The following is a 60647-nucleotide window of genomic DNA, read 5'->3' on the forward strand; positions in this document are numbered from 1 at the left end:
CCTTTCCTTTCAAACCACCACACTTCTTTTTTTATTGGCGCCCAACGTGGGGCCGGGTAATTAAGTAATTAAGTTGATTTATTGCTTGTCTCAGCCGGAGAAACAAAATGAAGGTGCTCTGGGTTTTAGAACGTTTATTCTTCTCGGTCTGTGGCATGTTGGTCTACCGGTACTGCATCGGGTTGATGTTAGACCAGATAGGTAAATATTTAATGCGTAAAATCTATTTGTGGTTTATGCATAGGATCCAGCTGTTGTATAAACACTGTTTGGGTTTTTTTCGGCTCACTAATTACGGCAATAGAACGTCTTCCACTTTGCCGATCGAGATAAGGGAGTTTAACACTTCAGGAGGTCAAAGAGTAACTTTAAGTGCTGGCTGGGATCTTAAGGTGATTTATTTGACGGGTGTAATCCTGCTGTTGCTGATAATTATTGTGTATCTGCTGTGGGCTCTATATATAGAGAAAAAGGTTTCTCGACCATGTTTTGTGATTAAACAAAAATCTAGGAAGCGCAGGCGTTCCTCTAAATCTGCCCCAGAGTCCTCAAGTGACGAGGAAGGGGCTGCGTCAGTTAGAAAAATAGCAAAACCTATTGGAAAAGCAGCCTTAAATGCTCCACTCTATGACTTTGGCAAGCAGCCAGGGGCGGCTCCCATTCCCAAGATGGCGACCGGTAGTGAGGCAAGGTCATTTCCGTCCGCCATGACAGGACCGGAAGGGGCCCCCACGGCGGCTGATTTAGATCAGGACCTGTCAGCTTCTATCAGGATGGCTGTAAATTCAAATACAGCTCCAGTTAAACAAGTAGCAGTCTTAAAGACCAGAGGTGGAAAGGCCAAAGCTGATCCAGGAGCTAGTGGAGCTAATGGAGGAGAAGAGCAGGAGACTGATCCCGGTGAGGGAACCTCTACTAGACAGACTGATCCTGGTGAGGGAACCTCTGCTAGGAAAGTGCCTGCTGAAGATGAGGAGAAGATTTGTCTTAGAGATATAGCTGAGTTATTGAGATCATCACAGGATGGAGATGCAACTAAGACAGCAGCTGGCAGTGGCGCTTTTCAGCTTAAAGAGGTCCTTAGGAGAGTGACAGCAGGATTATGGGGACAAAACGTTCAGGAAGATGTGATAGATGAAGAAGAGGATGACCTGCAGAGCTGCTCGTCACCAAGGGAGGAGATTCGCAATGTCCGCAAAGATTACCTCAGAGCAGATAAGGAACCCATCCTCTCTTGGCTTGCTAGGTGTTATGATACAGGTGCTCCAGCTCTAATAGTTGGAGACAAGTCAGCAGCCCAGCTAGGAACTCTCTCAAAGGATAATGGAATAGATAGACATCTAGCCAGGATTCTCGGTAAGGTTAATCTGTGGATACGCCTTTTAATGGCGGTTTCCCTGAGATACCCTTCCCGAGATGATCTTCCATGGAATCCTAAGCCCTGGACTACCATAGATGAGGGAATTAAGCGTCTGAGAGAGTTTGCCATTAGAGAGATACTCTATGGTGACCATGATACTCTGAATCCTGATGATATTCCTGTGGCAGCTGGTCTTGCTAAAAAGCTCATCAAACTTGCTCCTTCCAATTATGCAAACATTTTGGCAAGCAGAATTGTGGCAAGAAATTATGGTGGAGATCCTCCTACGGTTGGCCAATTCACCGATCAACTAAGACAATTGGATGATAGCATGACACGTGTTTCTTTGGTTTCAGCCATTAAAGCTCTGTCTAGTGAGATAAAGGATTGCATGAGAGAACTGAAGGATGAAATCAAAGATTCCATATGCCAATTGGCACAAAGAGATGATTCCAATTCTTCCTCCAGGTGGGTGCAGGTTTCAGCTGTGAGGAATAGACATCCTCCAAGGAGGTCGTTCCAAAACAGGCCAAACCAAAACAGACCACCAAGGCAATCACGTAGGACCATTTGGATAACTCTGCGTGATCAGTTTGGTGAGAACATGAACAGGTGGGATGGCCAACCAACTTCTAATCTTTTCAGGAGACTGAGGGAACTGCAAAGTGGCAGAACCCAGGGTAGCAATACCAGAAGGGTAGCTGTTACTTCCACAGTTCCCCAGGACAACAATGACAGCTCCAACAGTGACTCCAGTTCTAACACTGCACAGTGTGCTCGTTGCACCTGTGGAAATGTTCCCCATAATTAGGGGTGCCCTGCCTCCCGCCAGGGGGAGGAGAGGGATAATGGAGATAACAGAATCTATTGGGATGTGTACATCCAGTGGCCTGGCACTTCACACTTTCAGAAGTACAGGGCCTTGGTTGACACAGGAGCTCAGTGCACCATATTGCCATCAAATTATCAGGGATCAGAGTCCATAACTATTCTGGGAGTCACTGGTGGATCTCAAGAGTTAAGTAAAGTGGAGGTTAATATAAGCTTAACTGGTAAACAATGGAAGAAGCATACAGTTGTGACCGGACCTGATGCACCTTGTATTTTGGGAATTGATTTTCTGAGAGAAGGGCGTTTCAAGGACCCTAAAGGTTACAAATGGGCTTTTGGAGTAGCTTCTGTAGAAATTGATGGACAAAAGCTGAAGCTGTCTGCTAGACCTGAACTTTCTGATGAATCTGCAGTTGTGGGACAACACAAGATTCAGGACATTAAATTGCCGGTTGCTTCTCAGACTGTGCATCACAGACAATACAGAACCAACCGTGACTCTTTGTTGCCCATTCAGAATCTGATTCGTCAGCTGGAGAGTCAGAAAGTCATCAGCAAAACTCATTCACCTTTCAACAGTCCAGTGTGGCCTGTGCGAAAGCCGAATGGAGACTGGCGTCTGACAGTGGACTACCGAGCCCTGAATGAAGTAACTCCGCCTATGAGTGCAGCAGTACCAGACATGATGGAACTCCAGTATGAGCTGGAATCCAAAGAGGCCAAATGGTATGCTACCATAGACATTGCTAATGCCTTCTTCTCTATTCCCATAGCAGAGGAATGCAGGCCTCAGTTTGCTTTCACCTGGAGAGGAATCCAGTACACTTTCAACCGACTGCCGATGGGCTGGATCCACAGCTCCAGCATCTGTCATGCAGTAATCCATGATGCTCTGGAGGAAGGTGGTGCTCCAGAACACATCCAGTTCATCGATGATATCATCGTCTGGGGTAAAACTGCTGAGGAAGTCTTTGAGAAAGGCAACAAAATCATGGACATTCTTCTGAATGCTGGTTTTGCCATCAAGAGAGACAAGGTGAAAGGTCCTACCACAGAGATCCAGTTTCTGGGAGTGCAGTGGCAGGATGGACGCCGACACATTCCAGTGGATGTGGTAAACAGAGTCTCTACCATGGCAAATCCCACGAACAAGCAAGAAACTCTACGTTTCCTGGGGATAGTGGGATTTTGGAGACTACACATTCCTGGATACAGCCAGATTGTGAAACCTCTGTATGATGTGACTCGAAAGAGGAACAGTTTCCACTGGGGACCTGAACAACAAGCAGCCTTTGACCAGATAAAGCAAGAAGTAGTTCAAGTAGTGGGTCTGGGACCTGTCCGAGATGGTCCAGACATCAAGAACATTTTGTGCACGGCTGCAGGTGACAATGGTCCAACCTGGTGCTTGTGGCAAAAAGCTCCAGGCGAGACACGTGGACGACCTCTTGGTTTCTGGAGTCGAGGTTACAGAGGTTCAGAGGCTAATTACACTCCAACAGAGAAAGAGATTCTAGCTGCCTATGAAGGAGTGAAAGCAGCTTCTGAAGTGATTGGAACTGAATCACAACTTCTCTTAGCTCCCAGATTGCCAGTTTTGAATTGGATGTTCAAAGGCAAGGATTCCACACCACATCATGCTACAGATTCCACCTGGTCTAAGTGGATGGCCCTGATAACACAGAGAGCTCGAATGGGAAATCTTGAAAGACCTGGTCTGGTGGAGGTGATCTCGAGTTGGCCTGAAGGTACCAACTGTGCTAAACCTCCAGAGGAGAGAGTAACTCGTGCTGAGGAAGCTCCTCCTTACAATGACCTTTCTGATGATGAAAAGAAATATGCTTTGTTCACAGACGGTTCCTGTCGTCTCGTCGGGAACAAGCGGAGGTGGAAGTCTGCTGTGTGGAGTCCAACACGCCGAGTTGCAGAGGCGAAGGATGGAGAAGGAGAATCCAGTCAGTTTGCAGAGGTAAAAGCTGTCCAGCTAGCTCTCGACGTAGCTGAACGTGAGAGATGGCCAAAGCTTTATCTCTACACCGACTCATGGATGGTAGCCAATGCTCTATGGGGTTGGCTAAAGAACTGGAAGAAGAATGGCTGGCAGAGGAAAGGAAAACCCATCTGGGCAGCTGACCTGTGGCAAGACATTGCTGATCGAATCGAGAGAATTCCAGTGAAAGTGAGACACATTGATGCTCACATTCCTAAGAGCAAAGCTACTGAGGAACAGCAGCACAACCATCAGGCAGATTTAGCTGCAAGAGTTTCTCAAGTAGACAAGGACTCTGAACTTGATCTCGACTGGAAACACCGAGGTGAGATATTCTTAGCTCGGTGGGCTCATGATTCATCAGGACATCAAGGCAGAGATGCAACATACCAATGGGCTCGTGACAGATCCATAGACATTTCCATGGATGCTATCACACAAGTCATCCATGACTGTGACATTTGTGCTGCTATTAAGCAGGCAAAGCGAATTAAGCCCTTGTGGTATGGTGACAGATGGTCCAAGTACAGGTATGGTGAAGCCTGGCAGATTGACTACATCACTTTACCACGTTCTCGTTCTGGTAAGCAGTACGTGCTTACTATGGTAGAGGCAAACACTGGATGGCTGGAAACTTACGCAGTCCCACATGCAACTGCACGCAACACCATTCTCGGTCTGGAGAGACAGATCCTGTGGAGACACGGAACTCCAGAGAGGATTGAGTCAGACAACGGAACTCATTTCAAGAACAACCTTGTAAAGAGCTGGGCAAAAGAGCACGGTATTGAGTGGATTTTCCATATTCCTTACTATGCACCAGCTGCAGGGAAGATTGAACGCTACAACGGTTTGTTGAAGACCACTCTCAAAGCCATGGGAGGTGGATCTTTGAAAAACTGGGAGAAACATTTAGCACAAGCAACCTGGCTGGTGAATAGTAGAGGTTCAGTGAACCGAGCTGGACCGGCACATTCAGATCTGCTACGGAGAGTAGAAGGTGATAGAGTTCCTGTTGTTAGAGAAAAGAATCTGTTAGGTAAAACTGTTTGGGTATTTTCACCCTCAGGAGAGGCTAAACCTGTCCGAGGGGTGGTTTCAGCAGAAGGTCCAGGTCACACTTATTGGGTAATGCAGGAGAATGGTCAAATTCAGTGTATTCCACAAAGAAATTTAACTTTAGCTGAAAGAGTTTAATTTCAGACTGTTGTACAGCTACAACGCGCCCAAAGGAAAGAGTCCCTGAGGAATCTACAGTGCACGAACCCTGAGAGCCCTGAGAGCCCTGAGTCAACTGAGAGTCCCTGTGTTCCTGTTTGCCTTTTCTTCACTTCGTCTGCGGAGAGACAAGCTGGTTTCCATTTTCTTATTTCCTGACTTTTTGGACTTCTGAATCATCTACATCTGAGTATAGCTGGAACGGACTATGAACTTTACTCACGAACTGTAAATATTGTTTCCAATTGGATGGACAGTGCGAACGACCAATGAAATTGTTTAGAAGGGGTGGATTGTGGCCGTTTGACGCTGTGCCTTTAAGGAAGGGGCACACTGGCTAAATGTTTGTAAAATATTTCGGTTTTCTAAACGAATTTCATTGGTAGGATTGTGGGAGGTCAGATTGGACCTGGGGGAGCTGGGAACTTTCTCTCAGTCTTCCTTCCTTCGCTGTCCCTTTCGGCTGGATCTGCTTCTGGGATTCTGGCCAACTAAGATAAGATACTAACTCCTGTGCAAGGCCTTTATTCCTTTCCTGCCCTGTTAACTGTCCTCGTCTCTTCTTCTACCTCTTTTGGGGGAGAAGGGAGGTAGGGGGTTGAAGGGGGCACAGGGGGAAGCCCCCTCTGTGGGGGGTCTGGTTTCTGGTTGAGTTCATTTGCTGTATATTCCTGTATATATTGTAAAATACCTGTATTTGTTGTGTTACATAGAATCTGTTTCCTTGTACAATATACTCTCATTTCTCCGACTGGGTTTAGCCGTGGTCTCTTTCTCAGTGGGGGAGGGAAAGCAGAGCCTTTCCTTTCAAACCACCACAGTGGTGAATGGTGCCACATCCAGCTGGCGGCCAGTCACTAGTGGTGTGCCCCAAGGATCATTGCTGGGCCCTGTGCTCTTTAACATCTTTATTGATAACCTGGATGAGGGGATTGAGTCCATCATCAGTAAATTTGCAGATGACACCAAGCTGGGGGAAGGTGTTGATCTGCTGGAGGGTAGAGAGGCTCTGCAGAGGGACCTCAACAGGCTGGACAGATGGACAGAGTCCAATGGCATGAGATTTAACACATCCAAGTGCCGGGTTTTGCACATTGGCCACAGGAACCCCATGCAGAGCTACAGGCTGGGGTCAGAGTGGCTGGAGAACAGCCAGGCAGAGAGGGACCTGGGGGTGTTGGTCGACGGTAGACTGAACATGAGCCCAGGCAGCTAAGAGGGCCAATGGCATCCTGGCCTGCATCAGGAACAGTGTGGCCAGCAGGAGCAGGGAGGTCATTCTGCCCCTGTACACTGAACTGGTTAGGCCCCACCTCGAGTACTGTGTCCAGTTCTGGGCCCCTCAGTTTAGGAAGGAGGTTGACTTGCTGGAGCGTGTCCAGAGAAGGGCAACAAAGTTGGTGAGGGGTTTGGAACACAAGCCCTGTGAGGAGAGACTGAGGGAGCTGGGGTTGCTTAGCCTGGAGAAGAGACTCAGGGGTGACCTTATTGCTGTCTACTGCTACCTGAAGGGGGGGTTGTAATCAGGCAGGGGTTAGTCTCTTCTCCCAGGCAGCCAGTACCAGAACAAGAGGACAGAGTCTGAGGCTGCACCAGGGGATGTTTAGGCTGGAGGTTAGGAGGAAGTTTTACACAGAGAGAGTGATTGCCCATTGGAATGGGCTGCCCGAGGAGGTGGTGGGGTTGCCGTCACTGGGGGTGTTCAGGATGAGGCTTGACAGTATGCTTGGTTGCATGGTTTAGTTGATTGGGTGGTGTTGGATGATGGGTTGGACACGATGATCTTGAAGGTCTCTTCCAACATGGTCTATTCTATTCTATTCTATTCTATTCTATTCTATTCTATTCTATTCTATTCTATTCTATTCTATTTCACTGTCCTGCTGTGCAACAAGATATTCAGGCAGAGGGTTTGGAGAGAGAGCACTGGAAAGAAAGTAATAATTGGACATCCATCAGGAGAAAGGTCAAGGCATGACTCAGCAAGCTCAGCCGGTGCTGCAGGGCACAGGGCAGTGTGAGGCTGCTGTCAGTCTCTGTGACTTGGAAAGCAAACTGTAGAGGAATGTCAGAGCTTCCACTGTGCTCCTGAGCAAAGCTTCTGTTGCCTTTAGCACCATAACCTCACCTTCTCCCCTCCCTTTTTGGCACTAAGCACAGACAGTTCAGTCTTTGTAGCATGTTATGACCATAACGTAGTCATGTCAGGTTCAGGGGGGTCCAAAATGTTGCATGTGACAGCCAGCAGCCTGAAGGAAGCAAGAATGACCTTGCACACTTGGGAAAAAGGCAAGACTTTATCTGATTCAGATCCACGTTTTTCAAGGTGAAAGGCATTTCTTAAAACCAAATCTCAAGCCAGAACAGAATGAGCATCCTGCCTAAGCTGCTGCTCAGAGAGGTGAAGAGAGACTCTGCTCCCCTGAAAGAAAGCCAGCAGCACCAACTAATTCCTTACACAGCAGCTGGTTTAACAGGGGGAGTAAAGGGGACCTCTCCCAATACAAGAAGGCTAAACATTTACCAATGTTGTTATCAGCTTGGCATATCTGGGTCTTAGAATAATTAAACCAGAGCCCCTGGACAGTGTTGGAGGAGGACACAATTCGCTAAAAGCCACAAAGTTAGAGTTTAACTTCTGTGCTATAATCCCAAATTCTTATAGTCTAAGCGTAAAAACCATACCTCCCACCTGACAGACTTGACAAGGGCTCTGGGAGCAGGCAGAAGCAATGGCTGGTTTCCTCTCAGACCTGGTGAGTAGCCAACCTCTTGTCTTCTCAGCCTAGCCATTAACAGTTAGCATGATGATTACAGATTACAGCAAAGGGAAGCAAAGAGAGCACATGGTTGGGATAATGCTGCTGCAGCAGCAATAAAACTGACCACAAGGCATCTCCTGAGAGAAATATAAATGACTGAGTGGTTTAAAAGAGGACCTGGGAAACCAGGAAAGAATTGGCATTTTGAGGGAGAGAGAAAATACTAGCAATGAAAAAGACAGAACAGAACCTCCCCTGCCATCTACTGCCCTGCACTCTCCAGGGTGCTCAATTGTTTGGAGGGTGACTTGATCAAGTGCCTGGAAATAGGACTGCTGGTGAACAGCTCTGAAATCCCCCCCACACCATGGAAATACAGCATTTAAATAGAAGTCAGTCAAGCAGGGTCTCTAAGTAGGCAGATGTGGTTAATCTCTGGAAACTGAACAACAACGTCTCCAGGGAGGCAAAGTTGAAGGAAAAAAAGATTCAAACAAGCTGTGGCTACTCACTGATACAAAAGCAAACACAAAGTGCCTGAAGAAGGCTTTTATGAGTATTTTGTTGTTATTATTTCTGTGGCTAGCAGAAACAAGAGAATGTGCAGATTGATGTCTTAGTAATTTCCCAGCAATTTTGCTTGATTATTGAAGAACTCAACATGGTTTTTGTTTTTTTGCATTTTAAAGGCTTCTTAATGACAGAAATGTGAAGATACAAGATCTCCTAGATCCTCTCACAGCCTGACAGCCACGCTGCTGTCAGCCACTGAGGGTGTGTTTCGTCATCTTTGGCAGGTTCAGTACCGGAAGCTGCTGATGATGATCGTGGTGCTAGGCATCAGTGGAACTCATCTCATTGGTTTTCAGATGTCTGTGATAAATTATGCTTCCCCGGTAAGCAGAGCCTTCAGAAAATCACTTCTGTAGCTCCTCTTCCTGGGACTAGGCTTCACACTTTGAAGATTCTCTAAAAAAACCCTCCTAGGTGTTGCTATCTAAGTTCATTCCCTGCTCTTTCTAGTGCCACGCTGTTCACTGCCAAAGGGACAAAAAGGGTTTGGATGATTGTTAGGAGCTGTGCTCCAAAGATGAGTTCCCACCAAACAATATATAGGAACCACAGAATGTTAGGGGTTGGAAAGGACCTCCAGAGACCAAGTCAAACCCCTCTGCCAATGCAGCATCATCTAGAGCAGTTCACACAGGCGGGTTTTGAAAGTCTTCTCAGAAGGAGACTCCACAACGCCTCTGGGTAGCCTGTCCCAGGGCTCTGTCACCCTCACAGTAAAGAAGTGTCTCCTTGTGTTGAGGTGAACCTCCTGTGTTCTAGCTTGTGGCCATTGTTCCTTGTCCTTTAACTGGGCACCACCAGAAAGAGAGTGGTACCTTAATCCTGTAACCCACCCCTCAGAAAAGGTCTAATAACTAACCAAGTCTCACCCTTCAGCTCAGCCCTTTTCTGTTTTTACCCACTACCTGCAGCAGGAACAGAACTGCAGACTGGCTTGGGTTGGAAGGGACCTCCAATGGTCATCCAGTCCAAGCCTCCCTGCAGTGAACAACCTCCACTAGATCAGGTTGCTCAGAGCCTTGTCTAGCCTGACCTTAAATATTTCCAAAAATGGGGCCTCAACTACCTCCCTGGGCAACCTGTTCCTGTATTCCCCCACATGAGGCCCCATCTCTGAAGATATTAAAGTCCAGGAACATTTGTACTTCACCAGAACCACAGAGCCACAGAATCACAGAATGTTAGGGGTTGGAAGGGACCTCCAATGGTCACCTAGTCCAACACCGCTGCCAGAGCAGGATCACCTATAGGTCACACAGGAATGCATCCAGATCCTAATATTTTGGTGTAGAAGAGACAGGCTTCAATAGCCTCAAGAGCATGATGCACCTTTGAAAGCTTCTCTTACACTTTGAGGCTGTATGAGAGGAAGTATTGACCCTAGTGTGCAAACAAGTGTCCCCTAGCCATGCTTTCACTAACTAATATTAAGCTGATTCTTACATTTTTTTCTTTCTCTTTTATTTTATTTATTTATTTATTTTTAATTGGAAACATTCTTAAGCACTCTTGTGATTAATGCTTGAGTGGGACAAAAATCTCTCTTCCTGTCGCAGCATATTCAGAAGTTCATTAATGAAACGTGGCTGGAGCGCTACGGCTTGGTGCTGTCCCAGGAGACGCTGACCTTACTGTGGTCCCTCGTCGTGTCTGTGTTTTGTGTAGGAGGCATGGTGGGCTGTCTGTGTAGTGGGTACCTGACTGCAAAATATGGCAAGTAAGTGTCTTTCCCAACAGCTTCCTACTCAGGGCTGCTATGAAGTACTGCTCACCCAACACAATGGATATCAGAATTCTCCTGCTCCCCTTTCTGGGACAGAATTTCCCCAGCATGTGTAAGTCTCCCAGGTAGACTGGAGGGAGGAGAATATGCAGCTCTTTCTGATGCCCCTTGCCACAGGTTTTGGTGCTATACAGTTCTTTCAGGTGCTATACAATTCCTTTATTTTTGTTGAAAATTGACTAAGAAACAAACGTCTGAAAATTCATTGTCAGTACTGCCCTAGGGAGCCCAACAACCCAGCAGTGGTGAAGAAGGGGCTGGGGTCCGGTAGGCAAAATATTTTTCATTATTAATTGATTTCAGCCTTAAAAAAAATATAATTGTGCAGGTCCACCCTCTATGTAAGGATACTCAGAGTCTCAGCAAAACCAAGCAGATCCCTTAGGCCACATTCAGAACCTTCTCTTTGAAGGTAGCCATAAAGACCACCAGAAGTGTCTAGCTTGAGGTATGCAGTGAAGCAAGCCCTCTGAAGCTGGATCTGCCATGTTCCGGGGACACCTGCAGGGAGCCTCACCCACAGGATAAAAGCAGAAAAGACCATTCCTTGTCAGTATTTATCCTGCAGGAGTTTCCTTCAGCCTCCTGGGGGCTCATATAGTGTTAGCAAGGAAAAGAGGAATCTAGTTTCTCCCTTCCCACTTCTATCATGCCTTTTTAGAATCAGACACATTTGTCCTATAACCTGTGGATATAAATTTAATCACAGCCATGGCTTGGTCTGCAAAATCCAGAGGAGAACAGGCAGGGTTAGTTGAAGATGAAAAAGCAAAGTGTGGATCATAGCCCTGTGCTGCTGGCTATTACAGGAAGAAATGTCTGCTGTTCGATGATGTGGTCCTGATCACAGCCACGCTGCACATTGGCTTCAGCAGGAGAGCCAGGTCTTTTGAGATGATCCTGATCGGGCGCTTCCTCGAGGGCTTCAGTGCTGGTAGGACTCCCCCCAGTCCTCCATGTTAGTGTGACTTCTCTGGGGTGGATACAGAAATCCTCCTGCTGGGAGTACCCAGCCATGCACAGCAACCCCAGGGGAACAAGAACCAGGTTGAGACAAGGTAAGAGAGCTGTGCTTTGCCTTCTAGAGCTTTTGTGGCGAGAGGCATCTCATGGGTTAGCTAAACATCTTGCTCAGAGGAAAAGGCATTGTTTAAAAGGAGAATGCATCTTTTTAAAGCTAAAAGGTACTTTTTATAAGGAAAAGGTACTTTTTTTTAAAAGTAAAAGGCACTTTTTAAAAGGAAAAAGTACCTTTTTAAGAGAAAACAGTTTTTTAAAGGAAAAGGTCCCCTTTTTAAAGGAAAAAGGTCCTTTTAAAAGGAAAAAGGTCATTTTTTAAAGGAAAAGAAACTTTTTAAAAGGAAAAAGTACTTTTTCAGCCTATTACTGTGGAAGATACATAGAGAGCCAAGAACTACCTTTAAGCTGAAGGTGAAGTGCAAAGAGCCTCTGTCTCTTGGTTTCTATAGCTTTAGCTCTCTTCTTCACCTTAGGAATGAATATGAATGCCCACATGCAGTATGCTGGAGAGATCTCACCTAAGAAGCTGCGTGGATTTGTAAATGTGACCTCCTCTGTGTTTCTTGCACTAGGAAAAGCTGTAGCAAGAGTTCTTGGGCTACGGTATTTGTGCTACTCTTTCTCATGCTATTTGCTATGTATTTGTCTTCTGCAGAGCAGGAAAGTTGTTCTCCTAGTCCTAGAAACAGGCATACACTAAAAGGATGCATGTACCCCATAGCAGTCACTAAGGTTTCCATGCCATGGGGAGACAAAGGCCCTTCTCTTGAGAAAGGATGAATCCATCTCTGGAAGTGTGCTGAAGCTAAAGATTAAACATAAATGCTCTTAGTAAACTTCTGAGCTCTGAAATCTCTGCTGATTTCCTGATAGCCTGCTGTGGGAATACTTGGGCTCTGGTGATCTTTAGAAAACACTCAAATCACATCAGCCTTGCAGCAGAAACAAATCATTGGTCTATTTGCTTTCCCTATCCTAAACCCTGTACATTGTACACTGCACTGGTTAGGCCACACATTGGGTATTGTGTCCAGTTCTGGGCTCCTCAGTATAGAAAAGATGTTGAGTTGCTGGAATGTGTCCAGAGAAGGGCAACAAAGCTGGGGAGGGGTCTGGAGCACAGCCCTATGAGGAGAGGCTGAGGGAGCTGGGGTTGCTTAGCCTGGAGACGAGGAGGCTCAGGGGAGACCTTATTGCTCTCTACAACTCTCTGAAGGGAGGTTGTAGCCAGGTGGGGGTTGGTCTCAGGCAACCAGCACCAGAACAAGAGGACACAGTCTCAAGCTGTGCCAGGGGAGGTTTAGACTGGATGTTGGGAAGAAGTTCTTCACAGAAAGAGATTGGCCATTGAAATGTGCTGCCCAGGGAGGTGGTGGAGTCACCATCATTGGAGGTGCTTAGGAGGAGACTGGATGGGGTGCTTGGTGCCATGGTTTAGTTGATTAGATGGTGTTGGGTGATGGGTTGGACTTGATGATCTTGACGGTCTCTTCCAACCTGGTCTATTCTATTCTATTCTATTCTATTCTATTCTATTCTATTCTATTCTATTCTATTCTATTCTATTCTATTCTATTCTATTCCATTCCATTCTATTCCATTCCATTCCATTCCATTCCATTCCATTCCATTCCATTCCATTCCATTCTATTCTATTCCATTCTATTCTATTCCATTCTGTGCTAAACATCTTCTGTTTGAATTGATCTGTTCTTGAATGGATCTTTTCAAGGCCTGTATGTGTATTGTGTCTCTTCAGCTAATCTAGGATCTAGAAACCACCAAAGCAGTTGTAAATTGTACTTGTGCTGGATTATGAACACTCTCTAATGTGCCTCCATAGGGATCTTTTAGGAAGTGAAGACACGTGGAACCTCCTGTTGTCCTTCCCTGGGGTGATGGCATTGATCCAACTGCTCTTTTTGCCATTCTTCCCTGAGTCCCCTCCTTATCTCTTGCTGCAAAAAGGAGACAAGGATGGTTGCTTGAGAGGTAAAACAAACCTTTAAATCCTTAATTTGGTAAGCTCTTGGGAAAGTGAAGCTAATGGAGGGAATCTACTAGCCAGCTACACATTTCCTGATAATTCCATGATTAGAACAGACTAAGCAGAGCCATCAGAAGTATTTGAGACTGAAACACTGAAAGACATTTTCTAGGCAAGTCTCAGCATGTTTCCAGTTCTTTGCTCAGTGACTGGTGAATAAAAGCATGGACTGACCTACAACTGTTTAATGCCATGAGAAGTTGAAAGACACAGAGGTCTGCATGGATCAGATGATGGAGGAGTACACTTTGTTCTGTCTCTTCTGTAGCCATGAAGCAGCTCTGGGGAGAAGCGAATTATCATGCAGAGTTTGATGACTTGATGAAGGAAAAGGCTACAAAAAAAGGCACTAAAATCATGAATGTCCTCGAGGTGCTGAGGGAACCATCAGTGTATCCACAGCTGATCACTGTGCTTCTCCTTTTGCTGAGCCTGCAGCTCTGTGGCCTGAGTGCAGTTGAGTACCCCCTATTTCCATGCTTACATCTACTGTTAAGTAACCAAAGCATCACAATTCCAATTTGTTGCTTTCCTCTGGATCTGCATTACTCCTCCTCACACAGAGCCCCCTGCCTGTGAAGACCTGTGGTATCATTACCAGTATTCTCCACACCTTTAATGGAGTTTGCCATGTGGGAGCTCAAGAGAGTAACTCAGCCTGAGTCCCTGCAGGAGCACTGTTATGTTTATTTCCTTGGTGGTATTCACAAAGGCTCTGTAGGAGGAAGGATCATGAAGACCCTAAGGCTTGCTACAACTTGGAGATCCACCTATCTAGACTGTCAGCTCCACTTTTGACTTCTGCAGCAGCAGATGCTAGCTATAACCATCCAGTTTTCATTCCTTTTGATAAAGGAGACTTATCCATTAAGTGATTACTTTTCAGTTGTTTACACATAAAGGTGTCTGAGCCCTGTACAGCCCAAGCTAATCACCATTTCCCTGGATATCATTTTGATCACCTGCCAGTAGGTGTCTCTCCATTCTTAAGCCAGTGCACCCTTCTGCAGCTTGTTCATTACAGTTGTCAGCAAGGTGGGCAGAGGAGGCATTTCTGTGCTCTGCTGACAGGGAACTGGTGCCCAGTCCATCAGGGACTTTGCAGAGAGGCAGATTCTCTCAGCGACTGCAAAAGAGTGACAGAATCAACTGGTTGTATAACAACATGTGGTTTGCTAAGACTGAAGCCTGCTTTTCATTTTCTTCACTCCCTAACTGGTTCCCTTCCCTCTTTGCCAAAACATCTATTCCCATGCCTTACAGGCAGTATGATCCTTTCAGCTGCTGCTTTTTTTTTTTTTTTTTTTCCCTTTTCCCCCCACCCTGGACTTTCAAATCCTTTCTTTATCTCCATTAACCTTTTGATTTCTCACCTCTCAAGCAGATTTGTCACCTCCGTTAAGCCCCAGTGATGCCTGCTGCTTTTGCAGCAATGACCAAGCTAAGTATGAAGTCCGTGCCGCATCCACTGGCTATGCTTCATTCTGAAAATGTTTCTTGTTTCCCAGATCACCTTTTACACCTCAGAAATCTTTCAGACAGCCAACCTGCAGGAAAGCATAATCCCATATGTATCTCTAGGAGTTGCAGTCTCTGAGCTCATCTCTGTCATCTTCTGTGTAAGTCAGACCTTTATGGGGCTTGAGAAGTTAATGTACTTGTGAGTTGAGTCTGACCTTCTCCTTATGCACTGAAGATGTTTTTGTGGTACTGTATAAATCTGTACAGTGGGTTGTTACCAGCTAACATTCCTTCAAGAAAATGAATCTTCTCCTTATGAACTGAAGAATTTGTTTGTGGCACTGCACAAATCTGTAAAGTGGGTTGCTAACCATCCACTCCAAATTTTGTCCCAGCTTTGATGTGCATTTATTACCATGTGCATGTGTTATATTTGACAGGAGTTGGAGCATACTTGCATTGATTAAAGTGTTTAAGAAGCAATAGCTGCAATGCTGGACATTAGAGAGGCTGGAAGGAAATCAATACATAATAAAGTTGCTACCAATCAGATTTGAGTTTTCCAAAGGGAAAAAGAGCTCAAGAAGGATGCTTGATTTGCTGGAAGGCTGACAGCTGGATTTTCCATGCTTCTTTTTCACCCTTAGAGCTCCATTATTGACCATTTTGGACGCCGGATTCTCCTGTGGGGTGGTTATTCACTGATGGCCCTGACCCTGGTGCTGCTTGAAACAAGCCTTCTACTGAGCGTAAGCACTTACAGGATGGCCAAGGGATCAGGCCCAGCCAGCATGGATTTAGGAAGGGCAGATCCTGCCTGACCAACCTGATCTCCTTCTAGGGTCAGGTGACTGCCTGGTGGATGAGGGGTAGGCTGTGGATGTAGTCTGCCTGGACTTCAGCAAGATCTTTGGCACTGTCCCCCATAGCAAACTCCTGGCCAAGCTGTCAGCCCATGGCTTAGACAGCAGCACTCTGAGCTGGGTTAGGAACTGGCTGGAGGGCTGAGCCCAGAGCGTGGTGGTGAATGGTGCCACTGCCAGCTGGCAGCCAGGCACCAGTGGTGTGCCCCAGGGATCAGTGCTGGGCCCCATCCTGTTCAATATCTTTACTGATGATCTGGATGAGGGGATTGAGTCCATCATCAGTAAATTTTCAGATGACACCAAGCTAGAGGGTAGGAGATCTCTGCAGAGGGACTTTGACAGGCTAGACAGAGGGACAAAATCCACACAACAACCCAATGCAGTGCTACAGGCTGGGGTCAGAGTGGCCAGAGAGTAGCCAGGCAGAAAGGGACCTGGGAGTACAGTTTGATAGCAGCGGAACATGAGCCAGCAGCGTGCCCAGGTGACCAAGAAGGCCAATGGCATCCTGGCCTGCATCAGGAATAGTGTGGCCAGCAGGAGCAGGGAAGTCATTGTGCCCCTGTACTCAGCACTGGTTAGGCCACAACTTGAGTACTGTGTCCAGTTCCTCAGTTTAGGAAAGACGTTGAGATACCGGAAGGTGTCCAGAGAAGAGCAACGAGGCTGCGGAGGGGTCTGGAACACAGCCCTGTGAGGAGAGGCTGAGGGAGCTGGGGCTGCTTAGCCTGGAGAAGAGGAGGCTCAGGGGAGACCTTATTGCTGTCTACAGCTACCCGAAGGGAGGTTGTAGCCAGGAGGGGGTTGGTCTCTTTTCCCAGGCAACCAGCACCAGAACAAGAGGACACAGTCTCAAGCTGTGGCAGGGGAGGTTTAGACTGGATGTTGGGAAGAAGTTCTTCACAGAAAGAGATTGGCCATTGAAATGTGCTGCCCAGGGAGGTGGTGGAGTCACCATCACTGGAGATGCTTAGGAAGAGACTGGATGGGGTGCCTGGTGCCATGGTTTAGTTGATTAGATGGTGTTGGGTGATGGGTTGGACTTGATGATCTTGAAGGTCTCTTCCAACCTGGTCTACTCCTATTCTATTCTATTCTATTCTATTCTATTCTATTCTATTCTATTCTATTCTATTCTATTCTATTCTATTCTATTCTATTCTAATGGCACTCTGGGGGTAGATCTGCAGCAGAACTCCTTGTGCAGGACAGCAGATAGCCAAGCCTTAACTTTCATGCCCAAAATAGCAGGTCAGAATATTTTCTGAATATAAACTCAGCCCCTCTACAAGGCTTTCTTTGTCCTGACTTGTAGTTCATCTTTTTTTTTTTAATTAAGCTTTCAGTCAGTCACGGAAAAACTGTAAACCGTTAGCCTGTGTGGTGGGTTGAAGTTTCCCATGACATTAACTTAGCATGACTAACTCAGTTGGAAGCAAATGGAAGCTGTATTTACAAGCAAAAACTACACTCTACAATGGAATGCAATGAATATGTACAAAATATACAGGAGATACAATATTATACAGATATTTACAATGAGAAAAAAAAGACAGAGACTCCCCTGGCACCCCTCTGGTTGTCCCAGAGACCAGGGAAGCTGCTTTGCTCCACTCCCTCCCCCCACCCCCCTTTGCACCAAAGAGAAAAAAAACCAGGAATAGAGCAGTGTTAGTGTTCTTATCTTTTCTCAAGGCCAGCCAGAAGTGGTTATTATCTCCCCAGGTAAAGCAGAACAACTAAGACCACAGGAGAAAAGAACAGGAATGGGAAATAGAAGTAAAATGTGAAAGATGTTATGGAACAACTGCTTCTATACCCCAGGCTTCCATCCAATGAATTTGTTTACAATAATCTTTTGTTTTCCTTTTTACACCCAATAGTGAATTATTTATGTTTTTCTACTTTTCTGCTTGAAATCTGCAGCTCAGTTTTAAAGGCATAGCCTGAAACTGCCAAAGCCTGGCTCAGCTTTCCTCCAGCTCTCTGCCTGACATCTCCAAACCTCCTCTGTGTCTTGTTCTGCTGTCAGCCCATAAGCTTTTGCTTCTTCCTGGTTCACAGATATCTTCTGGTTCACGTTTTTCTGAAGTTGTCTAATTCACTCAGAAAATGAGGTTGAACCAGTAACAATTTTCCCCAAGCTGTGATCAGCTCAGGGGACCTTAGAGCTGCCTTCCAGTACCTGAAGGGACCCTGCAGGAAAGCTGCAAAAGGACTTTTCCTGAGGGTGTCTGGAGACAGGACAAGGGGGAAGGGTTTGAAGCTGAGGCAGAGGAGGGTTAGAGTGGAGCTGAGGAAGAAGTTCTTCAGTACAAGGTTAGTGAGACTGGCACAGGCTGCCTGGGGCTGCCTCCTTCCTGTAGGTATTCAAAGCCAGGTTGGATGAGGCCTTGAGCACCCAAACCTAGTTGAGAAGTGCCCCTGTGCATGGCAGAGAGGTTGGAGTAGATGAGCTCTGAGGTCCCTTCCAGCCTGAGCCAGTCTAGGATTCTGTGATTTGTTACTTGTTTTGCAGACCAGGGTGCAGTTCAGCTCACCTCTGCAGATAGGTGCAGACACCTTTAGCCTTCCATTGTGTTCAGCACACAAAGCTAAGTAGTTCCAGTGAGCATCTATTACAAAACTCAGCACCACGAGCTTTGTCCTAAGTGTATCGTCTCCTGTATGTTTGGATCAGCCATGCTGCATGTATAGAATTCATTTTTGTTCTCTCCCTCCTTTCATCTTTGCCCAGGATCGTTTCCTCTGGCTGCCTTACTGCAGTGTTACCCTCATCTTTTTATTCATCATCGCCTATGGAATGGGACCGTGTGAGTATAACAACAAAAGCAACAGGAAACTCTGGGCAACATGGATAAGCACAGGGCATGAATACAGGGGAGCAGAACTAAGTACATCTTTGAAAATCAACAGCTTAGTCTGGGCTGAAATGGAGGGAGTCACAATTTGTGATGAATCAATGACCCAAGAAACAATTTATTTAACAAATTACTTGAAACGCTTCAGGCTGATGAATCAGGATCCCATTTCTTCTCCCTGGATTACAGGCTCAAGCCAAATAACCCAAACTTGTTAATCAGTTCACTGAGACTTGTTTTAGAGGGTGTGAATGCTGCTTCATGCATACAGGTTCTGCCTTTGGCTAAGGGCATAGGCAGACTCTTCTAAACCACCAAGGTTTTCTCAGCTCACCTGTAAAACCCTACTCTGACATACAGTCTGTCTCTTAGCATTGCTCTGTCCTTTCCCATCCTCTCTTAATGTCACCTGAACCACCTACATCTAGGTAACAAATTTACAGCTCTCTGTTAAGACTTCACTCACTGAAGGCCAATATTTACTCTGAAAGTTCCCTGACTAACTCCTACTTGTACTTATTGAAGTCTCCAAACTCAGATGGCAGCCTTTATTGTTCTAAGGGCTGTATATGAGGCCCATGAATGTCTTGAAAACGTAACAGAATTTCCATGGCAGCAGAAGCCAGGTGTCTGCTATGGGCAATGGAGAGAAATGGGCCATTCAGCTCTTTATGTTATACAACTTGGGTGGAGAGAAACTGCACTTCAAGGTGTTCATCTCTCCCCAGGGACCATCAGAGAAGACTGTAGCGGGGTTCAGATAGAGGGGGCTGCACTGCCACATTTAGCCTGACTTACTGGGGCTACGTTTAACCAGTGACATAAATTTAGTGAGTTGAAGGAAAATGGTTACCTACAACAAAGTCTCTGTTGCTTTTTTATGGTTTTGTTTCTTTTTTTGTTTGTTTTTAAACTCAGCTGGAGCTGTTGCATCTGTTATGACCGAAATCTTCACCCTCACGACAAGGTCCTCTGCTTTTGTCATTTGTGGAATCGTCATCTGGCTGGGCCTTGCTTTCACTGGGATGATTTTCCCCTTTGCTGTTGTATGTAATTTTATTTGAATATTTTCTTTGCCTCTACCAGTTTAAACTGGTTTTCTGTGTTGGTCTGGCCAGGGAGTAGGACGAAATGCCTTGCAGATTATCGAAGCTGTGGTTCCCTTATTGATACTGGTATAAGGAGGCCATTTATGTCAAACACTTCCCCAGGCTTCAGAAACAGTCTGAAAAGATAAATCAATCTCCCTTTCACTGAAATCAGCTCACTCCTCATTTCCCAGGAATAAATTCCCAACTGACAGGAATCTGTAGGTGCAAATATTCAGGGTAACCACTCATCTCATTCTGTTTTTATCTCCAGATGCTTCTGGGTCCTTTTTGCTTCCTCATCTTCATTGCTGTACTGGTAGTTTCAGCGATTCTCATCTATCTGTTCCTCCCAGAAACAAAAGGAAAATCAACCTTTGAAATCACAGAAGAGTTTAAAACCTGCCGGTTTAAGAAGCAACGTCGTCAGGCTGTGGAAGAGAACGCTGCTGAAGAAAAGACTTTCTGCACCAAGCTCTGACAGGCCACCACAGGCAACTTCCACTGCCAGAGAGCCCTGTCTCAAGATGGAACTGAAAGCTAAATCTTCACAGGGACTTTCCTCAATAAAATGTGATCCCAAAAGTAATCCACATCTAGCTTGTCATTAATCCAAGCACTCCTATTTTATGTTCACCCTTGCTTTCCATGCTGAGAGACAATGGCTCTTTCATAGGACATCTATGCAGCAGGAAGATATGAGTAACTATGGACACTTCTCAGGAGTGGCACATGGAAAACATGTCCCAAAATGGACACATCCATTTTATTTCAGGTCTTTCTACCTGGCTCTCATTTTAGAGCCATAGGATTTTTCTTTGTGTTTCTTATTTTTGTAAGCAAGCTCTGCTCAGGATTAAGAACAGGATGAAAAGAAAATGAAAGATGATCCAAGGGCTGGAGTACCTCTGTTATGAGGACAGGCTGAGGCAACTGGGGTTGTTCAGCCTGGAGAAGACTTGGTGGGGGAGACCTTAGAGCTGCCTTTCAGTACCTGAAGGGATCCTACAGGGATCCCTGCAGGGGGATTTCTCCTAAGGGTGTCTAACAACAGTCATACTCCCAGGCTGCACAAATCCAATGTTCCAAACCTCAGGAGGTGTCTTCTCCCAGATGCTTCCTACTGTTGCGTATCTTGCAGTTACTGATAAACCAGGCAGTCTATGATTAACCTGCCAGCTTTAGTGTTTGTGTGTGGTTTTAACTCCATGCCAAGGCCTCTCTTTCTCACCCTTCTGCAAGCAACATCTCGAATTGTGTTGACTACTCATCCTTCCTCTGTTTTACTCAAAGGCAGAGATCAAACAAGTAAGCTAGGCATTTTTGGTTTATCTTTCTCATCTTTGTACTACTGCTTCCATGTCATTGAGAGGACCAGGGGCAATGATTTGAAATGAAAGAAGAGCAGGTTTGGATTGGGTGTTAGGAACAAGTTCTGTACCATGAGGGTGGTGGAATGCTGGCATAGGTTGCCCAGGGAGATAGTTGAAGCCCCATCCCTGGAGATATTCAAGGTCAGGCTGGACAAGGCTCTGAGCAACCTGATGCAGTGGAGGATGTCTCTGCTGACTGCAGGGGGGCTGGACTGGAGGACTTTTAGAGGTCCCCTCCAACTCAAATCATTCTATGATCTTATGAGTCTACGATTCTCAATTTAGAGATTTCACTTAGGAAATGTTTTATGCCCAAGTGTCTTCTTTAGTTCCAGTCTCTGGGATTTTGCTATCCCAATTTAATTGAGAGATCTGGATTATAACAAACTCAAAGTCTCAACACCAAACCTGGAAGAAACCACCAAGTTCCTATTTTTCATCTAATAAATTACATTTGCTATGCCAATGAATCCTCAAGAGAACACCACATACTTCACCTAATAATAAATAATGGTACCAGCTGCTTTTTGCTTTGTGCAGATTATGGCAGACACACTCCTCACTCTGAATTGTAGAAATACAGGAGTTTACTCTTCCTGGAAAAATGTTCAGATTTTTTTTTTCCTTTCCTGAACTGTTCTCCTTTCCCTTTCCAGATCCTTGGATGCCCCCAAGGTGCAAAACTTCCCCTGTTTTGAAAATTTCCCCCTGGGGACTGGACTAGATACAATTATTTCCTAAAATATTTAATCCAGCAGCGTTAACTTTGGCCAGTTGACGTAAATATAAGTGAGGGAAGATGAAAGAGTAAAAATTTAACTCTGCTCTCTGAAGCCAAATGCTCCCTGCGGCACCAGCAGGCAGGGGACAGAGACACAGAATCCTGTGATGACAGAGACACATCACACACTGGACAACCAGCCCCTAGCCAGACATGACAGGCTTCCTAGCAGACCTGGTAAGTACCTGGTGAGGTATGTGCAGCTGTGAGGTTGTTGTACGCTGCTGCTGTTGGAGAGCAAACCTAATCAGCCAAAACAGCCAGGCTCCTATTCACAAAAGGCACCTCAGAAGAGGTTTTGCAGGTATTTCACCTCAGATGCTCTGCCATCCATATTTTTATCAATACACTAACATTTCTGAAATGTTTTTGTGTACTGGAAAATATTTGCTTATCCTCAAACATCTTTGCTTTGCTTACCTGCTAACATGGACTTTTCTTAAACCTCTCACTAATTATTTAGTGCAAGAGCTGGCAGGCAGAGGTTTTGAAAGGAAGGGAACAAGGACTGGGTGTTGGCAGATGTGGCATCTTGACAGAGATACTTGTGGGAGTCTGCAACATATTTATCCACATTTATTTATGGTTGAGCCTTGAACCCTCATACATGAGCGAGGCAGCCCTGTCATGCAGGGAGGAGGAATATGGCAGGGCTCCTCTGAAAGGCTTTCATTCACGTAGGGCTTATTCACTATGCTGCTGCAGTGCAAACCTGGCCCCCGGGCAGGATGTGCATTTTCAGATCTGTAGCTGACTAGTTCTGTAACTGACTAGTTCTGTTCCCAAGCCCCCAAGAGGCTAAGATGAGCAATGCTGCTTGAGAAGGGCAGGAGGAGCAACAACAGCCAGAGAGGACCCTAACTTCCTACAGCAGAGCTCAGCAGAACCAGTGCAGAAAGGAAATTCTGCCCCAACACTTTTCCTTACTGCTCCCTCCTCTCCATCTGTGTGAAAAAATAAATAAGGCTTTTCAAAAGCTGCCACACTGACAGAAACCAGAGTAAAAAAAACATGCTGCAAGAGGTATCAGCCTCTCTTTTTGACCCATTTCAGTGTTCTGGTTTTCTGTGGATTTTTTGTGTGGTGGTGGTGGTGGTGTTTTAATTTTTAGAAGTTTAATTTTTTTCCCCCTGTGGTTTCAGGAGGCTTTGCCACACAGCTTGAATTGAAGGATCACTCAGGGGCCTGTAAGGTAGCTAGCACAGCAGCTGCTTTCTCAGATAAGACAGGAAAGGTCTTGGGTACTACTGTGGGCACAGGTCTGAGCTGCAGCTAGCCTGGCCACCGTCCAGATAGCAAAGAGGAAAGTAAGACCTCCCTCCTCAAACCCACCCTGGAAAGTATTAGCCCTGGATGACCTTCAGCTTACTACTCTGTGGATTAATTATCAATAAGAGGAAGGACATGCAAAGGTTTCCACTGGACAAGGCTGGATGTAGGGAAATCACAGGAGGATGCACCCTTCACAGCAGGGCATGCAGAGGGATCATGCTTATCTGCAAATCTCTGGAGCAAATGGAAGATGCATTCCAAGACCAGCCTGATGCAGCTGCCTCGCTAAGAAGACTTTTTTCCTTGTCTGCAGGTGCAGTACAGGGGACTCTTCCAAATGCTCACTGTCCTGGGCATTGGTGGAACATTCCAGATCGGCTTTCAGATTTCTACCATCACCTACATGTCTCAGGTAGGCAAAGAGCACATGGCACAAATCTTAAGTGTGGCACTGAGCCTACTTTCCTGGCCTAAGGATGCTCTCTTGTGGCAGTCAGCAAGGGTTCACCCACAGCACTCTCCTCTCATCATTCTTTCCTATTACTGTGCTGTCAGGTAAAGCATGTCAAAGTTTTGGAAATGGAAGAAGAGAGAGGCCTGCAACTTGGTTTTAGGATAGAATAGAATAGAATAGAATAGAATAGAATAGAATAGAATAGAATAGAATAGAAGTAGAATAGAATTAACCAGTTTGGAAAAGACCTTTGAGATCATCGAGTCCAACCTATCGCCCAACACTATCAAATCAACTAAACCATGGCACCAAGCACCCCATCCAGTCTCTTCCTAAACACCTCCAGTGATGGTGACTCCACCACCTCCCTGGGCAGCACATTCCAATGGCAAATCTCTCTAACATCCAGCCTAAACTTCCCCTGGCGCAGCTTGAGACCATGTCCTCTTGTTCTGGTGCTGATTGCCTGGGAGAAGAGACCAACCCCCTCCTGGCTACAACCTCCCTTCAGGTAGTTGTAGACAGCAAGAAGGTCTCCCCTGAGCCTCCTCTTCTTCAGGCTAAGCACCCCCAGCTCCCTCAGCCTCTCCTCATAGGGCTTGTGCTCCAAACCCCTCTCCTCAGATACACTATGCTTGGGGTGGCATCTTATCTCCCCGATAAACCTACAGCTCAAGTACCTGCTTCAGAGGTCTCATTTGACACTACTCTTCACCACCAGACTGTGTCTCAGTCCCTTGGACAAAGAATATCCACTTTTAAAGGCAAAATGAACTGTGTCTGTTAGCTAACACATGCTTAGAGCCTGTCTGAAAGAATGACTTTAGATGAAACAACAAAATGATGTCCTAGTACGATAAAATACCTGCACTAGAGCCACAGCTCCTGGTAACCAGAAGCCTTTTTTCTGTCTCAGCATGTCAAGGCCTTCATCAACGAAACCTGGCTGGAGCGATACGGACACCCCATCCACCAGGACAACCTCCTGCTCCTGTGGTCTATGACTGTCTCCATCTTTGGTATAGGAGGTCTCTTGGGCTCCGCAGGAAGTCGATACCTGACTGTCAAGTATGGCAAGTATGTATGTTTAGAAACAATTTGTCAGCTGAATCTCAGCTTAAGGAAATTGCAGTTGAGGTTTTCAGTGTGAGACACTTTCAGCCTTAGTCACGGCTGTAACACTGCAGGGTTAGCTCTGCTGTCAACAGCTTGTGCTGCTGCTTGCCCTTGTTCTGTGGCACTGGCTAATCAGCTGTGCTGCCAGCCTGTCACACCAGATGAGGGCACTCAGACTGGGGGGAAAGGCAGACCCCAGATGAATAGAATAGAATAGAATAGAATAGACCAGGTTGGAAGAGACCTTCAAGATCGTCATGTCAAACCCATCATTCAACACCAACTAATCAACTAAACCATGGCACCAAGCACCCCATCCAGTCTCTTAAATACCTCCAATGATGGTGGCTCCATCACCTTCCCGAGCAGCACATTCCAATGGGCAATCACTCTCTCTACAAAGAATTTCTTCCTAACATCCAGTCTAAAACTCCCCTGGTGCAGCTTGAGACTGTGTCCTCTTGTTCTGGTGCTGGTTGTCTGGGAGAAGAGACCAACCCCCACCTGGCTACAACCTCCCTTCAGATAGTTGTAGAGAGCAATAAGGTCTCCCCTGAGCCTCCTCTTCTCTAAGCTAAGAAACCCCAACTCCCTCAGCCTCTCCTCATAGGGCTTATTCTCCAAACCCCTCACCAGCTTTGTCACCCTTCTCTGGACACGAAGACCAAATGGGTTTCTTGGTGGTGCCACTCAAAATACAGCAGCACTGACATTCTCTGACATGCTGCATGTGTGCTTCATAAGGCTTTTTGCAAGGGCAGAAAAGCTTTAAGACTTTTCTCAGCTACAACACCCAGAAGTGTTTCACAGTATCAGAGTGTCACAGGACATTAGAGGTTGGAAGGGACCTCAAGAGATCATCTTGCCCAACCCCCCTGCCAAAGCACTTAGGGTAGTCTGCACAGGAATGCATCCAGGTGGGGTTTGAAAGTCTCCAGAGAGGGAGACTCCACAACCTCTCTGGGCAGCCTGCTCCAGCGCTCTGTCACCCTCACTGTAAAGAAGTTTCTCTTCATGTTGAGGTGAAATCTTCTATGTTCAAGTTTGAACCCATGGCTTCTTGTCTTATTACTGTGCACCGATGAAAAGAGCTTGGACCCCACCCCCTGACACCCACTCCTCAGATATTTATACACATTGATAAGATCCCCTCTCAGTCTTCTCTTCTCAAAACTAAACAGCCCCAGGTCTCTCAGTCTCTCTTCATAGGGGAGATGCTCATGTCCCCCTCATTTCCAAACTCCCAGGCCCAGCACTGTGAGCACAGAGCACCCAGTGCCAGCCATGTGGAAGGGCTGATTTTCATAGAATCATAGAATCAGTAAGGTTGGAAAAGACCTCAAAGATCATCAAGTCCAACCTGTCACCACAGACCTCATGACTACTAGACCATGGCACCAAGTGCCACATCCAATCCTCTCTTGAACACCTCCAGGGATGGTGACTCCACCACCTCCCTGGGCAGCACATTCCAATGACGAATGACTCTCTCTGTGAAGAACTTTCTCCTCACCTTGAACCTATACTTGCCCTGGCACAGCTTAAGACTGTGTCTTCTTGTTCTTGTCCTGGTTGCCTGGGAGAAGAGACCAACCCCCTCCTGGCTACAACCTCCCTTCAGGTAGTTGTAAAGGGCAATAAAGTCTCCCCTGAGCCTCCTCTTCTCCAGGCTAAACAACCCCAGCTCCCTCAGCCTTTCCTCACAGGGCTGTGCTCGAGGCCTCTCCCCAGCCTTATTGCCCTTCTCTGGACACGTTCAAGAGTCTCAGTGTCCTTCTTAAATTGAGGGGCCCAGAACTGGACACAGTACTCAGGGTGTGGCCTAACCAGTGCTGAGCACAGGGCAGAATGACTTCCCTGCTCCTGCTGGCCAAGAATAGTTTCTTGATGCAGGCCAGGATGCCATTGGCCTTCTTGGCCATGTGGGCACACTGCTGGCTCATGTTCAGCCAGCTGTCAATCAGTACCCCCAGGTCCCTCTCTGTTTGGCAGCTCTCCAGCCACTCCGACCCCAGCCTGTAGCACTGCATGGGGTTGTTGCAGCCAAAGTGCAGCACCCAGGTCACAGATGAATAATGTCACAAAACTAGCAAGACAATTCCACCCAAGACATTGTACATGCTGGGAGCTCAAGTGCCATTCCCTTCTGATTTACAGAAGATTTTTTTTCTTTCCTGTGTTTTCAGAAAGAAATGTCTCCTGTGCAATAACCTGCTCATGATAGTGGCAGCATCTATCATGGGCTTCAGTAAAGCAGCCCAGTCCTTTGAGATGATTCTAATTGGACGCTTCATGTGTGGAATAAGTGCAGGTAAAAGATTTTAAAGTAAGTAAGAACCTTCCACTAAGAAAACAGTGCACCTGCATCCCAAAAGGAAAGCTGTACATTTCCCAAGATCAAGGAATTGGACTGTACAAATAAATAAATAAAGACAGGACTCAGCTACTTCTGTAGAATAAGTTAGAAAATCCAGTGATGAAGAGAAATCTCAGATGTGGGTTGAGATATGAGGAACAGTTTGGTGCATGAGGCTTAATTATTTACATGCAATTTTACTTCCACTGCTTACAATGTTTTTCTTCTCTCTCACAATTCTCCCCTCAAGGTCTTTGTGTCCCTCTGCATCATCAATACGTTGGGGAAATTTCCCCTAGGAAGTTTCGTGGCTTTGCAAACTCTACCTCCTCTTGCTTCTGGACACTGGGAAAAGCCATAGGGCAAATTTCAGGACAAAGGTATAACAGTGCTGATTTCCCACCCACCCAATTAATTTCTGGATTCCCTCTCCCTTTTGATTCTTCCTCTGCTTTCCCATATTTTGCTTTCTCTCCTCAAAACCAATGCAATGAACATTGGGTTGTTTTTTTTTCCTACACACATATTTTATCCCCACCAGGGAGCTGCTGGGCAGCCAGTCCCTCTGGCCCATGCTGATGGCATCCTGTGGACTTCCAGCACTCATCCAGATAGTCACTCTGCCCTTCTTCCCTGAGTCCCCACCATATCTCCTCATGCATAAAGGAGACCAGGAAGGCTGCAAAAAAGGTAACCAAGGGCTCCAGGTTCCTGTTCCTCACTTGGCTTTCAATTGGTTTGTGACGTTTGCTCTCCTTATATGGAAAACGCTAAGCAGGACACAACTGATCCTTGCTCATTTCTGAGATGACTCTGTGAATACCTTCTGAGTACATTTTCATTGTAGTCCCCACACAGAACATGAAACTGCTTCTCACTACAGTTCCCTAGTAGAAAAGCCTTGGCATTCAGCTGGCACCACCTGAGCAGTCAGTCTGCTGCTGAGTGATAAGTGACAGATGGCTGCTGGCAGTGCAGGGCTCCACAGGGCACTCCTCAGCTCTGATTTTTGGCTGTGCACTCTGCTCTTATCCCAAGAGGAGAAGGGAGAAAAGTGGACCAGAGGGCTGGGAGGGAGTGATCCTGCACCTCAACAGGCCGCTCTGTCCCTCTGTGCAGGAGAGGACTGGGGCTCTGGAATTCCCTAGAGGACATCTCTGCTTCACCCCACAGCCCATGCATGCTGTGCTGCCAGACACTTGCATCACCTACTCAACAAACTCCTTAGGCAACGAACAAGAGATGAATTAACATGGCAGGTCTCGCTCTCCTTCTCCTCCACAGCCATAAGGCAGCTTTGGGGAGAAGGCCATCACCAAGCAGACACTGATGACATCATGAAAGAGAAGGCAACAATGAAAAACACCAAGATTTTGAGTGTCCTGGAACTAATGAGAGAACCAGCTATCCGTTGGCAGCTGTACATGATAGTTATTCTGACCGCCACAGTTCAGCTATGTGGCATCAATGCAGTTGAGTGCATTTCCCCCTTAAAGCCTCCAAACACTTACTGAAGACCTTAAAGGAGGTATCACTGTTCCCAGGAGCTCCCTCTGTTGTTTTCAGGCTTCTCAGGCCACAACTTGCTGGTTACCAGCCCTCCTACAGCAGTAGCAGCAGTCAGCAAATCTTGGCCAGGCTCCTCACGTGACATCCTTTTTTGCCCAGCTCTTAAGAGGTCCTTGCTGGAGTTACCTCCTTCAGGAGTTAGACCATTTTTGGAAGCCATCAGAAGGGCCCAGAATGGAATCCACAAGGTCCCTTCCAACCTCTAATGTCCTGTGATACTGTGACTCTTACAAACGAGTCCACTTTTGATGCAGCAAAATCCACAATGTAGTTTTAGATTCCTGCTCTCTGCCACTGCTGCTCTTTGCCCCCCAGCTCTCAGGACCCCATGATGTTTAGGAGGCAGTACCCTCACTCTGCTTTTAAAGCTAACCAACAAGCCTGCTCACTGCTCTGCCAGCTTCTGCAGCTCTCCCTTTCTTCCTCACAGCAGCACTTTTCTGGGGTGAGTTTTGAAGTCACAGCTTTGCAATTGCCTGCATGATTCTTCTACCTCAAACATCACACTGCAGCAACATCTGTAAAAGAAATAAACAGCTGGGTCTAATCCAGCTTAAGCTGGAATCTTTATCATCTCAGTATATCTCTGCAGAGATAGTTGAGAAGCTGCTTGCTTTACCGCCTCATGACTCCACCTCTTGAGAAAGAAGAGTTCATCCTGCAGCGATGTGTTTGGATGGACTCCAGAACTGATGACACACCTGTTTCTGCAGGCACCTAAATCAGGACTCAGCAAACCTAATCACACTGCAGCAGCTAGAGGTCCTTCCATCCCAGCATTTTATCAGTTATAAAAGGACCTAATTAATTAGTTGTTTTTGTCTGCCAATAAAGCGAATGAAACCAAAAAAGAGTGTAGCTCACTCCAAAGCTGAAGAGCAAGCTCCTTGGTTAGCAGCTCCTCTCCAGGGCAGTGTCTCACAGATATAGGTAAGAAATCAGGGTTTTTTCTTTTCCTACTGATTTATGTGTTTATTCCAGATTTATTTTTACACCTTTGAAGTCCTCCAGGCAGCTGGCTTTGAGGAAAGAATGATCTCCTACATGACACTTGCTGTTGGTCTCTCCGAACTTGTAGCTGCTGTGGTCTGTGTAAGTGACACTACGATGGGAATGGGTGACAATTTGCTCCTCTGGCACTGATACCAGTAGCATTTCTGTCCTTCAGAGCTCCATCATTGAGAGATTGGGCAGGAAAGTGCTCCTAAGAGGAGGCTATTTGGTCATGGGCTCACTGCTTGCTGGTATCACCATTACTCTCTCCCTACAGGTAAGGAAACTCTTCTCATGGCAGGTTTCTCTCTCTCTTCTATTGAAAACCTTTGCTCACAGGTGGGACCATGGTGCTGAGAGGAAAGTGAGTCTCCAAAGTGCCAAAATAATTTCCATGTTACCCTCTGGAATATTCATATCCTTAAGATCAAACTCATCTATACATAGGATTAAATCATCTTGTACTCCTGCCTTACTTTCCATGTGATACCATGAGCCACATCTAGCCTGGCCTTTAAAACTTCCAGGGATGATGCTTCTACCATCTCCCTGGGCAACCTGTTCCAGTGTCTCACCATCCTCATGGGGAAGAACTTCTTCCTAACACTCAATCTGAATCTATCCATTTCTAGTTTTGCTCCATCCCCCCAATCCTATCACTCTCTGACTCCCTAAAAAGTCCCTCCCCAGCTTTCCTGTAGCCCCCTTCAGATACTGGGAAGCCACAAGAAGGTTTCCTCGGAGTCTTCTCTTCTCCAGTCTGAACAGCCCCAACTCTCTCAGTCTGTCCTCATAGGAGAGGAGCTTCAGCCCTCTGATCATCCTTGTGGCTCTTCCCTGGACACCTTCCAGCACCTCCAGATGCTTCTTGTAATAGGGGTTCCAGAACTCCAGGTGGGGTCTCACCAGAGTGGAGTAGAGGGGGACAATCACCTCCCTTGATCTGAAGGCCACACTTCTCTTGTTACAGCCTAGGATCTGCAAGTGCATACTGTTGGCCCATGTTGAACTTCTCATCCACCAGTACCCCCAAGTTCTTTTCTTCAGGGCTTTTCTCAAGCCAGTCACTGTCCAGCCTATATTGATGCTTGGGATTGTCCCAACCTGGATGCAGGACCTTGCATTTGGTCTTGGTGAACTTCATGAGGTTATCTTTGCTGCAGAAGATGCTGGGAATGCACATTTTTTTCCTCAGAGTATAGAGTTCACCTCTGCAACTGTGTCATAGAAAAGAATAGAATAGAATAGAATAGAATAGAATAGAATAGAATAGAATAGAATAGACCAGGTTGGAAGAGACCCTCAAGATCATCGTGTCCAACCTATCATCCAACACCACCTAATCAATTAAACCATGCAACCAAGCACCCTATCAAGTCTCCTCCTGAACACCTCCATTGCTACAGCTTCTTCAGAAGCAAGTCATTCATCCAAGAGCAATCCCATAGACACTACCATAAAATTATCCTGGAACAAGGTGGCAGCAGACTTCCATTTCTGTTTCATTCACTAAGGATCTCAAGCACAGGAAGAAGAAATATTTTTTTCCTGAAGCATCAAATCTTGTATTTTTTTGACTAAGATGTAGGAAAGTTCCTTTTCAGTACCAGTTATTGAACCTGTCACCTAATAAAAGAGATGAAAGATGTTATTTGGCCTTCCCATAGCTCTACAGGACAGGGGGAAGCACTTGGGGTCAAGAAGAACAGGGTCAAGGGTCAAGGGTCAAGGGTCAAGGTGCAAAAATGCTATTCAGACTTCCTTTAATTGAAGGCTTCCAAGCTGGACAGCTGTTGTGCACTAGCCAACCTGCTTCTGTGCTCACCTAACAAAAAGCTGCTCCATCCACATGAAAAAGCATGACTCACATTGCTCACATTTCTCTGCCAGTCTCTTCACACTGTCTATTTTCTCTTGAGGTGGCAGTGTTGGAAAACAAGCAGCATTTCTCACCTATGCTTATCAACAAATTTCACTCCAAAGTTCAGTACATTTGGATTTTTGTTGTTTTGTTTTTCCCCAGGACTGGTATTTCTGGATGCCATACTGCAGCCTTTGTCTGATCATTTTGTTTGCAGTTGTCTTTGCAGCTGGGCCAGGTGAGTACTTCATTCAAAAGAAATAAAGGAATGCATCAAGAATAGTGTGGCCAGCAGGAACAGGGAAGTCATTGTGCCCCTGTACTCAGTACTGGTTAGGCCACACCTTGAGTACCATGTCCATCTCTCGGCTCCTCAGTTTTTAGAAGGATATTGAGACACTTGAACGTGTCCAGAGAAGGGCAACGAGGCTGGGGATAGGCCTTGAGCACAAGCCCTACCAGGAGAGGCTGAGGGAGTTGGGGGTGCTTAGCCTGGACAAGGGGAGGCTCAGGGGAGACCTTATTGCTGTCTACAACTACCTGAAGGGAGGTTGTACCCAGGTCGGAGTTGGTCTCATCTCCCAGGCAACCAGCACCAGAACAAGAGGACACAGTTTCAAGCTGTGCCAGGGCAAGTTTAGGCTGGAGGTGAGGAGAATGTTCTTCACTGGGAGAGTTGATGGCCATTGGAATGTGCTGCCCAGGGAGGTGGTGGAGTCACCATCCCTGGAGATGTTCAAGAGGGGATTGGACGTGGCACTTGGTGCTATGGTTTAGTCATGAGGTCTGTGGTGACAGGTTGGACTTGATGATCTTTGAGGTCTCTTCCAACCTTGGTGATGCTGTGATTCTGTAAGTCATGTGTTTATTCATGTGGCTAGGGAAATACTGCAGGATGTTGAATAATATTTAGCATAAGTAAATTCATTTAATGTTGTAGTTATTTGAATGTTGTGGGTCCAATCATTGGCCAGAAACTTCCACCAGGTTTAGGTTCTGCTAATGAGAGAAAAGGAAGAGAGCAAAACGTGCTTATCAGAAAAACACAGAAAAGAGAAAGCAAAAGCAGATGGGTGAAAGGGGTTTTTCTTCTTTTTGCCTTTTTTCTTTCTACTTTTTTTTTTTCCTAACTAAGAAAAGAAAGAAAAAGAAAAGCAAGAATTCATTTAAATTCAATATTCTGTAATGTTCCATCTTATTCCATGGATAGCAGTGCTGAAAATCTACTTTGGGGTCATTCTTTCTGTGGCATGGACTACCTGCTCTTCTTTTCTTTCCAAGCCTGTTAACATTTAAAAGATTTGCCTCCCCAGGAACTGAATCCAGAAAGATCACTCATTGGTGATTGTGGCCGTTTGACGCTGTGCCTTTAAGAAAGGGGCACACTGGCTAAATGTTTGTAAAATATTTTGGTATTCTAAACGAATTTCATTGGCCAAGTATAGGGGGGAGGTGAGATTGGACCCAGGGGAGCTGGGAACTTCCTCTCAGTCTTCCTTCCTTCGCTGTCCCTCTCGGCTGGATCTGCTTCTGGGATTCTGGCCAACTAAGATAAGATACTAACTCCCTGTGCCAGGCCTTTCTTCCTTTCCTGCCCTGTTAACCGTCCACATCTCTTTTCTACCTCTTTTGGGGGAGAAGGGAGGTAGGATGGTGAAGGGGGCACAGGGGGAAGCCCCCTCTGTGGGGGGTCTGGTTTCTGGTTGAGTTCATTTGCTGTATATTCCTGTATATATTGTAAAATACCTGTATTTGTTGTGTTACATATAATCTGTTTCCTTGTAAAATATAATCTCATTTCTCCGACTGGGTTTAGCCGTGGTCTCTTTCTCAGTGGGGGAGGGAAAGCAGAGCCTTTCCTTCCAAACCACCACAGTGATTTTGCAGGATCATGTTGGGAATTCTTGTTAATAAGAACAGTTATTCCAGCCTTACATAGCTTCTTTCATGAGATGTCAGACTTTCTCAAGCATTCATAGACTCAGAGATCACAGAATCACAGAAACATTCAGGTTGGAAGAGACCCTCAGGATCACTAAGTCCAACCCAAGATGCTACTCTACAAGGTTCACCCCTAAACCATATCCCCAAGCATCACATCCAAACGACCTTTAAACACATGCAGGGTTGGTGACTCCACTACCTCCCTGGGAAAGATGCACAGAATGGCTTAGGTTAGAAGGGACCTTGAAGATCATCTAGTTCCAACCCACCTGCTGAGTCTCCCCAGTAAATGCATTTGAATAATTTACCATCTTAATAAGCTGGACCCTGGCAGTTTCTAAGATGCCACAAAGATGTTATGTTCTAAAATCCGGTGACATGCTCAAGTCTTTTGAATGCCAGTCCATGACAGCAGCATCTACCTGCTGATTGCATAATATTAATGTCCAAGCCAAACACATCAACAGTTCTTACTCTTCTTTCCCTTCAGCTGGTGCCACAGTTGCTGTTAGGGTTGAAATTTTCCAGCTCTCCTGCAGGCCTCCTGCCTTTGTGGTCGGTGCAGTTATCAACTGGGCAGGCGTCTTTGTGATTGGAACAACTTTCCCCTTCATTGTGGTGAGTGACTGTCCCTGGGATGCTCCCCAGGGCCACTGAGCTCAAGTTGGCCATGGGGGCACGAAGAGCAGCAGGACATGATAATGCCATGTCAGTCCAGACTGGCCTGGGCACCTGCTCTCCCCAGTCCACTTTTCAAGTGAAGCCACAAGAACTGAAGGACTGAAATGTAAAGGTACCTAATACCTGATTTAAAGGTGTTTAATTCATATCTAATACCTGATTTAAAGGTGTTTGATTCAGACTGAAATAGTTGTGAGAAGTCAAAATGCAAAGAACTTATCAAATTCAAAGTCCTTTGGAACCCCCCTACAAAAACTGTGTCAAGAAAATGACAAAAGGAAAGATTTGCTCATCCTGCCCTCTTTCTCACTTTGCTCTTCCCTGCAGGAAAGACTCAAGCACTTCTGCTTCCTCATCTTTATGGGGGTACTTTTCACTTCAGGGATAATTATCCACCTGTTCCTCCCAGAAACAAAAGGAAAATCAATTGTGGAAATCACAGAAGAATTCCATAAGCTAAACTTTAAAAAGAAGCATGTTCCAACAATAACAAATCACCCCACAGAGGATTACACCTTCTGCACCAGGCTTTGACTGGTCTTTAGGAGGAGTGAAGCTTTCTTCAGAGGAAGGAATAAAGGCCTTTGCAATTTTCTGGCTAGCAAGTCAGTCCAAATAGGCTGTCAGCCTTCACATCTGCCACTTACAAGGTTTCCATTTTGCCAGACCAGCACCTTTCTTCAGCACTCCCCCCAGGGCAGCTTAGAAAAGGGGTGGTGGCTGATACTAACAGGAGAGACTCCTGTGAATCATGAAGATTTTGGCTTAATGTGCTGATGTGTAAATCTCTTCTTAACAGAGCAACTAATATACACTGAAACCACATGTAGAATTTATAGACACTCTGCTGACCACAGAGAAAGGGCAGACCGGTGATGTCCTCTCTCTCTCTCTCTGATTTTGGTGTGTGTTTTTACAACCCTGCAATGCCAATAGTCAAGTTCTTGGCTTGCTCTCTCTGACTAGGGTTCAATTTATAACAGATGAAAGAAAAAAAATTAGTGGAATAGTAATTCTTTGTTTCTCCAGACTCAACTGAACTATCAAACCTTTGCAAGTTCTTATGCACAGCACCATGTTGTCCTCCTGTTGCATCTAGCTTGACAAACTTAATTAGAATAGAATAGAATAGACCAGGTTGGAATACATAGAATAGAATACATAGAATACATAGAATAAACCAGGTTGGAAGAGACCTTCAAGATCATCGCATCCAACCCATCAACCAATCCAACACCACCCAAACAACTAACCCATGGCACCAAGCACCCCATCAAGTCTTCTCCTGAAAACCTCCAATGATGGCGACTCCACCACCTCCCCAGGCAGCCCATTCCCATGGGCAATCACTCTCTCTGTATAGAACTTTTTCCTAACATCTAGCCTGAACCTCCCCTGGCGCAGCCTGAGACTGTGTCCTCATGTTCTGGTACTGGCTGCCTGGGCGAAGAGACCAACCTCTGCCTGTCTACAACCTCCCTTCAGGTAGTTGTAGAGAGTAATAAGGTCACCCCTGAGCCTCCTCTTCTCCAGGCTAAGCAACCCCAGCTCCCTCAGCCTCTCCTCGTAGGGCTTATGTTCCAAACCCCTCACCAACTTTGTTGCTCTTCTCTGGACTCGTTCCAGCAAGTCAACCTCCTTCCTAAACTGAGGGGCCCAGAACTGGACACAGTACTCGAGGTGGGGCCTAACCAGTGCAGTGTACAGGGGCAGAATGACCTCCCTGCTCCTGCTGGCCACACTGTTCCTGATGCAGGCCAGGATGCCATTGGCCCTCTTAGCTGCCTGGGCTCATGTTCAGTCTACTGTTGACCAACAACCCCAGGTCCCTCTCTACCTGGCTGCTCTCCAGCCACTCTGACCCCAGCCTGTAGCTCTGCATGGGGTTGCTGTGGCCAATGTGCAGAACCCGGAACTTGGATGTGTTAAATCTCATGCCATTGGACTCTGCCCATCTGTCCAGCCTGTTGAGGTCCCTCTGCAGAGCCTCTCTACCCTCCAGCAGATCAACACCTGCCCCCAGCTTGGTGTCGTCAGCAAATCTACTGATGATGGACTCAATGCCCTCATCCAGATCATCAATAAAGATGTTAAAGAGCACAGGGCCCAGCAATGATCCTTGGGGCACACCACTAGTGACTGGCCGCCAGCTGGATGTGGCACCATTCACCACCACTCTCTGGGCTCGGCCCTCCAGACAGTTTCTAACCCATAGCAGTGTGCTCCCATCCAAGCCATGGGCTGACAGCTTGGCCAGGAGTTTGCTATGGGGAACGGTGTCAAAGGACTTGCTGAGGTCCAGGTAGACTCCATCCACAGGCCTCCCCACATCCACCAGGCGGGTCACCTGATCATAGAAGGAGATCAGGTTGGTCAGGCAGGACCTGCCCTTCCTAAATCCATGCTGGCTGGGCCTGATCCCTTGGCCATCCTCTAAGTGCTGTGTGATTGCACTCAAGATGACCTGTTCCATAATCTTTCCTGGCACTGAGGTCAGGCTGACAGGCCTGTAATTTCCCTGGCTCATCCAACCGGCCCTTCTTGTGGATGGGTACCATGTTGGCCAGCTTCCAGTCGTCTGGGATCTCTCCAGCGAGCCAGGACTGATGAAAAATGATGGAGAGTGGCTTGGCCAGCTCATCTGCCAGCTCTCTCAGCACCCTAGGATGGATCCCATCTGGTCCCATGGACTTGTGGGAGTCCAAGCTGCTGAGGAGAGCTCCAATCACTTGCTCATGGAACACAGGGAAACTATGCAGCTCCCTGGCTCCTTCTGCCAGCTCTGCAGGCCAGCTGTCTGGCAGATGTTCTTTCCTGCTAGTAAAAATTGAGGCAAAGAAGGTGTTAAGTACCTCTGCCTTTTCCTGTGATACATTTCCCTCCATGTCCACCAAGGAGTGGAGGTTTTCCTTGCCCTTCCTCTTGCTATTAATGTATTTATAGAAGCACTTTTTGTTGTCCTTCACAGCAGAGGCCAGTTTAAGCTCCAAATGTGCTTTTGCCTCCCTAATTTTCTTCCTACATGCCCTAGTAACATTTTTAAACATTCCATGGGTTGCCTCACCTTTCTTCCAAAGGTGATACACCCTCTTTTTTTCCCTTAGTTCTATTAAAAGTTCCTTACCCAACCAGGCCTTCAAGATCATCGTGTCCAACCCATCATCCAATACCAGCTAATCAACCCCTCCCCAGCTTTATTGCCTTTCTCTGGACACCTTCCAGCAACTCAACATCTTTCCTAAACTGAGGGGCCCAGAACTGGACACAGGACTCAAGGTGTGGCCTAACCAGTGCTGAGCACAGGGCACAATGACTTCCCTACTCCTGCTGGCCACACTGTTCCTGATGCAGGCCAGGATGCCATTGGCCTTCTTGGCCATGTGGGCACACTGCTGGCTCATGTTCAGCCTACTGTGAACCAGTACCCCCAGGTCCCTCTCTGCCTGGCCGCTCTCCAGCCACTCTGACCCAATTCTTTTGGACAGAAGCTTTCCACGTCAGCAGCTATCCTTTCTTCAACTTCTTTATTTTTCTTCCTTTTTTTTTTTTTTAATAAAAAATCCAGTTATCTGATTCTCTGCTCAGACCTGTTAATGAAAAATTATGGGGGAAAAAGCTCCTCTACAGCTCTTCTCAAGGAATAGGGTCTTTCAGTGGCAATACAGTTAAAGGACTCATGGGTGACTCACCAAGCAGCATGAGCACCTAGAGTCATTTTAGATCCTCTGTGCTATCTTGTCTATCTCCATCATCTTGAGTCTGTAACTCCTCTTTCAGCATCAGAGTTTCCACAAGTATCTCATGGGCTGTGAACCATATAGCAATATAGCTGCTACTGTCCTTTGTGTGACTTTCAGCTACCTGGACCTAACTTCTCCTGGAAGACCCACAGCAGACTGGAAGTCCTGGCTGCAACAGAATGCCTCTTGCTTTGCAGTTTCTTCTAAAAGCACCTGCACAGCAGCTTGCAGTGTGTAGAGCAGACTGTCAGCAAAGCTCAGTCATACATGCCAGCTGTTGGATACATGCAGGACTCCTGTCTAGGCTGGATTTCTCTATGAAGACTAAGAAGTGCCCATGGCAGGGGGGTTGGAACTAGATGATCCTGGGGGTCCCTTCCAACCCTAACAATTCTGTGACTCTAAGTGATCACATATACTCCTAATTCAGGGATGGGCAGTCAGTACAGACTCTTCAGTAACTGCTCTCTGCAGGTGTAGATGCTGATTGACAGCTGTAGAGATGACTGTAAGTATTTTATGCCTTGAATATTTAGTCTGACTCACAGCAAGATGAGATTTACAGTGAGAGTGGAGAATGTCATCCTAATGTAAGGAACTGCTAAGGTGTTCACTTAAGCAATTCCAACAACAGTTTATGATTTCATTTACAGTCTCTTGCCAATTTTTGCACACAGGTAGCTTGCACAAAGATAAGGAAACAAAGTAAGAGAACACGTTAAAACACATGACGTGCAGGTTCAGTGTGATACCATTCCCAAGGGCCTCTGCTGTTGGAATGGATCTATGCTTGAGTTCACATACTGTAGGCTTTCAAACTGTGAATGATCTTCAAGGCAGTCAGAGCGCCTAATTCTTCTTCCTGCTATATCTAGTTAAAGGTAAAAAGAGTTTGTGAGCTTTATGATGCAGTGATCTTGTAAAGGGTCTGATTTCACTAGAAACTTGTTTTAAAATATGTAGTTATGGGACTTCTCTTTTCTTTGTGTTCTGCATATTTCCCTCTGTTAATGAGAGGCTCAGACAGTCCTAGTAGCAAAGCAAAAAGGAAGAATGTGAACAAACCTCACAGTGGAGCACACTACACAACTGAAAATGCAAACCCTGGACTTGCACAGTAAAATAAGTGCTTTTATCTCTGATACTGCTTTGACGGGTACATTTACTTCAACTCAAATAAGGTTATTCAAAATATGGATTCAATTGTTCATCCTAACTACTGCTTAAACACAATAAAAGTAGTAGATTGCCTTCTAATAAAACTTCTGGCCTCCACAAATCTTTCTTTCCCAAATCAGGATCTCCCTTAGGGACAGATAACTAGGAAAAAAGTTACTGGTGTGCATATAGAATCACAGAATGGTAGGGGTTGGAAAAGGACCTCTGGAGATCATCAAGTCCAAACCCCCAGCTAGTGCAGGTCCACCCACATCAGTTTGCACAGGAAGGTGTTCAGGCAGGTTTGGAGTCTCCTGAGAAGGAGACTTCACAAGCTGTCTGAGCAGCCTGTTCCAGGGCTCTGGCACACTCACAGGAAAGAAGTTTCTCCTTAAGTTCAAGAGAAGCCTCCTGTGTTCTAGTTCATAGCCATCTCCCCTTGTCCTATTACTGGCCAGAACTGAGAAGAGCCCAGTCCCATTCTCATGACCTCCACCTTAGATATTCATATGCACTGATAAGATCTCAGTCTGCTCTTCTCCAGGCTAAAGAGCCCCAGGTCTCTCACCCTCTCCTTGTAAGAAAGATGCTCCAGTCCCCTCATCATGTTTGTGGCCCTCTGTTGGACTCTCTCCAGTAGTTCCCTGTCCCAATTGAACTGGGGAGCCCAGAACTAGACATAATACTCCAGGTGTGGCCTCACCCATCCATACCCTTCCATGACTAGGATTTTTCACTATTCCTGTCTTTAGCATTGAGAGACACTAAAGAGTTCTCACTAAAAGACTATCTATGAAACATGAAATGTCCTTAAAGGCAGAAAAGCTCAATAATTTTATAGTGTTCCATATACATGCAGCATGATGAAAAACTACCAATCATTTGGGTACAACTAGCAATACAAAAGGAAAATCTCAACTATTTGCAAATCCAGGTGATCATTTCCTAACTAGCATTCTGAAAATACCCTTCATTCCTTTCTGACAATACCTAAGGTCTTGGAAATGCAAGCAGAGTGGTCTAGAGAGGCACTGCTGGAGTGACTCTCTATCGAGACACTTCTCTGATCTAAGTTATTCATTAGATGTTATTAGGAGAGCCTTCCCCATAAGATCCTCAGCAGGAAGTGAGCAGATGCCCTATGGAACATTAATGTGACAACAAAGTGGAACAGTTATTTGGAGCACAGGTCAACCTTCATCTGTGCTCAGTGGAGCAAGAGCTGTATTCTGGTAACAGTGTGGTCAAAGGATGAAACAGCAAAAGGTATGGTTCAAATATACATGGGAGGTGGAAGAGACAAAAAGGACAGTCACTCTGGAGATTCAGGAGCACTACATGTACATTTCCTTCCAGAGACATCAGCTGGTAGGCAAAACATATCTCAAATACTGCCTCTAACTGAGGCAGATACAAGCACTTAATGACTGGATCAGTGAGGTTTTGTCAGCCAGCCACCAAAACGTAGATCTGGTCTAGCTGCCTATCTGAGGGAAGGCCTAGCACAGCTTTGGATATCTGTGTCACACAGGACACTAAAATCACAAGGTAAATGACTAAATGCCCTGATGTTGTGAGATTTACTGTTTCAACCACAAGCATGGCTAAAGGACATCTGGCAGGTATCTGCCAACTGCTTGTTAGCACTAGGTGTGAAACTGCACATCTAATAGAGGGGGCCTCAGCACCATGTAACTATTGAAAGCAAATGAGCAATACAATAAAATGCTAAAGACATGATGCATGAAGAGCATCAGGGGAGAAAGGCTCTCAGTATACCCAAAACATAAATCCTAAATTAAAGCAGAAGAGCAAAGAGAATTTACAATATATATAAAGTATTGTAAGTAGAAGTGGGTAAAATAGAGCATAAGAAAATAGGTGCAACAGGCTGTATTTGAGAAGGAATGCCCCACTCTGGCAGCTGCATAGTCTCACCTGCCTGTCTTCCCTCAGTATCATCTAAGCAAGGCAGATCCTAGCAGCTAATGTGGCATTACTTTCCTTTCTTGGGTGTATATTATGTTGTTTCAACTTTGCATGACTTTAGAGAAAAGAAAATTCATTCTTAGCATCAAAGGGACAGTGTCTGTACTTTAACAGCAGCTTATCTGCTGGAGAACCTCATCAGGAACAAAACCTGCCACAAACTCTCAGCACACAGCAGCAACAAAGTCAGCCTCCTGGTGAGGACTGAAGAAGGACAGGAGAAATGTCCTGGCAGTGCTACATGCTGCATTTCAGAGGTTAGCCAGAGGATCTGTGAACTCTCTTTGCATGAGATGGATTTTCTAGTAAGTAGGACTGATTGCATCTAATAAGCCCTTTATGATTTCTTCATGATCCTCTTCTTTAGTATCAGTATCAGTATCAGTATCAGTATCAGTATCACTAAGGTTGGAAGAGACCTCAAAGATCATCGAGTCCAACCTGTCACCACAGACCTCATGACTAGAGTAGGGAGGACACTAGTGCCCACTGCAGGCTTGAACTCACGACCTTCCCCATTAAAGGTCTTATTAACTGAAGTATAAACAGCAAATAACTAATCCACTTAGCAACTTAATACATTCAAACCCCCTCTTAATTATGAAATAAATGAAGTTAAAGCCTGAGACTTTTCTGTCTGAACAGAGAGACATCAGTCTAGCTATGGAGGTTACAGTATAGTTGCAAAGCAACATTTTGCTCAACGCAGACACAGAAATAAATACTGTGGCCAATGGAAATGCCAGACAAAACTGTGCATGAGGTTGAATCTTCCCCTGCTACTATTAAATATTCTGCTGGCCTTGCCTGGTGTGCCACTGTAGGACTGAGTTCGTACCCCACTCCAAAATGATGGAGCATTTCAGTTCCTTTAAGTAATGATTAAGTTACGACGTGGTCTAGTTGTATGTCAAAGTCCTATAGTTCACTGTCCAAGCCCCATCTAAGATTCCCCACAGACAGCTTTGTGTTTGCATTTCTCAGTTTATACTGAAAACTAAGCAAGTTGTGATTGTTGGAACCCTATTTAAAACTGGTGCCTCTGTTCCCTATCCCCTAGCACAAGACAGACTTCATGAAGGTTCCCTGCAAGTGAAACCATCTCGTGTTTACTTAGGCTTGACACAAGCATTGGTTGAAATATTTAATCCAACAATTCTAAACTTTGTACAACAGCTGAAATACGTGTAATTAACTCAAAAACCTTTGAAGTAAAATTTAACTTCAATAACATGGGGCTAGTTCACTGCCTCTGCTGTTGCATAATGTGAGCATTTGGTTCTCCTGGCAGGTACCAGCCGATTAGCAACAGGACCCAGCTCTGTCAGAGGAGATGGCCACCTTCTTCTCTGACCTGGTGAGTAGCTGGCCACTTTTTCTCAGGGCTCTGGTTTACAAAAGGCAAAACTAACATGTTACTAAAGATCCTTAAAAATTACAAGCTCTTTTGGTACAGAGATAATCTTTCTCTTCTGCATTTAAGCATCATTGAGATAAATGGGGCTCGGGGCCAGAAAAATCATGATGCGTGGCTGCAAAGCCTCTGGCCCTGCACACCTCTGGACTAATGAGAGGCTGATGGAGCATTTCCTTTCTGTTCTGCAGGTTCAGTTCCGGGGACTATTTCAAATGATCTTAGTGCTGGGAATTGGTGGCAGTTTCCCATATGGTTTCCACATTTCTGTCATCAACTACCCTTCAGTGGTAAGTAGTCCTCTCTCTGGTGCTGGGAACACAAAATGGAAAGCCTGAGCTCTCCATAACTCTCCAATTCATTGAGCTTGCAGCTAATCCATCTATGCCTCTTCTTTGGCTATCAGTAATATCCAACGCATAGAGAACTTTTTCATCTTTAAAGAACAGGATGGCATTTCCTGGTTTAAAAATTTCTGCCTCCAAAAGAAGGCAGAAAATGTGCTTTTAGTGGACTTCCCAGAAGCTTACTGGCTGACACAAACTTGAAGATTTTGCAATGTGATTTTGGCTAACTTGTTTAACTAAGAAGGTTAGTCTCAGAAGCCTAATATTAGATCCACAGGCTACATCTGAAGTACAACAGCTAAATAATATGAAGGGACCATATTATCCAGTCAAATATAATTTTATTTTTTTCAGCACATCAGAAAGTTTATTAATGAAACCTGGATGGAGAGACACGGTTTCCCACTCCACCCTGAGACAGTCATGCTGTTGTGGTCCTTCACTGTGTCTGTTTATGGGATAGGAGGATTACTGGGGAGCCTCTGCTGTGCCTACCTGACTACCAAATACAGGAAGTAAGTGTTGCTTGTAACAGCTTCAGCAGTACAGGGAAGTACCAAGTCTGATTGCAGACAACTCATTTGGATTGCTGGCACATCCACCACTTTTGAGTAGCAAGCAGCCTTGCATCTTGTTTGTCTGCCCTCCCCAGTGAACATACAGATGCACTCTGTAAAGCAGCATTCACCAGCAGCACATCATGGGATCAGTGCCTCTGGGAGTGTCTGGGGAGTCTGTGCCCCATGTTCTCTTTGTGACTCTCATAAAGGTCTCCCAAGCTTTACACGCCCCCAGAAATGAGCTGTGTGTCTTGTGCTGTAATACTTTATATGCAGTTACTCTAACCATCTGTGTGGAAGACATACTTAAGAGTCAAAGAAGAGCTAGATTTCCATTTAAATACACTAATTTTGGGGCAATGCTGTTATATTAAACATTCAGATCTAATCTAACAAAGGTGTGAAGAGAATAGAAAAAAATAATTGATTTCCTGTAACTGCTTTGTAAAGATGCAGTGCCAAAAATCAGCACCAAAACCTATTCTCCAAGAGACATCTCTGTCCTTGACAAGCTACTGTACTGAAAGTCAGTTTGAAACTATCTTTCCCACTGGATGGAGAAAGGATTCCTCACCAGTCTGGTCTGTTCTCAGTGCCTTGTGTGTAACACCACTAATTTCATTTACAGAGAAATTGGCAAACATATCTACTTGGTGTGACCCACTTAAAGATCTGCTCCACAACCCACTGATCCAGAGGCCCCTCATATGGGTCTCAACAAACCATCTTAGCCTGCCTGCAATTGTGTTCTTTCCTCTCAGGTAAGTGCCCCCAAGAAATTTCTTGTGGGACACTGCCTCATCCCACACTCTGAGGGTCTCCCAAGAGTGGAATCAAGATCAGGCACTTCTCCCATGGGTTGTTTAGCACATGATAACCTAACTGCTGAATCACAGCCTTCTAAGTACAGGATCTCTGTGAAGCCTTAATGTGGACACAATGACTTTTGTCTAGCAAGCAACATGGCAAAACAACTGAGTGCAAAAGACTTTAATTTGAGCCTGAGACATCGAGACTCTCAATATACCAGCTCACAGTTCATACCAACTGTCTCTAAGAACTCTTTCTTCCATCTCAGGTCACAGCCACTGAGCCAAGAGTGACTATGATATGAGCCCTTCTAGCATAGGAGCCACAGGCTCATTCATTCTGGGGAACAACCTGACATTTTCAGGTGGCCCTGGGTAGCCTGATGTAAGTGAGGTGTCCCTGCTTACTGCAGCAGGGTTGGACAAGATGACCTTTGAGGGTCCCTTCCAACCCAATGCAATCTTATGAGGCACTAACAGTTTTAAAACCTTGTTGAGAAGCTGGGTCAGTTGGTCTCTTTCAGCACTGGAAATTCTGATGAAGTGTTCCAATCATTCAATTTCTAAGTTCAAAAAAATATTAATGGATTGAAACCTAAAGGCTCCTGAAATGCTAAAGAAAGACTTGGAGCCCCTATTACAAGAGGGATATGGACATGCTGGAATGTGTCCAGAGAAGGGCCACCAGGATGATCAGAGGGCTGGAGCACCTCTCCTGTGAGGACAGATTGAAGGAGCTGGGGTTGTTCAGTCTGGAGAAAAGAAACTTCCGAGGTGACCTTATTGTGGCCTTCCAGTATCTGAAGGGGGCCCACAGAAAGGCTGGGGAGGGACTTCTCAGGATCTCAGGTAGTGATAGGACTAGGGGGAATGAAATGAAGCTGGAGGTGGGGAGATTCAGGCTGGAGGTGAGGAGGAAGTTCTTCACCATGAGAGTGGTGAAGCCCTGGAATGGGTTGTCCAGGGAGGTGGTTGAGGCCCCATCCCTGGAGGTGTTTAAGAGCAGGCTGGACGAGGCTCTGGCCAGCCTGATCTAGTGTGGGGTGTCCCTGTCCATGGCAGGGGGGTTGGAACTAGATGACCCTTGTGGTCCCTTCCAACCCTGACTGATGCTATGATTCTATTCTATGATTCTATGACTCAGACTACCCAAAGGCAAAACTCTTTCAGCCATTCCTCAGAGGAGCAGGCATGGCTGTAGCATGCTTCCTGTCACAGCAAGGTTAGTCTGAAGAGTACACAGAGGTTCTCGAGAGGCTCTCATTTCACACTAAATTCTCATGGGATATTTTTTAAAACTATTTTTACCTGTTTCTTTCTTTCTTTGTTTCAGAAAGAAGTGCCAGATGGGCACCAACCTGATCATGCTGGTAGCTGCACTTTTCATGGCCTTCAGTAAACCAGCCAGATCCTTCGAGATGGTTTTGGTGGGCCGCTTTCTGTATGGCATTGGGTCAGGTATGGGCTAATGCCACATCCTTGCTGTGCCAGCACTGCCTCCACAGGCACTGCTGCTCTGGGAGAAGAGGATTTCATACTGGTCAATAGTAGGTTGAACATGAGCCAGCAGTGTGCCCACGTGGCCAAGAAGGCCTGTATTAGGAACAGTGTGGCCAGCAGGAGCAGGGAGGTCATTGTGCCCCTGTACTCAGTACTGGTTAGGCCACACCTTGAGTCCTGTGTCCAGTTCTGGGCCCCTCAGTTTAGGAAAGATGTTGAGTTGCTGCAATGTGTCCAGAGAAGGGCAACGAGGCTGGGGAGAGGCCTCAAGCACAAGCCCTATGAGGAGAGGCTGAGGGAGCTGGGAGTGTTTAGCCTGGAGAGGAGAAGGCTCAGGGGAGACCTTATTGCCCTTTACAACTACCTGAAGAGAGGTTGTAGCCAGGTCAGAGTTGGTCTCATCTCCCAGGCAACCAGCACCAGAACAAGAGGACACAGTTTCAAGCTGTGCCAGGGGAGGTTTAGGCTGGAGGTGAGGAGAAAGTTCTTCACAGAGGGAGTTAGCTGTTGGAATGTGCTGCCCAGGGAGGTGGTGGAGTCACCATCCCTAGAGGTGTTTAGGAACTGTGACTGTTTTAGGCTACGCCTTTGAGAAAGGAACAGTTACTGGAACACTCTGGCTGAATGTTTTGGTGTGAAAAAGAAAACAAAGATATTCTAAATGAATTTCATTGGTAGATTGGTAGAATGCAACTTTAAATTTTAGTTTTAGTTTAGTTTGAGTCTCTGTTTTTTTCTCAGTCTGTCTGTTTCAGTCTGCCTGGGCAGCGGCTGTCTCTCTGACCTTCAACTAACGAGATATGAAACTGATTATTTTCTTCCCTTAACAGACGCTTTGAGCTAACAGAATTTTATCCTTAATAATTATTTCTCTCTCTCTAACCCTTTTTGGGAAAAAAGGGAGGAAGGGGGAGAAGTGGGTTTTGGGGGAACTCTCCTTGCTGGAGGAGGGCAGGATTTCTGTGTTACATTCTTTGCTGTATATTTTTGTATATATTGTAAATACTGTATATTGTGTATATATTCACTGCACTTCATCCTGCTTGTAAAATATAGCTCTTCCATTGTTGCTTCTCCGACTGAGTTAGCTGTGGGTTTTGTGTGTGTGGGAGAACAACTCTCACCACCACAGGAAGAGACTGGATGGGGCACTTGGTGCCATGGTTTAGTTGATTAGATAGTGTTGGATGATAGGTTGGACTTGATGATCTCAAAGGTCTCTTCCAAGCTGGTTTATTCTAATTATATTTCTAATTCTTAAATCACGTCCTGGGCACTTGAGAAAAGAGAAAGACATCCCCTTTTGCAAGAAACTGTAATCTAAATAGCAGAGTGAATGGAGGCAATGTGAGAGAGGGTGGGGGCAGAAAGTGATGCTTTTCTACATATTTTAACAGCCATTCATCCTCTCCTATGTTCAAGGTTTTTCCCTCAACATACATCCTCAGTATGTAGGAGAGATTTCACCCAAGAGACTGCGCGGATTTACCAACTCCACAGTTGCTCTTTTCCTGACCCTGGGAAAACTGACAGGACAGGTTATTGGACTACGGTAAATACTCCAACCTTTCTAGCAGGTTACACTGAAAGCAGCAGAAATCTTTCTACAGCCTTGCCCTCTTACCCAGTCACTGACTGAGAAACCCTCTCATCTTCCCCAAAACAGGCCTTAGTTTATGCCAGAAGAAAGGTTTTGATCATATTTGAAGCAAGCAAGTAGTTTTAAATATAGTAGACAGAAAACTACTTATAATCTATTTTTTCTTATTTCCACACCCTTTTGTGCTGGTTTGAGCCTTAACTTAACTTAAGAGCTCAGATGGGGGCCAGGCTGAGAATCCTTCCCCTGCTCCCCCCTCCTCTTTCCCAATAGAGAGGAAAAGAAAGGAAATGAGCAAATCCACTAAGAAATAATTTGGATTCGGCTTGGAAGTAGAGAGGTAAAGAATTTTTCTTTAAACAGTATATATATACATATATGTATATATGTGTGTGTATAGATTTAGCCAGACTTGGCGACGATGGAGGTTCTTGGAATCAATACGGCTGACCAATATGATCGGTACTGATCCAGTATTGCAGGCCTACGGCTCAGGCCTATGGTGAAAACATGGCACAGTAAAGCATGGAAGGAGAGGAGACAGGACAGGCAGAAAAGGGAGTGCATAGCAAGGAAACTGCTACAATTTATATAAACTTGGTGTGCCTTGTTGGCATGGACTCACTGGTCCCCTATGAGTGACCACACATCACACTATTATAGATTATTGGTCCAACTATGGATGACACACGAGATTTGTTGATGCAGGTGCACGTCCTGTTGTCCCAAGATAACTCACTGTTTCTAGCTACCAGCGTCTTGTTTTAGTTACAGTGCTGCAGGCACAGCACTGTTTTGGCATACTGGTAGCTGGCTCTGCACTTATGCTGAGCATGGCCTACCACCATGTCAGGCTCTAGGCCTGCACTGCCAGGTTGCTCACACTGCTCGTAGCTGGCATTCCCACATATATATATATATATATAAAACAATAACAGGTAAGGAACAGGGTAAGGAACAAGGATGGATAGGAAAAAAAGAAATATGAAATGCAAAACCAGCCCTTTGCAAAGGCATGGGCGCAGCAGGGAGTACCACGTGGCAGAGAAGCAGGGGAACCAGCAGCAGTCCTTGTCCAGGCAAAAGACAGGGGCCCAAGAGAGCTAATGGCTGCAGTGTCCTCCTTTTTGTACCCTTGCTGGATAGGGAGGGGGAATGGAACAGATTAACTGTTTCCCAGGCAGAAAACACCCTGCAGGGAGAGCAAGCCCTACCCCTCCCCTGCTTTCAGGATGGGCGTAACCCATCACACCTTCTACCGGGGCCATCCCATTAAAAATTTACTCTATTCACATGAAATGTCTTATCAAGGTATTTTGATTCTGTGGCCAAAGCAGTGGCCAGATGGGTCTCCTCAGCTCTCCAGACAATATCCTGGACCCCAGTGATATTTAGAAAGGCTTTCAAAATGCCAAATGAGTCCTTTAAAATTGTCAGAAATAAAAACAGCCAAATTTGTGAAATCTGCCAAATTATCAGGTCAGGTTTTGGCTTCACTGCACCCTTGAATGGAATTTGATCAATCTTCATCACTCAGAAGAGACTTCCTGTAGATTCTTTCCATTGTTTCAGCATGATTTTGTTTCACATACACTTTTCCAGGGAGATGTTAGGAAGCGAAGCTTTATGGCCATGGTTGTTATCATCTGTTGGACTTTCAGCATTGCTTCAACTGGTTACCCTCCCATTTTTCCCTGACTCACCATCCTACCTCCTGATACAGAAGGGTAATGAGGAATCCTGCAGGAAAGGTAGAGTGTCTGCTTTCCTCACTAACTTCACTTGGTACACTAGAGAGACAGCCTCTGTAGAAAACAAGCAAGCAGGGCAGAGCTGTGCAGCACAGTGCAGTGCCCTGGAGGAACAGCGGTGGCAGCTCTGGAGAGCCAGCTGAGGTACCTACAACAACAGAATCATGGAATCATAGAATCATAGAATGGTCTCAGTTGGAAGGCACCTCCACAGGTCCTCTAGTCCAACCCCCTCTGCAGTCAGCAGGGGCATCTTCAACTAGATCAGGTTGCCCAGAGCCCTGTCAAACCTCACCTTGGATATCTCCAGGGATGGGTCCCCAGTCACTTCCCTGGACAACCTGTGCCAGTGTTCCTCAACCCTCATTGTAAAGAACTTGTTACATCTCTATGAACCTGGGGGCTCACTCTTTCTGATTTAATCAGTTAAGACAAGACACATGCATAAATAGCAGCATGTCTAACAATTCCTGGTCTGGTGGGACCTAATTTGTCTCTAAAGGAAATGGTTTAGGCAGTCAGTACTGAAGTGTTTACTTGGATTATAGAGAAGTCAGCTCAGCAGTAGAAAGTTATGCTAAACTGACAGCCAGAGAGACAAAATTCTTCCAGTTGCCTGCTGCCCCAGACCCAACCAGATGGCGGAAGCAAACAGCACCAACACCACCACCTACAGCAATGGACAGGCAGACTGAAGGTTTTAAGGTAATCATTCATAATGGAGCTACACTGGTGGAATAATTTAGTCCCCCACTTTTGCCCCAACAGCCATCAGGAAGCTCTGGGGGGAAGGAGACCATCAAGCCGAAATTGATGACATTATGAAGGAGAAGGTGGCTGCCATGACAAGCACAAAAACCCTGCGTGTCCTGGAAGTCATCAAAGAGCCATCTTTGCGCTGGCAGCTTTACATCTTGGTGACTCTAGTGACCGGCTTGCAGCTCTGTGGGATCAACGCAGTTGAGTGCCCTCTCTATCCCCAGAACAAGAGACAGCTCCAGGCAGTGTTACTAACCCCCCTCAGTTAATGCTACTGCACCAGCTTAGCCCTGCAGCACAACTGCAGCACTTTTGTCACAGGGGCATTTCCTCTCTGCATTTTTCAGATATACTTCTACTCCTTTGAAGTGTTCCACACAGCCAAGTTTGAGGAATACCTGATCCCATATGTGTCCCTGGGAATTGGGTTGTGTGAGTGCTTATCCTGCATCCTGTGTGTAAGTCTTTTCAGACATGAGCTTGAAGGGAAAAATTTTAATATTCAATAATTTCCTTACTTATAACTGGCATTGGGGAAGTTTGTGTAACCTAAGACACAACTTCCTGCCTCTGCAAAACCACAAGTAGGATGAAAGGCAGATCCTTTCCCAAATTATTTGCCTGGCTGGATGTCTTTAGACTCATTTTGACTCAGTAAGATAATTTTCTGATGTAGTGGGTGAGGTGTGTAGGCATGTGTGCACAATTTGAGAGATATCATCATGTGAGGAGGGGAACTGTCTACCAACAGCCTAGGGTTGACTAACAAGCACAGATCAGTTAATAGAATCATAGAATGGTTTGGGTTAGAAGGGACCTCCAAAGCTCATCCAGTCCAACCCCCCTGCAGTCAGCAGGGACATCCTCCACTACATCAGGTTGCTCAGAGCTTTGTTGAGCCTGACCTTGAATATCTCCAGAGATGGGGCCTCAGCTACCTCCCTGGGCAACCTGTGCCAGTGTTCCACTACTCTCATAGTGCAGAACCTCTTGCTAACATCTAATCCAAATCTGCTCTTCTCATTTCAAACCATTGCCCCTCATCCTATCACTGCAGGCCTTTGCAAACAGTTCCTCTGCAGCCTTCTTGTAGCCCCTTCAGGTACTGGCAGGCTGCTATTAGCTCTTGCCAGAGCCTCCTCTTCTTTAGGCTGAACACCCCCAGCTCCCTCAGCCTGTCCTCATAGCAAAGGTGCTCCAACCCCCTGAGCATTTCAGTGGCCCTCCTGTGAACCCAGTCCTCCAGATCCATGTAATTCCTGTAATAATAAAGAAACTTTGAAGAAGATAATCAAATTAATTAAGAATTAAGAGACTTCAGTTATATTCATTTCTGGCTATTATTCAGATAAGTCTTCTGCAAAGAACACACGGGGAGGGGAGGGATTGTTTAATGGGAGAACTGGGGTTCATGGCCTGTGGGTTTTTTTCCAGAGCACCCTCATAGACCGCTTTGGGAGGAAGGTGCTGCTGTTGGGAGGATACATTCTGATGTGTTCTGTGCTGGTACTCCTCACCGTGACCTTGTCCCTGCAGGTAAAGAGGTAGCAGCATTCTGGCTGCTCACCCAGCATCAGCCCTCCTTTTCTGCTCTTGCACACCTTACAGGCTGTGCACGAATACTTGGGTCACTGGCAGGAAATGAGCAGAACTCTACTGTTCTGCCATGGATCTAACAGTTTGCTGCCACTGCTTTCTCACTTCTAGCATCAGTTTTTCTGGATGCATTACTTCAGTGTTGTCCTGATCTTCCTATTTGTTATCTTCTATGGAATTGGACCATGTGAGTACATGGCTGGCAATGCTGGGAGGAGATTTTCTGTCATATTGGTTGGTGATACAACTAGCAGAGGATGAACAGAGTAGTCCCCTGGTAAGAGTTTCTGTGAATTAGGAAGGGAAAAGCAGATTCATGCAAGTGGGAGACAGGAAAAAGATGGAGGCATCTCAAATTGTGCTGCTGATCACAGGAGCTAAATAATTTCAAATACAGGACTATCTTCTCCAGAGGGTTTGACACAGAAAATTCAGAACCATTTTTAAAACACTGAGCTACAAATAGGATTCTAGGCACTGCCAGGTATATTATAGTCATCATCTTCACTAATTTTGAGAGTTAAACCTCATGCCTACCAACATGCTTCAGGTGGAAGCAGCCACAGGAGCCAAAAGGTGAGCTGGCTTTGCAAATTACTGCACTAGTAATGGACACTGGTGCAATACAGAATTGGCACCAGAAACAGGATTCCAGTAAGCACAAGAGAAACCTAAATTAAAGGCTCAAGGCCTCAATAAACAGCTGTAGTCCCTTTCTGGAATCAGTCTCCTAGCAGAGGCCACCTGCCACCAGGCCACTGATTCTGCCTGACTGCCATTTTCTGCCACTGCCATCAGAAGGATCTTTGGCAGGAGCAAGGTGCACTCAGGAGCTAAGGAAGCCTGCCTGGATGCTGTGCTGGGCACTCTCTGGGTGAACCTGGGGTTGGGCTAGATGGTCTCAAGAGGTCCTTTCAAGCCCTCCCATTCCATGATTCTGTGAACCACGTATACCTGGTTTGTGTTTTGCTTTTCCTTTTCAGCTGGAGCCACCATATCTATCTTGGTTGAAATCTTCAGCCAGTCATTCAGACCATCAGCCTTTCTGATTGTTGGTTTCATCAACTGGATGGGACTCTTTGTACTTGGGATGATTTTTCCTGTGATTGTTGTAAGTGACTCTAACTGGATCCCCTCTTCCAGGCTGAATCCACTTCTGAATGCTGACAGGGAGCAAAATAATAGCAATAAATTGCAACAATACAAAAAGCATAGCACTCTGTCCAAACACCAAACCTGCTCAAGAAGCCCCAGGCCTGTGAGAGGAGCAGCAATTGGATTCAGGTCACATGTGGCCAGTGGAAGCTCCTGGTTTGATACCAGTCCTGATTTGTGTGCTGAGAACACCTTTGAATTTAAGAGATTTACCCAAGGGCAGGGAAATAGAAATTAGATACTTATTTTTCTTAGAGTGTCTCCCATTTCTGCTTGCAGGATCACCTTGGACCCTTCAGCTTCCTTATCTTTTTGGGAATCCTTGCCTTAGCAGCAATTTTCATCTACCTGTATCTCCCTGAGACCAAGGGGAAGTCAATCATGGAAATAAAAGCAGAGTTCAACAAGCTGAACTTTGGGAAGAAAGAAATCTCAGTCACTGAAAAGAACTTGCCTAAGGAACAGTTGTTCTGCACCAAACTCTGAATGTTCAGAGGAGAAATTTGCATCTCTTAGAAAAGACAGGAAACGATGCTGCAATGGAACTGAAAAGGAAAGATTAAAACCAGACTGCAAGCTCTTCTGTCTCTTACTCCTTTTATTTCTTATTATGTTTTTAAACATAGATACAAATTTCATTATGCCACAGTTTTAGTTCTGGATGATATCTAAAGGCTTCTACAGGAAATTTCACCACTTGGTTTTAAGATATATTTTTTTTTTTCTATCAAAACCCCCCTTTTATGCTAATCTAGATGAAATACATTAAAAAGACAAACCAAGGGAAGGGAAGATTAAGAAGGTTAAATGATCATCAGTCATGAGGTTGGGGAAACACTGAAGTCTGAAATATGCACCTAGCAGGCTGATAGAGGAAAAGTCAGATAGGTGTTTTGAGGTGACCTGAGCAGTAAGTCACAGAATCACAGAATGTTAGGGGTTCCAAGGGACCTCAAAAGATCATTCAGTTCAACCCCCCTGCCAGAGCAGGATCACCTAGAGCAGGTCACACAGGAACATGTCCAGGTAGTGCTGGAAAGGCTCCAGAAAAGGAGGTTCCACAATCTCTCTGGGCAGCCTGCTCCAGGGCTCTGTCACTCTCACAGTGAAACAGTTTTCCCTTCTGTTCATGTGGAACCTCCTCTGCTCCTGTGCCCCTTGCACATCACTGAGAAGAGCCTTATGAAATAATTATGAAAAAGGGTTCCAGCCAGGGTAGCAGAAAAAAAAATTGAAAGTGAAATTGTACTGTGCAACAATCATTCTGGAGATGTGATGCAAATGTCAGTGGAGAACATCCTAGTAACTGCAGGCCCTGCCCCACACAGATATTATTGCATGCAGAAGAAATAAAATGGCTGCTATAGAATAAGGTGCATTCCCAAGAGCATCTGTGGTGTCTAAACATCGGATTTCCAGCCTGGCACATCAGCTTCTGGGAATTAGATCAGATGTTTTCAGAGAAGAAAGAGTTTGGTCTGGAAATGTTTTTCTTGTTATGTAAGCAAGCTGCAAAAAATGAATGGTTCTTGTACCCAGCAGAAAAAACAGGTTGTGAAGTTCATTGGAAATCCAGCCTAAGTTTTTCCAGGCGACCACTAACAAGTCCAGTATGATTTGTGACTAAATGCTTTGGACCATGCTACCTGGTAAGACCTCATCCAGCCCTGGAGCCCTGAACACAGGATGGACATGGACCTGATGAAGCGGGTCCATAGGAGGGCCATGAAAATGATCAGGGGGCTGGAGCACCTCTGCTACAAGGACAGGCTGAGGGAGCTGGGGTTGTCCAGCCTGGAGAAGAGAAGGCTCCAGGGAGACCTAACAGCAGCCTGCCAGTACCTGAAGGGAGCTACAAGAAGGCTGCAGAGGGACTGTTTGCAAAACCCTGTAGGGATAGGATGAGGGACAATGGTTTGAAATGAAAGAAGAGCATATTTAGATTGGATGTGAGGAACAAGTTCTGCACTATGAGGGTGGTGGAACACTGGCACAGGTTGTCCAGGGAGCTAGTTATGCCCTCATCCTTGGAGACGTTCAAGATCAGGCTCAACAAGGCTCTGAACAACCTGCTCTAGTGGAGGATGTCCCTGCTGACTGCAGGGGGGTTGGACTGGATGAGCTTTGGAGGCCTCTTCCAACCCAAACCATTCTATGATTTTAACAACTCAATGAGGACTCATCAATACCACACACGGCGGTTCCTCTCCTCATAGATGGAGCTGTCATTGAGTTTTGGTTTAAGGCTTTCACATGAAACATGCCCTGAAAATTCTGTTTGTGCAATCAGACTTTATTTCTGGATTACACTGCTGCAATGTAAGCTTTTAGGGCAAGCTGCAGATAGATCTCTATCTTTTCCATGGGATGGGGATTGGAGTTAATAGAAAAATCCTTAAATCACAGAAACTCCTGGGCATAAACACACCCATTGGCTTTAGCACAGAGACATCACCAAACATTTTCTTCCGTCCCCATCAGCACTTTCAACCTGCTTTCCACAAACATCAAACAGTTTCATTAAACATGTAAGAAATCAATCTCTGCGAAAGCTGACCAAAGTTAGTTATCTTGGGGAACAGTCAGAAGCATGTTTCAGGCTTGTATAAACCCTGTCTCCACAGAAAGCAGGTTTAGCTCTAAGTGGGAGTAAAACTACTTCCATACCACCACCACCAGATGCAGCAAAATAATGAAATTCTTATGCAAAAACTGATGTGTTCTATCCATCTTAAAAGAAAACTAAATAAAACTAAACAAACCCAAAAGCAAAGCAAAAAGCCCAAACCAAAACAAACAAGCAAAATCCAACCCCAAAAACCCAACATTTTTGCTCAGCCTAGCAAACAAGCACTTGCTGTTGAAGAGGTGGGGGTGTCAGCTGGTAAGTCTTGCATAACAAACTCCTGAATATAAAGCTGGAGGCCAGGGCTGGGATGCAGTTGGAACAGGTTTGTGCAGCCATGTGGAAGGGATATGTAATGGGACTGAGAAGTATACAGGGAATAACAAAGAGTGTTTTTTTTTAAGAGGACATGCAAGCTTTTCGTGATAAAGGAGGTAATAGGAAGGGGAGAGACTCTTAGTTATGACACAGAAAGAAGGAAAGGATTAGGGTGGGCTGGAATGCAGAGCTTTCCTCTCAGAGGAAACAGTGCTATTTGAAAAAAAAATACTGATTTTTATTTTTAATCAAACTGTTGTTGTTTCTACTGCAAAAGTTCTTCAAACATCTTCAAACTGCTCTGAGAACTAAATAATGCTGGTTAATGCTTCTGCTTAATGTTTATTTATTTATTTTAAACAAAGTGCTTCTAGGGTAGATGGGAAAGACCTATGTGTACCTACATTGGTCATAAAGTTGAGAGCAGAGAGCATCCAGCCAGACGACAACTGGGACAAGCAGGTGGTACCTCAGGAGGATCTCCTTGGCTTATCCTGTACAGTGGCGGTGTGATCCACGTTGCACCCAAACAGGCTGTAAATAACAGCCCAGCCGAATTAGCCAGACAACTCCTAGTACTCAGGCTAGCTTCTTTTACCAAGAGGGTTAATTGCTGCTGAGTTCCAATGATGCGCTGCTAATAAACGTGGGTAAGAACAGAACAGAAGCCAGATGGATGCCAGAGGAACTGATCCCTGGATTCCCCAGTGTGTGGATCTGACACTGTGTATTAGCAGCAGGGAAAATTGCAGGCTGGTCATTAATATTAACATAGATACTTTCTTCCATTTTCCCTGCTCTGAAGAACAAAGATAGGATTAGGCTGTATTTTGTTTAATGAAGGGGATGTTGATTTAGTCCTGTGCTGTGTCAGTTCCCATTTACCTCAGCAGGGAAGACTGCAGCAGGAGCCAGTGAGGTGAAAAATCTCTCTGGAACGTAGGGCAGCAGCAATCACAGAATCAGAGAATGTTAGGGATTGGAAGGGATGTCCAAAGATCACCCGGTCCAACCCCCCTGCCAGAGCAGCATCACCTAGAGCAGGTCATGCAGGAATGCATCCGTCATGGCCTGGTGTCCCAAGCCAGCCCTGGGCATCAGGGACAGGCATAGCCCAAGTCCTTCAGTGGTGGCTGTCCATGTAATACAGCCCACATAAACCATATTCCCCACCCTATGAGTCTCAACAACTTTTACAATGCAATCCATGATGCCAAGGGCCAGCCCACTGAACCAGTTTTGATGATTCAGAAGCAAATTTGTGGTCTGATTGGAGACTTCTTTCATCTCAGCTCAGCCTGATCAGCATAGGTGGAGGAGTGATGTAACATTTCTGTAACAGTTACATCTTCAGAGCAATCTGTCCTGCAAAGCCACTGTAGATGAGCCTTCCTGGTCCAAGGTACTTAACAAGTGCAGTTGTCAATAAACCATGTCACTTGGGGGGATGGATGTCTGCCACAGGGTAACTTCTGAACAAAGTGAAACTTTGTGTTTTGGTAGTGGTGAAAAGCACCTCTGAGTGGTGACCTGCTGAACAAACAGTTGAAAATACCCTGACAGGTGAGCTCACACAGCAACTTGTCTGATATGACTTGCCACAGACCGTTAAAACCATCCATCCCAACTTGTCCTCTGCTGTTCTTAAAGAGGCTAAATGCCAATTCAGTAGAGCAAGTCTCCAATTAGAGGCAGGAAGGAGCAATTGCATGAGCTGCAAAGCCAATGCCCAGAAGCTGTAAAATACTTCTTAGTGAAAATGATGAGGGCTTAGGCACTGCATGTGCACACAGATCTCACATGTGCAAAAGCCCAGGTACAGACAGGACTGTCTGATGTTACCAAATTGATGGTCTGAGTGTACCACCACTTCCCTACTGCCTGTGGGGCTCATGTGGGGGTCTATTACCAAAAGCTCCCACTTACATAAGAGCATTTCTAGTCCTTTTTCCTGACAGTACACCAATCTGCTGCAGAAATTACTGTAAATAGAAGCCCCAGATGAGACCGTTAAGGAGAATACCCTGGAGGACAAGTTGGAGCAGTTGAAGTGCAGCATTGAGGGAGAGGATGAGGAAGATGATAAGGAGAATAACAACATGTGTATGACAACAAGAACAGTGAGGACAAGGAGCAGAACAAATTTGCAGTGGTCCTCTCTGTGACTGAGTGGCTGAATCAGTGCCCATGTCCTGACAGAGTGTCCTGCCCAGTTCAGAGCCAGTGCAGCACCAGTGTCCCCATCCTGGTACCCAACCATTCCTGTTCAAAACCCTTCCAAAATGCTTAATAAGGCTTAAAACCAAGTTAAAAAATTAGAATAGAATAGAATAGAGTAGAATAGAACAGAATAGAACAGAATAGAATAGACCAGGTTGGAAGAGACCTTCAAAAATAAAATACAGCATCCTGAGATCTCCTTAAACCAAGAAGGAGAAAACACTAGGAACTCCAGAATGCATGGGAGCAAGGCATTAAAGTGTGGGGGTGGGCAGAGGGAAGAGAATGTGAGGCTTAAGAAGTGTAAAGCCCGGGGGGACAGTTTGCAGCACTGTGTCCTGCTGCAGGAATGCCCTGGCCAGCCTGCAGCACTCTGTTCTCAGCAGCCAGCAGTTTCTGCCTCCCCTTTCAGACTCTGTGTCAGCTTCTTTGAGGTCCATGCTGGCAATGTGGGCTGGAACAACACCACCTTTGCTTGAGGTGCCCTTGGGTGGCAACAGCTCTTTCCTGAAGCCTCACTGCAGGTTTTGAGTACTGCAGTTCTAGTCTTGTTACCCATGCTTGTAGTGGTGCCCCAGCCCCTGCTACCCAGCGCTGCCTTAACATTGTGCCTGCTGCTTGAACAAATGCAAAAACCCAGCAGAAGCCTTAGTATTGGGACTCTCTTGTTATTCTGGAAGGTCCTGTGGTTGAAATGCAAGGTGCCTTCTCCAAATACTCTTCAGAGAAGCTTTTTTATATACGTTTTAAAACAGTTTAGTCTTTTGTGTGCAGATGAACACTTCATTTGGATCTGTCTTTGTCCTGTTCATGATCAACAACCTGGCTGAATTGAAGCAGAACTATCTTGACATGATTTCAAAATACATTGAAGCCAACAGATGTGGCTATCAATGTGGCATAGAGACAAAAGGAGGAAAGACACGATTGCTCCTGATTTAAAAGGGATGGATTGCAGTCCAGGTCATCTTGGATCTAGCACTACATGGACCTCTAGCTGCTTAGCTGAAAAACCTGTGGTATGAGATTGCCCAGGGCTTAGGATAGGCAGAGAGGAAAGTAAGTGGAAAAACCCACTGCTCATTGTTCTGCCCTCCCCTTTTCATCCATTGAACAATTTGCAGGGACGGTGAAGATTAGAGCACAGCTCAAAATGAGGCAGAGGCACAGTGAGCCATTCCCAGAGGCCAAAGTAATGAATTACTTACAAAAGGAAGATTTCCATATATTTATTATTCAAGCCCCAGGTCAAATAAGAATATTTGCTTCTGAATTAAAATAGAAAAACTGAGTACAGATCTGTTTCCTGAAGCTCTGAAAATAGGTCTATTGTAACTTTTTTTGGGGGGGAAGAGCAAGCTCATCTCACCCCTCTTCTGAGCTCTGTTTTGTCCCTATCACAGCTTCACTTTTCAGCCACAGCCTTTACACACAAGCCTGCTCCTCAATCTCCAACCAAAACCTGCCACCTGCAAACATAAAAGCTGCAATAGTGAATCAAAGCAGCAGAATATAGTGAATCAAAGCAACACGTTACTGTTCATCTAGATCCAGAATATCTTACTAGAGATTGGTCACTCCACCTACAGCCTTATGGAGCTGCCTGATTGAGAAAGGGAGATAAGATACAAGGTAGAGAATCTTTTAGCTTGCAGTGAGTGGCTGCAAAGCCCCTAGAACAGCAGAACCTTTGACAGGGAGGCACCTCCCTTCTCTAGAAATCAGTCTGCCGCCTTCTGCCTTCTTCATAGAGCTGCCCTCTCCAAGAATGCTGCCTCTGTCCATTCCTAGAGCCCCAGCAGTCTCTGTTTGCAGGGGGTGGGAGGAATAAGTGGTACTACACAACGGCAGAGGGATGACTATGTTAGTTCTTAACAGCGCTGTTAATAGGACACAACCCCATGCTGCAGTCCTGCTGGTTCTCAATAGGACAGCCTGTGCCACTTCAAACCATCCCCAATACACCCATCCCTTATTACTTCATTCAAGGCTCTGTGTGTTCACACGTGTAACATGCATGTACAGTCACACGTGCATACAGCGGCATCAGTGCTTGGACTTTGTTAAACTGGCAAGTGCTCAGTTTCTGCGTGTGAAATATCTGGATGGAGCGGGCTCTGGGCCTGATTCTCTTTAGCCTTTCTGTGAGTCATTTCAAGTCAGTGCAGAGCGGGGACTTGCGCTCTCTGCAGCCTACGTGCATCCCATCACACAGCATACGGGTCATCTCTCCAGCTGCCTCTCACCTCCGAATAGACACGCACCATTTCCGTGCTAAGCAAAAAGTCACTTCATCCTTTTCTGATAGAAAAATACCACGTGAATACGAGGATGCTGAGGCACCTCACTTTGAATGTAACCAAAAAACGTTAGAGAATGATTAACATGCCAGAAGGTCAGATGCTTCTGCTTGCATCGTGCTAAAGCAATGCAGTTAAAACAAAATCCCCAGAGCATATATACGTTGCCTTTACTTATTATTTATTAGCCAGGGCTAATACTACAACTGCCAAGCTAGGGCCCGTAGCCCTCTTTGGCCCTGGTCCCGCCAAAGCCCCTGGGAGTTCTGCAGCCATAGAACACATGAGAACCAAAAGGGTATGCCTGCACCGCTCACTGCTGCAGGACTCTATTCCAGGGAGGAACCTACAACATACCCTCCAAACCCGCTCACAGGCAGCAACCGAACCAGCGAGTAACTGAGGCAAGGGGTGCAGATTTGGAAGGCACTGCCCCACCCCCCGCATGCTCCCAGCCGGGCGCGGCCCCTTTAAGCCCGGCGCATCCCTGTGCGCTAAAAGCGTCGCCGTCGCCGCCCTCCTCCATTCCGCCGCAGCCGCCCGCC

At 45.8% G+C, this 60647-nt stretch overlaps 3 protein-coding genes across 3 annotated transcripts; all 3 read left to right on the forward strand.

Annotated features, from left to right (window-relative positions):
* Window positions 1-8131: 8131 nt before the first annotated feature.
* LOC104299701 (solute carrier family 2, facilitated glucose transporter member 11-like) lies at window positions 8132-20431 on the forward strand. Its single transcript, XM_009899886.2, has 12 exons — window positions 8132-8155; window positions 8959-9057; window positions 10291-10451; window positions 11327-11451; window positions 12011-12140; window positions 13381-13529; window positions 13853-14040; window positions 15093-15203; window positions 15693-15794; window positions 18649-18724; window positions 19691-19818; window positions 20135-20431. Exons 1-12 carry the CDS (start codon window positions 8132-8134, stop codon window positions 20339-20341), a joined length of 1500 nt encoding a protein of 499 aa, XP_009898188.2. The 3' UTR covers window positions 20342-20431.
* A 727-nt stretch (window positions 20432-21158) lies between these two features.
* Window positions 21159-34863, forward strand: LOC104299703 (solute carrier family 2, facilitated glucose transporter member 11-like). Its single transcript, XM_009899888.2, has 13 exons — window positions 21159-21168; window positions 22068-22191; window positions 23600-23698; window positions 24657-24817; window positions 27043-27167; window positions 27463-27592; window positions 27754-27902; window positions 28497-28684; window positions 29763-29873; window positions 29950-30051; window positions 31798-31873; window positions 34070-34197; window positions 34588-34863. Exons 2-13 carry the CDS (start codon window positions 22168-22170, stop codon window positions 34792-34794), a joined length of 1500 nt encoding a protein of 499 aa, XP_009898190.1. The 5' UTR covers window positions 21159-21168; window positions 22068-22167; the 3' UTR covers window positions 34795-34863.
* Window positions 34864-42480: 7617 nt separating this feature from the next.
* On the forward strand, window positions 42481-53124 carry LOC104299702 (solute carrier family 2, facilitated glucose transporter member 11). Its single transcript, XM_009899887.1, has 12 exons — window positions 42481-42504; window positions 42753-42851; window positions 43263-43423; window positions 45611-45735; window positions 47200-47329; window positions 48980-49128; window positions 49897-50087; window positions 50235-50345; window positions 51322-51423; window positions 51595-51670; window positions 52467-52594; window positions 52918-53124. Exons 1-12 carry the CDS (start codon window positions 42481-42483, stop codon window positions 53122-53124), a joined length of 1503 nt encoding a protein of 500 aa, XP_009898189.1.
* Window positions 53125-60647: the final 7523 nt, after the last annotated feature.

The sequence above is a fragment of the Dryobates pubescens genome, chromosome 25, assembly GCF_014839835.1.
Source record: "Dryobates pubescens isolate bDryPub1 chromosome 25, bDryPub1.pri, whole genome shotgun sequence".
Taxonomy (NCBI): Eukaryota; Metazoa; Chordata; class Aves; order Piciformes; family Picidae; genus Dryobates; species Dryobates pubescens.

What these genes read in the sequence shown, in the direction of transcription:
- LOC104299701 (XM_009899886.2), top strand. Translation starts at nt 8,132, where the DNA reads ATGGCTGGTTTCCTCTCAGACCTG. An exon ending in CTGGTTTCCTCTCAGACCTG is followed by an intron (nt 8,156 to 8,958) that starts GTGAGTAGCCAA and finishes CATCTTTGGCAG; the next exon opens with GTTCAGTACCGGAAGCTGCT. An exon ending in CAAGGATGGTTGCTTGAGAG is followed by an intron (nt 13,530 to 13,852) that starts GTAAAACAAACC and finishes TCTCTTCTGTAG; the next exon opens with CCATGAAGCAGCTCTGGGGA.
- LOC104299703 (XM_009899888.2), top strand. Translation starts at nt 22,168, where the DNA reads ATGACAGGCTTCCTAGCAGACCTG. An exon ending in CATGTGTGGAATAAGTGCAG is followed by an intron (nt 27,168 to 27,462) that starts GTAAAAGATTTT and finishes TCTCCCCTCAAG; the next exon opens with GTCTTTGTGTCCCTCTGCAT. An exon ending in AGCTATGTGGCATCAATGCA is followed by an intron (nt 28,685 to 29,762) that starts GTTGAGTGCATT and finishes TGTTTATTCCAG; the next exon opens with ATTTATTTTTACACCTTTGA.
- LOC104299702 (XM_009899887.1), top strand. Translation starts at nt 42,481, where the DNA reads ATGGCCACCTTCTTCTCTGACCTG. An exon ending in CCGTGACCTTGTCCCTGCAG is followed by an intron (nt 51,424 to 51,594) that starts GTAAAGAGGTAG and finishes TCTCACTTCTAG; the next exon opens with CATCAGTTTTTCTGGATGCA. An exon ending in CTTCTATGGAATTGGACCAT is followed by an intron (nt 51,671 to 52,466) that starts GTGAGTACATGG and finishes TTTCCTTTTCAG; the next exon opens with CTGGAGCCACCATATCTATC.